This window comes from Trichechus manatus, unplaced genomic scaffold (assembly GCF_000243295.1).
Source record: "Trichechus manatus latirostris isolate Lorelei unplaced genomic scaffold, TriManLat1.0 scaffold00115, whole genome shotgun sequence".
Lineage (NCBI taxonomy): Eukaryota > Metazoa > Chordata > Mammalia > Sirenia > Trichechidae > Trichechus > Trichechus manatus.
The window spans coordinates 8,579,730-8,636,306 of NW_004444051.1; the positions used below are offsets into that span (position 1 = coordinate 8,579,730).

General features: G+C 38.2%; 1 protein-coding gene, 1 non-coding gene and 1 pseudogene across 5 annotated transcripts; 2 read left to right on the plus strand and 1 right to left on the minus strand.

Moving 5' to 3' along the window:
• Window positions 1-21,126: 21,126 nt before the first annotated feature.
• LOC101347781 (FGFR1 oncogene partner 2 pseudogene) lies at window positions 21,127-21,973 on the plus strand (annotated as a pseudogene).
• A 2,236-nt stretch (window positions 21,974-24,209) lies between these two features.
• TRNAS-AGA (transfer RNA serine (anticodon AGA)) lies at window positions 24,210-24,291 on the plus strand. The gene has a single exon. It is a non-coding gene; the product is annotated as a tRNA-Ser (tRNA).
• Window positions 24,292-25,484: 1,193 nt separating this feature from the next.
• Window positions 25,485-44,212, minus strand: SLC17A2 (solute carrier family 17 member 2). 4 transcript variants are annotated; one of them, XM_012557731.1, is made up of 12 exons: window positions 36,510-36,537; window positions 34,818-35,029; window positions 33,445-33,447; window positions 32,747-32,980; window positions 32,574-32,661; window positions 30,168-30,254; window positions 28,882-29,000; window positions 28,599-28,760; window positions 27,947-28,079; window positions 27,710-27,857; window positions 26,854-26,944; window positions 25,546-25,680 (listed from the first exon to the last, which is right to left on the minus strand). In XM_012557731.1, the coding sequence occupies exons 1-12, from the start codon at window positions 36,535-36,537 to the stop codon at window positions 25,546-25,548; spliced, it is 1,440 nt and encodes a 479-aa protein (XP_012413185.1). The 4 variants fall into 4 exon arrangements, with proteins under 4 accessions (XP_004384058.1, XP_012413185.1, XP_023594161.1 ...); XM_004384001.3 differs by lacking the exon at window positions 33,445-33,447 and having other exon boundaries at window positions 25,485-25,680; window positions 36,510-36,620; XM_023738393.1 differs by lacking the exons at window positions 25,546-25,680; window positions 33,445-33,447 and having other exon boundaries at window positions 26,554-26,944; window positions 36,510-36,620.
• Window positions 44,213-56,577: the final 12,365 nt, after the last annotated feature.

The following is a 56,577-nucleotide window of genomic DNA, read 5'->3' on the forward strand; positions in this document are numbered from 1 at the left end:
ACCAGTACTACTCAAACTATTTCAGAACATAGAAAAGGAAGCAACACTCTCAAATTCATTCTATGAAGCCAGCATAACTCTGATAACAAAACCATGCAAAGACACCACAGAAAAAGAAAAGTACAGACCAATATGTCTCATGAATATAGATGCAAAAATTCTCAACAAAATTCTAGCCAATAGAATTCAGCATCATATCAAAAAAATACTACACCACGACTAACTAGGATTCATACCAGGTATGCAAGGATGGTTCAACATTAGAAAATCAATCAACATAATCCACCACGTAAATAAAAGGAAAGAAAAGAATCAAATGATCATCTCAGTTGATGCAGAAAAGGCATTTGACAAAGTCCAACACACATTCCTGATAAAAACTCTCAATCAAATAGGTATAGAAAGGAAATTTCTCAGCGTAATAAAGGGTATCTATGCAAAACCAATGGCCAACATCATTGTTAATGGAGAAAGGCTGAAAACATTCCCCTTGAGAACAGGAACAAGGCAAAGATGCCATTTATCTCCACTCCTATTTAACATTGTGCTGGAAGTCCTAGCTAGAGCAATAAGGCAAGAAAAAGAAATAAAGGCATCCAAATTTGTAATGAAGATGTTAAACTGTCCCTATTTGCAGATGATATGATACTATACATGGAAAACCCAAAATTCTCCACGAGAAAACTACTGGAACTAATAGAAAGGTTCAGCAGAGTAACAGGATACAAGATAAACATAAAAAATCAGTTGGATTCCTATACACCAATAAAGTGAATGATGAAAAGGAAATAAGGAAAATGATACCATTTATAATAGCCCCTAAAAAAATAAAATGCTTAAGAATAAATCTAACCAGGGATGTAAAAGACCTATACAAAGAAAACTACAAAACAGTACTGCAAGAAACCCAAAGGGATCTACATAAATGGAAAACCGTACCATGCTCATGGATAGGTAGACTCAAAATTGTGAAAATGGCAATTCTACCCAAAGCTATTTACAAATACAACGCAATCCCAATCCAAATACCAACAACATTCTTTAAAGAGATGGAAAAACTAATCATTAACTTTATATTGAAAGTGAAGAAGCCCCAGATAAGTAAAGCACTATTGAAGAAGAAGAAGAAAGTAGGAGGAGTCACACTACCTGACTAATGAACCTACTACACAGCTATGGTAGTCAAAACAGCCTGGTACTGGTACAACAGATACATTGACCAATGGAACAGAATTGAGAACCCAGATGTAAATCCATCCACCTATGGTCACCTGATCTTTGACAAGGTCCCAAAGTCCATCAAACAGGGAACAGATAGTCTTTTTAACAAACTGTGCTGGCAAAACTGGTTGTCCATCTGCAAAAAAATGAAACAGGACCCGTATCTCACACCATAGGCAAAAATTAATTCAAGATGGATCAAAGACCTAAATATAAAGCCAGAAAGTATAAAGTTCACAGAAGAAAAAAGTAGGGTCAATGCTAGAGGCCCTAATACAGGGCATTAACAGGATATAAACCATAACCAACAACACACAAACTCCAGAAGATAAGCTAGATAACTGGGATCTTCTAAAAATTAAACACTCATGCTCAACAAAAGACTTCGCCAAAAGAGTAAAAAGAGAACCTACAGACTGGGAAGAAAAATTGGACATTACAAATCAGACAAAGGTCTAATCTCTAAAATCTGCAAGAAAATCCAACACCTGTACAACAAAAAGACAAACAATCCAATTAAAAATATGGGCAAAAGAAATGAACAGACACTTCGCCAAAGAAGACATTCAAGCAGCCAACAGACACATGAGGAAATGCTTGTGATCACTAGCCATTAGAGGGATGCAAATCAAAACCACAATGAGATACCATCTCACTCCTCACTCCGGCATTACTGGCACAAATCAAAAAAACAGAAAATAACAGATGTTGGAGAGGCTGCGGGGAAATCGGAACTCTTATGCACTGCTGGTGGGAATGCAAAATGATACAACTATTTCGGAAAATGATATGGTTCTTCCTTAGAAAGCTAAAAATAGAAATAACATATGATCCAGCAATCCTACTCCTAGGAATATATCCTAGAGAAATAAGAGCTGTCACATGAATAGACATATGCTCACCCATGTTCACTGCAGGATTGTTCACAATAGCAAAAAGATGGAAACAACCTAGATGCCCATCAACAGATGAATGGTTAAACAAACTATGGTACATAAACACAATGGATATTATGCAACGATAAGGAACAATGATGAATCTGCGAAGCATCTCATAAAGTGGATGAATCTGGACGGCATTATATTGAGCGAAATAAGTCAATCACAAAAGGACAAATATTGTATGAGACTACTGCTGTAAAAACTCATGAAAAGGTATACACACAAAAAGAAACAATTTTTGATGGTTACGAGAGAGGGGAGAAGTGGGGGGAAACATTAAATAGACAATAGATAAGTGGTAACTTTGGTGAATGGTAAGACAGTATGCAATACTGGGGAAGCCAGCACAACTTGTACAAGGCAAGATCATGGAAGCTCCGTGGACACATCCAAACTCCGTGAGGGACTGGTTTGCTGGACTGAGGGCTATGGGGATCATGGTCTCGGGGAACATCTAGCTTAACTGGCATAACGCGGTTTATAAAGACAATGTTCTACATTATACCTTGGTGAGTAGCTTCTGGGGTCTTAAAAGCCTGTGAGCAGCCATCTAAGATACTCCACTGGTCTCACCCCACCTGGAGCAAGGGAGAATGAAGAAAACAAGATACAAGGGAAAGATGAGTCCAAAGGACTAATGGACCTCAACTACCACAGCCTCTACCAGACTGAGTCCAGTACAACTAGACGGTGCCCAGCTACAACCACTGACTGCTCTGCAGGGATCACAACAAAGGTTCCTGGACACAGCTGGAAAAAAATGTAGAACAAAACTCTAACTCACAAAAAAAGACCAGACTTACTGGCCTGACAGAGACTGGAGAAACCCTGAGAGTATGACCCCCAGACACCCTTTTAGCTCAGTAATGAAGTCACTCCTGACATTCACTGTTCAGCCAAAGATTAGACAAGCCCATAAAACAAAATGAGACTAATGGGGCACAACAGTCCAGGGACAAGGACTAGAAGGCAGGAGGGGACAGGAAAGCTGTTAATAGGGAACCCAAGGCAGGAAAGGAGAGCACTGACATGTCCTGGGGTTGTTAACCAATATCATAAAACAATATGTGTACTAATTGTTTAATGAGAAACTATTTGTTCCGTAAACCTTCATCTAAAGTACAATTTAAAAAAATTAAAGAAAATAAAAAAGAAAGAAAGTTGGCACAGACCAATCCTTAACCTGTTCTATAAGCTACTGTCCAACACTCATCTTGCACAGAATGTTTATTCCAGCAGATGCAACATCCCAAAACAGGATTGTTACCCTTAGAGTTGATATCAGACAAAAGCAAAATCAATCCAAATCAATGATTTGTACACTAGTCTATTCAGATATCAAGTTTAGGGTGTCCTCCCTAAAACTACAGATTACAATATTTGCTGAATTCTCAGAACCTATTCATACTAGAATGGAGGTGTCTCTAAAATATTTTTGTGAGGGCCCATATCACCTTGAATGTTACATGCTAGTAAACAGGCCAGTAATTTCACCAATAAAAGCCCTTTTGGGGCATGTGTACTATTAATGAACTGAATCTGGCTTTGGCAGACATGTGGCTGACAGAGGCCCTTGTAGGAGCCTCCTCTGGCCTGCGACCCTTTCTCACACAACCATGGCTGACTACTCTGAAGGGGCTTCTCAGGAAAACTGACAGCCCACAGAGTGAAACCTTAAACCAATTGTCACATAGACTTACCTTTCCATATTAAGATATTGAAAGGTAAAATACAGTCTTCACAGGCCAAATATGAAGTGCTAAAGCAACTCTCTTAGGTTTGAAGAAAGAAGTAAGTCTAAAATTGACAAATTCATTGTAACTTGACAGCAAATAAAGTAGCCCAAATGAAAAATCTGCCTTGAAGTGCTTTCCCAGACACCACACAGAACTGTCCTTTACAAAACGACAACTGGTATGAAAATCTAATATTAAACCAAGTTTTAAAGGAACCACTGTTACATAATATGATTTAAAAAGGTAAAGAAAAGAATGTTGAAATAAATGAAGAGAATGCAGAGACTTCACTGAAACACCTTTGTGCAGTGTCTTCCACAGCTTTCTCTGAAATTGTGAGTGGCTCTAAAAAAGGCCTTTGGTTTCTTTCTTTTTTACTTTTCTCCCTAGAAGAGCAGGTCACCTGGTGGGCTTTTACTATGTGGGGGCGTTACATGCCCTTAGCTTTTTGATGATTCTTGGTCTTCTCCCGCAGCAGCACGGCCTGGAGGTTGGGCGGGACGCCGCCCTGCCGGGTGGTGACTTTGCCCAGCAGCTTGTTGAGCTCCTTGTTATTGCGGATGGCCAGCTGCAGGTGGCGCCGGATGATCAGCGTTTACTTGTCAAGGACTGTGTGGCCTGCCTGCTCCAGGATCTGCCCGACCGTCAGGTACTTTAGCGCCGCCGCCTAGTACCTCGGCGCGCCAGCCCGACCCACTTAGTTGCCCTTGCGGAGCAGAAAAGTGCGCACAATCCACGGGGAACTGAAGCTTTGACAGATCGGGTCTTGGCCTGGGCGCGCCTTGCCGCCCAGCTTGCCACGACTAAGCATCCTCTGCGATGTAGCGCCGTCTAGGGTAAAGGAGAAAATGAAATCCTGGGTGATGCAAACACTTAAAGGCACAGCTGCTAAGGGAAAAGTAGGCATTGGAGTGCATCCAGAGGCACCTCAAAAGAAACGCCTGGAGATGTACTTCCGAAAAATCAGCCATTGAAAATCCTATGGAGCACAGATGTTTCACACACGTGAGATGACCATGAGTCTAAGTCGACTTGACAGCAACTGGTTCTAGAAGACAAGAAAACAAATGGGATATAAATGTATTAAAGTGATAGGACATGTTACTTAGAGATAAGTAGTTAATAAACAGATCATATGTAGGTTAAGGAATAGGAAGAGCAAGAGATACCTAACATTCATGAGACCTCAAATAGATATAAGACACTTGGGCACAAAATACTCATGATATAGAAAATATACAAAAGACACTAAATGTTCGGGGTAGGCTTACTATATATGAGCACTTAGTATTTTTGAGACCTTGATTCAACCACCCACAGGGAGAGGGAGTACCTATTCTGGCCCCATATATCCTGTGCTCAAGAAACACAAATAAAACCCCTGGCTGCTCAGCAGACTAATCAGCGAGCTACAGCTGTGGCCAGGCATACGCATCCTGTGTATTTCCCATAGAGCAAGTGTGGTCATTAGCCCCTCGTATAGCAGCTTACCTCTGTGGGCTCCCTCACTGAAACCTCAAATCTGGTTCATAACCACATCATCATCATCATGGAACTCTAATACGGCAGAGAGAGACAGAGAAAGAGAGGATGTTTGAACATTGAGTACTCCAGATTCAGTAGTGTGGTCCTTCCACTCAGCTTGCTGTCTATCCTAAGTACATAAAATTACCCCACTTCTTTTCTCTTGCTTTTTGCTGTGGATTTTTAATTGAATTAACTAATTGTATGGTTCTAGTACCTTAATCTGGCCTGTGAGCCATTCTGTTCCATGGATGGCCTGCCTTGTAGTAAACTTGGAAGCTCCATTGCACCAGGATAATTCCCAATAAGCAACCATGATTAAGACCAAGAAGAAAGATGAGAGAAGCAGAAGGTTACCTGCAGGAGAGATACTCAGTCTAAGGAAGTAATTTGTAACTTTGCAGAATGTTGAAGCAGGTGCACCAGCATCTTGTTCAAGAACATATACATCGTTAATTCCTTTTGCAATGGCATCTATGAGTGAATTGTATGTGAGACCTCCCACTTGGCCCATCACAATATGCTATTAACCCTCTCCTCCAGGGAGGCCAAAAGGCCATATGCCTTCCACTGCTTACTAATATTCATTGCTGTATTGCTTGTTAATAGCAAAAAAAGAAATCAATAACAGCAAACATTTATGTAGCATTTAATATGATCCAGGCTCTGTTCAAAGTATTGTACATAAATTAACTCATTGATTAACTCTGCAAACAACCCTTGGAGGCCAGAGCAAATATTAGCCCGTATGACAGATGAGGAAAATGAGAAACAGAATTGTTAAATAACCTGTCAACACTGTCCTAAGTATTTTATCTACTGTGGAAAGACAATGCTATGTGTTCATTAAACCATTTTTTCTCTTCCTAGGGACTCTCAACTACTCATTTCCCAACATCCTTTGAAGTCAGTTTGTGTGCCATCTGCTGTGAAACCAGCATTGGACAGTGATGCCAGCACCACATAAACCTTTGCTTTCTTAAATCACAGAGATTTTGCAGCTTGTTAGCACAGCAGGGTCTAGCTTACTCTAATTCAGAAATTGGTACCAGAAGTAGAGTAATAACATAACAAAAAACTAAAATAATTCTGCTCTCATTGCTCCATGGGAAGAGTCATAGAGGCAATGAAGATAATGCAATATGAACTGTATTTCAATAAAGTTGGTGCACAAACTGTATGCAGACAAATAATAAAAGATTAGCTTTCAAAGGCAATGTAGCATGTTCAACATTATTTGTTCACTGAACTAAATTCCATTTTAAAATCCCTACTTTCTCAACTATATTTACTTAAAAATGCTAAAAGCTAACAACTTAGTTTTTAAGGCTCCTTTGCAGCTAATGGGATCATGATACACGTTTCCGGCCAAGGACACATAAGCACTGTCTTGACAGTGAATCTGAGGTCCACATAAGCAGCAACTATCTGATGACCATGATACAAAAATAATGATGATAAAAGCCAACAGGCTGTGGATGAGCATATCAGTCAGGAGGTGATAAATGGGCCAGAAATCTCAATGACTTACAAAGATAAAGGTCAATTATCTTGTTCACATTACCTGTCTGTTATAGATTAACTGCAGCTCTGCACTATGTCATCCTAGGTTGATGGGGTAGGCTCTAGGTGGAACATTGATGGTCTCCTTGTGGAGAGAAAATAGAGAATTGGTGAGACATGCACTGGCTCTAAAACCTTGTGGATGTGACTCAGGTAAATTCTACTCACATTTCATTGGCCAAAGCAAGTTAATGGCAAAACTCAATACCAACTGAGTAACAAAGTATAACCATCCCAAAGGGAAGGGCAGGGGATATTTGTGAACAACAATACAATTCATCATAGTCCAAGCTTCTGATCACAAATATTCAGTTCACTCTCCTTTCTACATGCAGAATATACTCAATGCCCTCCCCTCCAGGAATAAAATCCCAAGGCTTCCATCCAGTCACATCATCAGATTTGAAGTGCAGGATCTCTTGATAATCTTTACATCTGTCTATAATTGAATCATTTTTCTCTAAAAACCAGTGAACTAAAATGACATATCTGCCCCACCCCCACCCCATTCCCACACCCAACATACAACAGTGGAATAGGAATAAGATAACCACAAAAATATAAAGCTGACACTAGGCACTTGTCCAAGGAAATTCTGAAATCATGCTTGGCAGATATTGCAAGGGTTCTCTATCCTAGATAGAGGAAAAATTCCTTAACTAGTCTATAGTTTTGCACCCTCAGAGTTCATTGTTCTCCATGGCTCTTGGTTCCACCATCTGGGAAATCTTTTCTTTTCCATTATTTTATTTATTTATTTATCTATCTATTTATCTATTGCCACATTTGAAAAGGACATTAGATGATATACCTCTACTTAGGAACTAAACAACTTCCGAAGTCCACCTTCTGCCCAAAAAGATTGCAATCCCAGGGCAACATTTTAAATCTTAAATATTCACAGTTCCTTTAATCCAGACTGATTTGCATTACAACTCTCAAGAACTTTGTTGATGTCTTACTTATTTGATTTCAAACAACTTCACCTGCCAACCTCATACCCCCCACAGTTCACTTTGAGATTTGCTCCTGTCTCTTCCTCTCTTTTTTTCTAGACTTAACTTTGGATACTTTGAGCCTATAACGCTCTAGTGGGAAAATCATACCCTTAGTTTTATGTTCCTGCACCAATTTGCTAAACCAAAAGTATTTACTGAGTACTATTTTTCTTTACCTCTTGTCTGTCAGTTTGTCATACTGTGGTGGAGCTTGCTTGTTGCTGTGATGCTGGAAGCTGTGCCACCAGTATTTCATATACCAGCAGGGTCACCCATTGTGGAAGTGTTTCAGCGGAGCTTCCAGACTAAGAAAGACTAGGAAGAATGACCTGGAGGTCTACTTTTGAAAAAATTGGCCAAAGAAAACCATATGAATAGCAGTGGAACATTGTCTGATATAGTGCTGAAAGATGAACCCCTCAGGTTGGAAGGCACTGAAAATACGACTAGGGAAGAGCTGCCTCCTCATAGTAGAGTTGACCTTAATGACATAGATGGAGTAGAGCTTTCAGGTCCTTCATTTGCTGATGTGGCATGACTCAAAGTGAGAAGAAACAGTTGCAAACATCCATTAATAATCAGAATGTGGAATGTATGGAGTATGAATCTAGGAAAACTAGAAGTTGTCAAAAATAAAATGTAATGCAAAAAGATTGATATCCTAGGCATTAGTGAGCAGAAATGGACTGGTATTGGCCATTTTGAATTGGACAGTCATATGGTCTACTATGCCAAGAAATACAAATTGAAGAAGAATGGTGTTGCATTCATCCTCAAAGAGAACGTTTCAAGATCTATCCTGAAGTACAACTCTGTTAGTGACGGGATAATAACCATATGCTTACAAGGAAGGCCAGTTAATACGACTGTTATTCAAATTTACACACCAACAGCTAATGCCGAAGATGAAGAAACTGAAGATTTTTACCAACTTCTATGGTTTGAAATTGATCAAACATACAATCAAATGCATTGATAATTACTGGCAACTGGAATGCAAAAGTTGGAAACAAAGAAGAAGGATCTGTATTTGGAAAATATGGCCTTGATGACAGAAACGATGTTTGAGATTACATGATAAAATTTTGCAAGACCAACGACTTATTCATTGCAGGTATCTTTTTTCAACAACATAAATGGTGACTATACACATGGACCTCACCGGATGGAATACACAGGAATCAAATCGACTACTACATCTACGGAAAGAGACAATGGAGAAGCTTAATATCATCTGTCAGAACAAGGCCAGGGGCCAACTGTGGAACAAACTATCAATTGCTCATATGTCAGTTCAAGTTGAAGCTGAAGAAAATTAAAACAAGTCCACAAGAGTCAAAGTACAACCTTGAGTACATCCCTCCTGAATTTAGAGACCATCTCAAGAAGAGACTTGATGCATTGAACACTAACGACCGAAGACCAGATGAGTTGTGGAACGACATCAAGGACATCATACATGAAGAAAGCAAAAGATCATTAAAAAGACAGGAAAGAAAGAAAAAAACAAAATAGATGTCAGAAGAGACTCTGAAACTTGCTCTTGAACTTAGAGTAACTAAAGTGAATGTTAGAAAAGGTGAAGTAAAAATACCGAAAAGAAGATTTCAAAGGGAGGCTCGAGAAGACAAAGTATTACCGTGAAATGTGCAAAGACCTAGGGTTAGAAAACCAAAAGGGAAGAACATGCTCAGCATTTCTCAAGCTGAAAACACTGAAGAAAAATTCAAGCCTCGAGTTACAATGTTGAAGTATTCTATGGGCAAAATATTGAACAATGCAGGAAGCATCAAAAGAAATGGAAGTAATATACAGAGTCACTGTACCAAAAAGGGTTGGTCGATGTTCAACCATTTCATGTGGTAGTATATGATCAAGAACCGATAGTACTGAAGGAAGAGGTCCAAGCTGGACTGAAAGCACTGATGAAAAACAAGGCTCCAGGAATTGACAGAATACCAGTTGAAATGTTTCAATAAGCAGATGCAGCACTGGAGATGCTCACTTGTCTATGCCCAGAAATTTGGAAGACAGCTACCTGGTCAACTGACTGGAAGAGATTCATATTTGTGACCATTCCAAAGAAAAGTTATCCAACTGAATGCAGAAATTATCAGATATATCATTAATATCACACACAAGTAAAATTTTGCTGAAGATCATTCAAAAACAATTGCAGCAGTACAAAGACAGAGAACTGCCAGAAATTCAAGCCGGATTTCAAAGAGGACATAAAATGAGGGATATCATTGCTGATGTCAGATGGATCTTGGCTAAAAGCAGAGAATACCAGAAAGATGTTTATCTGTGTTTTATTGACTATGGAAAGGCATTCGATTGTGTGGATCATAACAAATTACATGTAACGTTTCTAAAAATGGGAATTCCAGAACACTTAACTGTGTTCATGTGAAACCTGTACATAGACCAAGAGGCAGTTGTTCATACAGAATATGGAGATACTGTGTGGATTAAAATCAGGAAAGGTGTGCGTCAGGGCTGTACTTTTTCACCATACTTATTCAATCTGTATGTTGAACAAATAATCTGAGAAGCTTGACTATAAAGAAGAACGTGGCATCAGAATTGGAGGAAGGCTCATTAACAGCGTGCAATATGCAGACGACACAACCTTGTTTGCTGAAAGTGAAGAGGTCTTGAAGCACTTACTCATGAAGATCAAAGATTACAGCCTTCATTAAGGATTACACCTCACCAAAAAAATACAAAAATCCTCACAACTGGACCAATAAGCAACATCATGATAAATGGAGAAAAGTTTAAAGTTGTCAAGTATAGAATTTTACTTAGATCCACAATCGGTGCTATAGAACTAACAGTCATGAAATCAAATGACATGTTGCATTGGGCAAATCTGCTATAAAAGACCTCTTTAAAGTGTGAAAAAGCAGAGTTGTCACCTTGAGGACTAAAGCGTGCCTGACCCAAGCCATGGTATTTTCAATCGCCTCATATGCATGCGAAAGCTGGACAATGAATAAGGAAGACCAAAAAAGAATTGATGCCTTTGAATTATGGTGTTGGTGAAGAATATTGAATACACTATGGACTGCCAGAAGAACGAACAAATCTGTCTTGGAAGAAGTACAACCAGAATGCTCCTTAGAAGCTAGGATGCCAAGACTTCATCTTGTATACTTTGGACATGTTATCAGGAGGAACAGTCCCTGGAAAATGACATCATACTTGGTAAAGTAGAGGGTCAGTGAAACAGAGAAAGATCCTCAATGAGACGGATTGACACAGTGGCTGCAAGGATGGGCTCAAGCATAGCAATGATTGTGACGATGGCACAGGACCAGGCAGTGTTTTCGTTCTGTTGTACACAGGCTATGAGCTGGAACTGACTAAAAGGCACCTAACAATGGTAACTACAACTGTAATAATGTAAAATGGTAATGGGGAAAAGTGGGTAAGTAGCATATGGGAACTCCGAATGCTCTTCGCATCTTTTTTGTAAATCTAAAATTATCCCCTCCCCCCCCAAAAAAATTATGCTATTAGAAGGCAGCATAGAGGTTACCTTGGGGAATTTGGGTACTGGAAAGGAGTATGAAGGGTCTTCATCGATGATGGTAGTGGTCAACTTCTTGATGCAGCAGCTATTTATGAGTGTGTCACTGTGTGGAAATTTAGCTTGCTGATATGTATAGTTTTCTGGATATAAATTAACTTCAATAAAAACTATTAAATTTCTAAAATTTTAAACAATTGCTATGAACTGTCCTCCAAGTACTTTTTTAGTCCTACAGTTTAGAATTCTTCAGTACTGAATGTTACACATTCTTAAAAAAGTGTTCTCCTTTAATCGTAATTGTTTTATTTTGCACACGTAACACATTCTGTGGTTTGAAATTCAAAACCTACAAAATGAAACAATAATAAGTAAGCAAGCAAACAAACTCAAAAAAAACAAGGACAGAAACAAAACTGCTTACCCATGTTCTCCTGTCCCTCATTTCCCTCTTGAAAGAAACCAATGTCATGCTGTCTGTGTACACTTGCAGAGACAATTTTTTTTCTGTTTCTTTTTGATAGAAAGGTTGGTGTGCTACCTCTTTATAAATAAATTAATACACATACTTTTTTTCAGTTTCTTCTACTTAAAATAAGTTTAGGAAACATAAACTGTCCAATATTCGTTATACTAACACACCAAAAATGTTCAATTATATGTACTGCTCTTGTAGGTTTTTTTTTTTTAACCCCACTTGTTTTTAATGTGGTTAGAAATCGCAGTGCAGATTTAGAGGTAAGTACTTTAAACTGTTTTCTTTTCTCTTGTATCTTAAAACTTTGAGAGCAACAGGCAGTCTTGAAATATTGACTGAATTATTCACCATTCAAAATATTCTTATCACACATCCACTTTGGGTCAGACTATTTGTTAAGAACCGAACTAAGAAAGAAAAAAAAAGATTATTACCACCCTCTAGGAGATTACATTCAGGTAAAACAAATAAATGTGCAGAACTTTAATTATAGTACTATGTGACAAGGCCTGTATAGGGTGACTGAGTCTGCTAGAAACATTTTTAAAAGGCTTCCTCAGGAAGTGGGTATCTGCATAAGAGTTTTTCAAGTGGGAAAGCATATACAATGGAAAATACATACGAAGGAATACGCCAGTTTGGGAATCAGAGATTATATACTGTGAGTAGAGGAAAGAGTCTTAGGGTTTGGTGCCTCTAAAAAATTAGGATTTGCAGATGCGTCTAGACACATGGTATGATGACAGTTGTCTTGTGCCATGGAATCAATTCCAACTCACGGTGACCCTATATGTTAGAGAGTAGAATGGCTCCATAGGGTTTTCTTAGTTGTAGTCTTTACAGAAGCAGATTGTCAGGCCTTTTCTTCTGCAGTGCCACTGTAAGGGTTTGTCAAGGGAAAGGAGGAGTTTGTGGGAAGCCAACAAGACATGAGAAAAAGGGAGAGAAAGCAGCAACATCTGAGCAGAGAAATGACAGTGCTGAAATCAAAGTATAAATAAAGGAAGATGGCAGATGCTATGAAATTGTTTCCATGAGGCAATGGGGCAGTGATCCTAGAATTGCTGAGTGAGTCAAGAACAGTGACCAACACAGTGCCAAATCAAATAATAATTAAATAACAAAAACAAATAACAGCGGTGAAAAGCCCAGGCCCAGGGTAGATGGTTTTCAGCAGTAAAGCAGACAGCAGAATCCAGCCAGCTTGCGAGGGTGCCGGGGTCCTCCTTTCTGGCATCAGAAACATTGGGGGCCCAGAAGACTTGGGCATGATGGATCCAGTATGAAGCCTGTTTGCTTCAGTGTAATCTGGCAATTGCCCACTGAAAGCAACCACTTCCAAATGTTGCTGCTGTGTTTAGTTAAGGCTTATGATAAGCTAATAATCTGATTTCTTATTGATTTTAGGAGAGAACTGGGGCAACCTGCAAGGTAAGCAGAAGTTAAACCTCATTCTGCACACATTCATGCACACTTGGAGAACGTGGCAGCTCTGACTATTTTGTGCCCAGTTGCATTTTGAAAGCTTCTAACTAATTAGTCTTATAGCCTTTATTTGGAGTCAAATGCCGAACAATAATCTTCTGTCTTGCAAGAATGGAGCCCTTGTGGTGCAGTGGTTAAAGGTTAGCAGTTTGAACCCTCCAGCAGCTCCTCAGGAGAAAGCTGTGGTAGTCTGCTTCCCTAAAGATTACCAACCAAAACCAAACCTGTTGCCGTCAAGTTGATTCCGAGTCTTAGCATCCCTAAAGGTTACAGCCTTGGAAACCCTATGGGGCAGTTCTACTCTGTCCTATAGGGTCGCTATGAGTTGTAATTGACTTGACAGCAAGGGGATCTTATAAGTGGATCCATTTTAACTAAACAAGGTTTAAGTTTGGATAAATATTTTCCCAACTGTTTGATATAGTTCTCTACAAGTTCTGTTTAAACTCTGTACACACTAAGAAAGCTCTTAGTATCCTACATACTGTGATAAATCAAAAGCTAGTAACTTCCATAAAGGTGTCAATTTATGTATCAAAATTATTGTTATCTTCAATTTGTGAAAAGACCTATTTCACATCTTGCATGTTTTCCTGATCATTAAGCTCCAATCAGAATACTTGGATTTTAAACTCCATTACATAATATCTCTGTGTCTCTATTACCTCGTTGTAAAATCTGGGCCATAACAGGACCTAACGCACTGGATTGTTTTGAGAATTGTTGTTGCTGTTAGCTGTCATTAAGTCAGATGTTGTGATCCATAGGGTTTTTCATCGACTGATTTTTCAGAAGTAGAACACCAAGACTTTCTAGTTCTGCTGAACTCTTGATTTGGAAGTTCTGCTGAAACCTATTCAGCATCATAGCAACATGCTGCATATGAGGTGCATTGGCTGGGAATCAAACCCTGGGAATCAAAACCAAGTCTCCCACATGGAAGGTGAGAATTCTACCACTGAACCACCACTGCTTTCTGTTGTGACAATTAATTGGCACATAATAAGCACATCACAAATTTTGGCTATTACTATATTATTATTTTTATTATTCATTCCTATCCTTACACATGGTGGCTTTTCTGCCTGGAATATACTTATTACTAAATTACTATCGAAAAGAATTCTTTATAAAGTGATAATAATTAACTTTAGAGAAATATGTGAATAACAGTAATATCTGCATAAAATGAAAGAATACCCCAATCATATCATACCTTAGTTATAAATAATATTCTAGGTCACCACTCTGAACCTGTCTGAAACATTTTAGTTCTTCCTTATGCCTATATGTGAGGCCAAAGACCCTGTTTACACCCATCCTCTGTAGAGTAGCATCCATATATGCCACACTCTTAAATAGCTAAACAGCTATTCCTCAGGCTTGTTTCCAAGAATCTCAACAAAAATTAGAGTTCCAGGTGGCAGACTGCCCTGAATTTTCAACCTCCTGGGTGTTCATAGAGTTGTAAGTAAAGTGTGGTCCACTAACCTCCATGGTGCTTAGACTCTCTGCCTCACTGAGTCTTCTGTTTACGTCCATGGCACTCAATTTCTCTGCAAGTTCCCCCCAAGGGATGGGGTTGGGGTTGGAGTTGGGTCCACAGTGCTGGACCATTAGGATTGATTCACCCCAAAATTAGGGAACACTTTCTGGAACTGAAGAGTCCCATGCCAAAAAGGACACGACACTCCCCCTGGTTTTAGAAAGGCAAGTGTACATGACCACTTGCCAGTGGTTTCAACAAACACTGAGGAAAGCCAATACATTCACCTGCTGGAGATGCCCATGAACTATGCTCCCTCGGCACACTCCCCAGTCATTTGAATAAATTGATTGTATAAACTAACGTCATCTGGTGTATAGCTCACATCCAAAGAATTGCAGTGACACTGGGAGAAGCAAGGAGGGCTCTCAAAGAGAAACCATCTACATGTTATTTTGGCAAACAATTGACTTAGGTAGAATTGATTCTACTCTACAAGTAAAAATGAAAAAAAAAAAAAAAAAGATTTTATATAAACATATTTCCAGGATTTCTTACCCCTTCTTACTAGCATCTCAACTTTATTTTGGTAGATGCTCTCTTGCCCACTGTGTGTGATCATATTGTGATAGTGAATCTTGGTGTCTTCCCTTTGGAAGCTGAAACGATCCATTGAGGTTCTGTCTACCAGTTCTCCAGGCTCTGGTAAAGCAAGGAGTGCGATATTTTACCTATATTTTGTCAATTACATTCTCTCCTGAGACCCTATATATTGAGTACAGAGAGAAGAGAATGGAGAAAATAAGGTTAAATGGCATTTATTTCAGCAATAGAGCAAGGTCCTGCAGCTAAGACCTTCTGAGACTGCCTGGTTCTTCAGACTTTCCTTTGATCCTGGGAGCAGCCTCCACCTCAACGTCTTTGAATAAATCCGCTTGTTACTTAACCAATCCAGAGTTAGTTTCTTTAACTGCAACCTAAAAATTCTCACTGATACAAACTTTTTTTTTTTTTAAATTCTCATGATGAAAAAAGGAAATCAATATTGCTGGTATATTTTTTAAGAGATTTTCTCAAAGAAGTAAGTAAATTTGTAAAATTTCTAAAACTTTGTTGAAGGACTCAGAACAAATATAGACTCTGTGAAGCAAGTTATAAAAATCAAGAAGTGGCAATGGACTGAGAGGACAAGGGGAACTAGTAATATTAAAGTAAGATTTTAAATAACAAACAGTGTTATAGAAAATTTTTAAACAATACCAGAAACAGTAAATGTCTGAATAAATACTGCTTAAAAAGAAAAAAGTTGGGTAGAGAAGTGGTCTTCAAACTCTTTTGATTGTGCACCACATAAAAGAATTTTGAAAAGTTTAGGTACCTCCTTCAAAATTTTTAACTTGACATCTAAATTCTTCATCAAAAATATAAGTGAGTTATTTTGTAAATAAGAGAAAACATTCAACAGTCTATAAAACGAAACAAGATGAGGATTGACTATAATTAGAATAAATATTTCATGACATGATTTGATTTTAAGAAAAAAAAAGTTAACTACCTTGTTTTATAATCCATACAAAAGTCTAAAAGAATCACATAACTTTTTTATCCAAGGTCTTTATCTAGTGTATCTTGAAACTTGGTATTCTGAGAAAACACTAAAGCTTCATGTGGAAAAAAACAGTTCCCTAACCTGTCCTGTTTACGTTGTTCTAAATTCAGAACATTCCCACTCCAGCCAATCTTCTCCTATAATAAAAGCACACACAGCAGGTAAGGAGAGGCAGGAAAACCAAGAGCCAAGGTGAATGCATTAATCATTAATGGTTCCTCCCCAAGCCAATATTTGGAATTATCCCTTTGCTGACAGCCAGGAAATGTTTACACTCCAAGCATTACACCACAAAAAGATGTGGGCGCCTTCTTTTTTAAAGTGAGAAGAAAGCTATTGTAAACCCAGGTGCATTCTCACATACTTTTAGGAAATAAGTTGGAGAAGACCTTGGAAAGTTTTCATGTGCCTCCATGGGGAATACGAGTAAAATGTCCAAGGACGAAAGTTAGCAGAATACAGTAGACAGACAATAAGGTTCTCCTACACAGATAAAAGGAGCCCTGGTGGCACAGTGGTTAAGAGCTCAGCTGTCAACCAAATGGTGGGCAGTTCGAATTCACCAGCTGCTCCTTGAAAACCTTATGGGGCAGTTCTACTCTGTCCTATACGGTCACTGTGAGTTGGAATCAATTCAATAGCAATGGGTTTGTTTTTTTTTTAAAAAAATTTTTAAACAGATAAATGAATGAGGGATTCCTAGTTAAACACATACAAACATAATAAATAGATCAGAATCACTAATTAAAACATAATTGAAGGAAACTCTAGTAGAAAAGCAAATCACTCATGATGCTTTAGGCAACAGCAATTGAAAGTGACTGACTCCTTGGAACATACTGGTGATAGCATGGAATTCCAGAGTAAAAAGTGAATCCTAACCTAAACATACTTATTCAATCTGTATGCTGAGCAAATAATCCAAGAATCTGGACTATATGAAAAGGAATGGGGCATCAGGATTGGAAGAAGACTCATTAATAACCTGCATTATGCAGATGACACAACCTTGCTTGCTGAAATGGAAGAGGACTTGAAGCACTTGCTGATGAAAAGCAAAGACTACAGCCTTCAGTATGAAGTGCATCTCAACACAGAGAAAATAAAAATCCTCACAACTGGACCAGTAAGCAACATCATGATAAACAGAGAAAAGATTGAAGTTGTAAAGGAATTCATTTTACTTGGATCCACAATCGATGGCATGGAAGCAGCAGTCAAGAAATCAAATGATGTATTGCATTGGGGCAAATCTGCTGCAAAAGACCTCTTTATAGTGTTAAAAAGCAAAGATGTCACTCTGAGGACTAAAATGTGCCTGACCCAAGCCACAGTGTTTTCAGTTGCCTCATATGCATGGGAAAACTGGGCAACAAATAAGGAAGCCAAAAGAAGAATTGATGCCTTTGAATTATGGTGTTAGCAAAGAATATTGACTATACCGTGGACTGCCAGAAGAATGAACAAATCTGTCTTGGAAGAAGTACAGCCAGAATTCTCCTTAGAAGCAAGGATGGTGAGACTTGGTCTCACGTACTTTGGACATGTTATCAGGAGGAACCAGTCCCTGGAGAAGGACATCATGCTTAGTAAAATAGAGGGTCAGTGAAAAAGAGGAAGACCCTCAATGAGATGGATTGACACAGTGACTTCAAAAATGAGCTCAAACGTAGCAACAATTGTGAGGATGGCACAGACCTGGCTGTGTTTCATTTTGTTGTACATAGGGTAGCTATGAGCCGAACCCCATTTGAGAAGGCACCTAACAACAACAACCTAAACATACCTCTCCTACAAAGGAAAAACAGCAGGTGGGCCAGACTTTCTCATCATATTAGAATACCAGAAGAGACTAGCAGGAAGCCAATACCAGTTTGAAGAAGAAAAACTATGAAACAACAATTCTTTTCTCAGTAAAGCAAATATTTTAATGTATTAAAGCTCTATAATGAGAGTATAATGAATTTTTTAAAAATTCTCAACTCTTCTGGGACTAAGGAACTGTAATATCCAAGTACAAGTACTGTTCCAGAAAGTCTTCATTGAAATGCTTTGAGATGAAGAAGTGGGCTAAGAGGACTGGGTCATGAAAAAAAAAAAAAAAATGCCAGTGGCCAGGACTAGGCTAAGGTAACTACAGGGCTCCCAGGGCAAAAAATTTAAGGAGGCACTCAGTTTCTGGTGCTGATCCTGCACTTGCACAGCATGAGAAAGAATGCCTCCTTAAATACTGCTCTCTGAGCACTTCTCCTGCCTCACCCTAGTCCTGGCCTTTGAATTACATCTAAATAACAGTGATAAATTAGGGCGCCCACCAGGATGCAAGTGCTATTATGCTTATTAAGAAAGTAATTAATTCAAAAATAAGAATACATTAACTCCAATGGGTTAGAGCCAAATTTCCAGAGAACAGCAATGAAACCAAGAAGGATATACTTTGGTGGTATGTTAGGATGTCTCTGTGTGCCCATTTTCTTATCGTATAAAAGGGAAGAGTAAACAGTTGCTTTTATACTCCAAAGGTTATCAACTTGGGAAATACGGCATTAAGTAAACAATAAATTTTGGGACATGACACAATGAAATACAAAATGTCCACAAAAGTGGACTTAAGACAGAACCTCAAACAGTTTTGCATCAAAATACTGTTTTCCTTTGCTTGGCTTCCTCCCCAACAGCTTTGCATTAACATCCTTCTTTGCTTGGAAGTTATACGTAAACTCCATTGTGCCTGAGTAGTATAATTAAGAATGTTGCTGAGTTAACTTGTTGTTAACCCCTTAAAAGTAACTTTTCACCTCGTCCTGGAGGAGGAGTCTTGGCAGCAGCAGCTCTGCCTCACCCCTTTTCCTTGCGCAACGAAATAAAGGTAACTTTCCTGCTCTTCCACCTCGGTCTCTCGTTTACTGGCCAATTCACGTCACACCCACAGAGCCTGGGGTTTCCACCCAGTAATAAACTCAAAGGAAAAGTCCTCTAAGGCTTAGCTTCTTTCATAGTTAAGTAAAAATGAATGAAAATAAAGTAAGTATTCAAAACAAAAACTTATAAAAAGTAAATGAAAGAGAAATAACAGCTAGAAATTATTTTTAAAAAAAGCTAATAGATTATTTAAAAAAAGACAAGCTATCTTTAAAATAAACAAATCACTAAGTGGTCTAATAAAGAAGCAGAAAGAAAGCACATGTATCATTAAGCATGCAAAGGAAGTTAAAACCTTAGATACAGAAAAAAATGAATATATTATAAAAAGATAACTTGATAAGGCATTTGATTTTTTTGAAAATACATTTTAAATTGTGTATAACACAGATGATCCTCCAAGATAACAAATTTTCAAAACTGACTGAAGAAAATATAGATCCCCCTAGCAAACCATAAAGGAAATTGAGAAAGGTATCAAAGAACTCTCCTCAAAATGACTCTAAGTCTAGATAGATACAAACTAATGCAATCAAGCCTTCAAATAACAATTCCCAAAACCAAAGCCACTGCTCTCCCTAGAGTCCAGCTCATAGCGACCTCATAGGGTGTCCAAGGCTATAAGTCTCTACAGAAGCAGACTGCCACATCTTTCTCTCGACGAACCACTGGTGGTTTTGGACTGCCGACCTTTCAGTTAGCAGCCGATCATTTTAACTACTGTTAATTATTAAAATCCCATTCTAGCTCTTTTTTTTTTTCAGAGTACTGGAGAATAAGGAAAGTTTCCTTTTCTTTTTTTCTATTTTTTATATCAGCATAAACCTTATCTTCAGACATGACAGACACACAGCCACTCTCATATATTAATACAAAAGCCAACATCCTAGATAAACTATTAGTAAATTAAATTCTGTGGTATGTTAAAAGAATACTCAAGGAAAAAAAATTGCTTGTAATTAAGAAATGTATTGATATAATTTATAGTGTTAACAGTCAAAGGAGAAAAAGTAAACCATCGCATCATTCCCAAACCCATTGCAGTTGAGTCGACTCCGACTCATAGCGACCCTATAGAACAGAGCAGAACTGCCCCCATAGGGTTTCTAATAAGCTATTTTGGAGCCTGATGGGTCAGTGGTTAAGAGCTTGGCTGCTAACCAAAAGGTAGGCTGCTGGAATCCACCAGCCCCTCCTTGGAAACCCTACAGGGCGGTTCTTCTCTGTCCTATAGGGTCGCTATTAAGTGGAATCAACTCCACAGCAACAGGTTTGGTTTTTTGTTTTTGTTTTGTTTTAATAAGCTATTTGAGAAAAGCGAATTAATTTGCATGAATATTAATATGAGAATTCTTTGGGAGCATGGTTTTTGGGTTAGAGATGCTTCTTACCAGCTCACAATTGCATCTATTCTCTGAAGCCATTAGGAAGTGTGGATGGTAAGTTTTCCTCAGATGGGACAATGTAGCTCAACTCTAGCAAGAGGAAAGAAATCTCAGAGGTTGAGGCACTCACGAAGTGCTTATTGGAAGCTGTTACTGAGGTTCTCCCAGGCCAGTGACGATTCTTGGCTCGGCCACCTCTGCGGCTGGCCCTCACTAACTCTACCCGGTTCCGTGTCTACGTGCTGAAGAAGCTGACTAGGTTGGGTCCTAGAACTATTACAGATTCCCACTGCTTGAGGTGTTCTATTAAACCAAGGTTCTCATTTAGAAATGAGTTGTACTATTGAGAAGGCAGTTGTTGATGCTAAAGCTCTTGTTGAAAGATTGAAAATCATGAAGACGCAGCAGAATCTCTCATTGAGCAAACCACAGCTCTCAACAAGCAAGCGGAAGCAATGAAACAGTACCAGGAAGAAATTCAAGAACTTAATGAAATCACAAGACATCAGCTTCGGTCTACATTAGGTACGGGAATCCAGCAAGAAAACACAAATCAGGGAAATACAACAGGAGAATAAAGAATTATGTACATCCCTGGAAGAACATTAATCCGTCTTGGAACTTATAATGAGCGAGTATCAAGAACAAATGTTCAGACTGATACTGGCAAGCAAAAAAAAAAAAAAAAGATCCAGGTATAATAATGAAGCTAAAAGAGCAGCACTCCAAGATTGACATGGTACATGGTAACATTTCTGAAGGATTCTTCCTTGATGCATTTCGACACAGCCTTGAAGCACCTCAGCATGGACTGGAGAGGAGGCACTTGGAAACAAACCAGAATGAATTACAACTACGTGTTGACCAAATAACTGAAACGGCAGCAGTAAAGAGGAAAGCCATTGAAATTGATGAGCAACAGGGTTGCAAGAACAGAATATTTCAATTTGAACAAGGAAACAAAGGCTTGAGAGAGATCCTTCAAATAACTCGAAAATCATTTTTGAACCTTAGGAAAGATGATGTGTCAGAAAGCACATTTTTGTCAGCATTAGTGACCAATAGTCACCTGAGTCTGAGGAAGAGCTGAAGAGCTTCTCTTACATGGCTCCAAATGGTCACTGAGACTGGCTTACTAAATGGTTGGATTGGGTAACAAAAAAAAAAATCAATCTCAGTCAACCCTTTTATTATACATATACATGCTGTGTACAGTACCCTGGCAATGACATTTTTAAGAGATAGCAACAAAAAATGCATATTTAATGGTCACTGACTTTATTCTAAAACATAATCGAAAGGTAGAATTAAGCCATTTATAATTGGTGAACAGATGAAAGGTTTTCACAGTGACTACTGAATATATACAGAGCTTTTGGCAGTACTCTTGGCTAGTTCTGGATGATACTTGGGTAAACTTAAATATTTCCAGTAAGTGTTTGGGAATTTACAGAATTGTTCCATTTAAAAAATATAAATGTCTGCCATGGCTTTGTGAATAGAAGATCCTCATACTAAGTTTTATCCTTCCTGTTTAGTGTCAGAGTTAACAAATGGCTTACCTACTATTATTTATTGCCTCTTCACCTTCCTATTAGTTTAGGTTTTTGTCAAAGAAAACTGTTTTAAAGGCTTTAAGAATGTTTTATACTCACCAAAAACACAAGGTGATTTAATTTAGCTAATTTACCCTAATGTATAGTAGGCTAACAGTTTTCCATAACTTGCTTAAGTGTATGAAATATTTCAGGAATGAAAAAGAAGGAATATTGCTTTCTAAGAAAGAAGATCTTTTAAGAGACATATTTAGTAGGTTAAACTACTCTGAAAGAAAAAGTTTTGGTTCTAAGTCAATAATCAAGTGGCGATGTTTCTCTTCTCTGGTTGACCTTTAAGGATATTATATAGCTCATTTAGCTGAGTTGAAATGTTTGATACAGCATGCTGAGTATGGTAATTTCAAAGTAAATTGGGAATTCCCTTGGCCTTTACTCTTTTTTAAGTAATTACTCTTGAGAAATACTAATTGTAAAAAGTAAATCATAATTTCAAAAAAATTTTGGTCTTCATAATCTGTAAGATTTTTTCTTACAACCTTTTAGTCAAAAGGGAGGGAAAATCTATGGATTTAGAATTTTTTTTTTTTTAACGAAGTATCGAATATCCAGTACATAAATTTTTAAAAGGCCACCAAATACAGAAGTGTGATTTAACATTAGTCGAAACCTAAAATTTTCTTATTTTGTGATGATTTTCTTATTATCATGTGATAGAATAAAAGACTAAGAGTGTCAAATAAACTTAAATATACCATGTTTTTGTGCAAATCATGCCCACCATCTCTGTTTGTGGGCCCCCCCCCCCCCAGGTATTTTCATGTGCATGCTATGCTAATTTTTTTTATAGCAACATGTGGGGAAGGTTGGCAAGGCCGTGCTTGTGAGGGTACCTGGGGGCGGGGGTTTGGCAAGCAAACGTAGAGGGCTTGCGTTGTTTGTGTAAAACAATAAGGTATTCATTTATATTAAATATTAAAATTAGCACAAATAAAAAATTCTACTTTTGAATGTATAATCTGTTAAAGAAATATGCCTTCACATGATAATTTTTGTCTAATTTCATATATTGCTAATATTCAAAGCTACTTTTCACTTCAGAATTTTTGTATCTCACGTTTGTGGGAAAGGGGGTCACAGGGCTGACTGAATAGAAAAAGGCTAACTGCCCTAACACCAAATAGATTTCTTTTCTCATTCAGGGGACTTAATTGATATTTTATAAATAAGTTTTATTTTTAAACTTTTTATCGGCTTTTGGGAAAATATCCCTTAATTTGATAGCAATTCATTCAAATAATTTTTATCCAAAGTAAGAATTAAAGAAAGAAAATAAGCTACACAGTTGAAATGGGTAGCACAACCCCGGAACTCTGCTTTCTTAGAGCACAGGCTCAAAAATATCTCTTACTTGAACTAAGAGATTTTCTTTATCTGCTAAATTAGCCCCAAGATTCTAGGCCCTGTGATCCTACTGGGTTTCTAAGTATGACGAGAACCTCTTCTTTCCTAGAAAAGTCACAGTAAAGCCAGAGTCATTTCTGCGTGTGCAGAGAACCTGTCGTTGTTGTTAATTGCCGTAGAGTCAGCTCTGACTTGTGGTGACCCCATGTGTGCAGAGTAGAACTGCTCCATTGGGTTTCAAGGCTCTGACCTTTCAGAAGCAGATCGCCAGGGCTGTCTTACGGGGTCCCTCTGGGTGGGTTCCAACCACAAACCTTTCTGCTAGTAGTCAAACACTTGCCCTTTTGCGCCACCTAGGGACTAAATGTAGTCATAGCCAAGTGGTTAAGGTGATGGACTAGAAATTCACTGGGGTTTCCCTGCGCAGGTTTAAATCCTGCTGACTATGGAATACTTGTAGCCCGTATCTGTACCCTTGGTGGTGCAGTGCTTATTAAGAGCTTGGCAGCTAACCGAAAGGTTGACAGGTCAAATCCACCAGCTGCTGCTGGGAAATCCTATGGGGCAGTTCTACCCTGTCCTATAGGGTCACTATGAGTTCGAATCGAATGGACAGCAATGGGTTTGTTTTTTGGTTTAGGGATTAGAGGATGTATTTTAAGTTTTAGGAGCCAGAATTAATTCCTGTTGGGGTTGATGATAATTAATTTGAGCATCTTGAGGAAATAAGGAAGATTTAAGGAAGGTCAAATGATCGTTTTCACCCTTCAAGGGAACTCCTCTGCTATGTGATGACTTCTTAGGTCATGTTTCATGCTGTTAAAACTTCACTATTCTTCTCCCCTATATAAATAACCATTTCACTTGAAAGTGTCTCTGTCGTCTCTCTGCCACTTTCATTACATGGTCTAAACTCACTGTCCCTTCTGCAAGTGTCCAAACTGCTTTCCATCACACTAATTTTTCCTACACGACAAGCTTTCCAATTCTACATTCTTCTCTCTCTCTCGCTTTCTAGTTGGCCTCATTCATTTCATCTTTTCCTGGCCATTAACATCTGGAATTTAGTTAGGATAAGTAAATATTTGTTTTCCATGATGGAAATAATTTCTAATCTAATAATATGAAAAAGATCTATTTAATTTTAGCATGTGCATTTTAATAGAATTTAATCACATAAATAAACACCAATGTTTCCCAATATACATTTAAAAAAAAAATCAAGACTTAAAATGTCAATTCTGTGGTTTAGCCTTAAAATTCTGTTCTGATCTTGGTAACTTGTGGCTACAATTCACAGCAGGCCTTCTCTGTGTCCATAACCACTCCCATGATTGTGTTCACATGGATTTTTGTTCATCTAATACTTTCTGAACAGAAAAATTCAAAGGCAACAGGAATTGACTTTTCAAGTCTGTCCAGTAGTTCTCAACCTTGGTTGCATGTTAGAAAATTCTGGGGAGTGTCTAAAAATTAGTGCTATCTAGATCCCACCCCAAACCAATTCAATCAGAATCTCTGGAACGGGATTGTGTATCAGTGTGTTTTAAAGATGCCCCCAGGGAAATCTAACACAAAACCAGGGTTGAGAACTGCTGAGCCTAAGGCCAAGTATGCGAAGAAAAAATGGCAATTACAGTGGTACCAAAAATGTTGAAAAGTTAATGGTCAGTACTGCACATCAGTTTATAATGTGATATCCTCAGAGGCGAGTGAGGTTCTCCTCTCTGGCCCAGCCCTGGATTTTCGCTTGTCCAAATGTGAGGTAAAAGACCAGGCCAAACATGTTGACAGCAGCCGACAGGAAAAAGACATTCCTCCATCCAGACTCAGAATTCTAGACACACAAAAAACATAGAATTATGTTCTTTTCACTAGTTCCTTTTCTGCCAGTTTGGAAAATCCTCCATTTTGTGTACTGCAACACTGATCACAAAAAATAGACGGTCCACTGTGCACTGGCCATTTAACCTCTAAAGCCATCAAAGATGCTTTTACGAAACTGTTGGAAACTAAATGACTCTAAAATGCACACTGGGTTCTAGATTAGGATCAATTTTTCTTCAAACCCACACAAATTAACCTACGTTATTGTTTTTCTGGAACTCTAGAGCTCGACATTCATGAGAACATTGCATCATTCACATAAAGTTCTGCCTCAAATGACATCTTTAAGATCTCACATGTGCATTTGCTCTTTGTTTTGTTTAGTTTTGGCTTTGTTGTTAGCATCAACCACAGTAACTCCTTAGATGAACACCTCAATAAAACATGAGCTATGTTTGACCTGCCTGCGTCATCCTCCTCACCAGGTCCTACTAAGTCATAGTTCACTTCCAGCATTATAGTCACAGTGGATTCCTAGGAATTTGGTCAAAAAATAACTCCAGAGCTAAATCGCATAGAGATTTATTAAAAAAAAAAAAAAAACTCGTCCTTGTAAAGTGACTCTCATGAGTCCTTTCATCCCAATTTGGCTCTGTCTTTCATCTTTCCCACTAGCCTTCATTTCTGAGCAAGCCTTTTGCTCCTTGCCACTGGCAGTGCTTCACATCCATTCTCTTTTCACCCATGATTTAACCTCCCTTTAAACTGGCCTTGGGACACTTTGTGTTTCCTTTTTTTTTTTTTAAGTCAGAATTAATCTGAGCAGATTCTTCATGATCTTCCCTTTCTGCCTCTGTCTTCAACTCTTACCATTCCTGGACATGTATGATGGACATAACTAAGAACTGTTTCATGCATTTGTACCTCTAGGATGTCATACATGTTAACTTCTCTACCCAATTGTTCATTTTCATCAATCTAACACCTATTCATTTTTGGAAATTCAGCTTATATTTTTCTTCACCTGAGAAACTTGACCTGCTACAGTTTGATTGAGAATCCCCCTTGAATAAAATAATTGTGTTGCATCCATGCTTATTTTCCCCATCAGACCATACAGTCCTTCAGAGCAGTGTCTAAAACAATACAGCCACTTGCAGATGTTCAGTAAACTGGACCCAACCTGACTGATAAGGAATCCAGTGGCAGTGGAAGAGATGATTCCTGCGATGAGCCCAAATCCCCTTGAGATCCCCATAAGGAAACTTGAATATCTGAGGAGAGATGATTTTATATAGAGTAAGAGACCCTCATGGCATCTGCAGTAATTCAATATTAATGCAGCTTGACTTTAATGGCAAAGTCATTTTCCCTAATGCAGTTTTTCATTCACTTGAAGACAATGTCTATTTGCCAGACCTGAAATCACCTATCCACTGAGTTAACAACCAGGAAACATTTCAGTCTCTCTGGAAGCCAAGGTCCTCACTCTGGTTACTCAACATGGGAGGCAGTTTGTGCAGTGGGTAAGACACAGACTCTGGAGTCAAACTGCCTGAGTCCAAATCCTGGCTCTGCCCCTGTGTCACCTTTGGCAAGCAACTTAACCTTCTAGTGTCTCAGTCTTCTCCCCTATAAAATGGGGATAACAATAGGACCTACATCTTGTAGTTGTGTTGATATATGAGAAGTCTTTAGAGCTGGGTTTTGTTCATGGTGAGTACCTATGCAGTAGCTAATATTATCAACACCCTGGAAACTTTTCCAAAACACATATGTGTGGGCTCTTTCTCAGAACACACAGTCCAATCTCTGGCGGGGAGGCTTGGGGATCTTTTCATCTAAATGATTACTAGCCAAGATTGGGAACTGTTTTTCTAAAAATGCCTTAGGTTATGACCACATACTAACATTTCTATTTATTCCGTACTCTATCGTCATTTAGTGAATGTCAATAACAGGAAGGAGTTGAAGAAGAAGGCTGAGGTCTATCACCTCTGGAAAAGACTGGAAGAGGGAAAAACAAGTAAAACTCTTACCTGGGGGCGATATCTAAGGTGTTGATGATAAATCCCGAGTCACACAAGTTGCTGGTCCCAGGAATAAGTATCAGCAAAATAACGGTTGTCATATAACTGGAAGTCACAAAGGGCAGGGTCATAGCGCAGACTGACGGGAGGAGGAGCCCTGGGCAATGAGGACACGCCATCAGGAACCCTCTTAGACCACACGTGGAAAAAGGGATTGGTTAACTTGGCCCAGGGGCCTATCCTTACCTAGGGACGAAAAGAGTTTTCGCACCGTACTTAATCTGAGAAGATTCCTGGACAGAAGGAAATCTGCCAGTTGACCTCCTAGAATCGTACAGCTTGAGGCAGCAATAAAAGGCAGGGAGGACAAAACTCCACTCTGAAGGAAGGAAAATTAAACAGTGAGTAATTACAGATGTGCATATAGCACCAAAATTTATCCATTATGCAGACCAATCATTAGCCCGCCCCTGACATTCTGAGTCATTTTAGGCAATTAGCATCCTTTTCCACCCTAGAAAAATACTGTCTCAGGTAAGAGGGCTAGCCCTTGAATCACACTGGTCCCCAGAGAAAAGCAATATTTATTTTTAAGGAAAACTGAAGAATCGGCCAGTGTGGCAGCGTAGCAGAGTGGTTAAGAACATAGCTGCTGGAGCAGCTCTACCACTTAATAATTGTGTAACCCAGGGCAAGTCATCTTACCTCTATAGGTGCCCATTACTACACCTGTGCAATTGAAATCATCACAGTGCCTCTCTCGAGGTCACTGTGAGGGTTAAGTGAGTGACTATGTGCAAAGCACAGAGAACAGTGACCAGAATACCAGGCAGCACAAAGCTAAGTCTCCTTACTGCCATTACTATCATTTTTGTAGAAGTATAGGAAGTATACTTACATCTCTAATGTTAACGTGGAGCACAGAACTGATGTACGTTGGTAGGTATGTTATGATTATGGTGCACAACCAGAAATGGCTGAAAAAACCCATGAAAATGGCCCAAAGTGGGAGGCATCTGACCATAGCCTTTATCGGGACAGATCGTCTAGGAGAACCGGGCTGAAAGGAAATATCTAATCAACTTGAGTATTAGAACAGGCCAGAGGCCACTTCTCCTGGGAGACCCATGTCCTCCCCAGTGATCTTGGCACAGTTCACAGGTAGAAGGGGTGCCCCGTACCTTTTGAGCTAGTGAGAACACAATGTGTTCCCTTTCCCTGACACTAATACATGGGTGATGCATGGGGTCGTCGTAAATCACCGTGAACCACAGGAGACAGCAGACACAGCCAATGCTACCTGGGAAGGAGGGACCCAATTAGTTTTCAGGTTGATTTGTGTTCTGGGAGGAAGGGTGTCCTCTGAATTGACATGCTTGCTCCCACAAACACACGTATCAATTTATGGTGACTCTACCATAAGGACATACATTTTCCCACTTCTTCTTTTCAACTCTTCAATAAACTCCTTTTTACCATTAAAGCTTTCTAGATACCACCTCCCAAATACCGAGTCTTCATTTGTCAGTATCAGAACCCTCTGGAAATAGCATGAGCATGAACATTGCATACTGTAAACCAAAAGGGCCTAAGCTTAACATCACTGATGATAAAACTATCCAAGCTGGAATTATATTTAATGACACCATTTGGCTATAACAACAGAACAATCAGTAAGAATTGTCTCATTGCTAGGACTTGTTATTTGAAGAAGATTCTATGTTAAAAGACTCTGGGGACAATGTTATTTGAATTTCCTCTAATTACTGGGTCCACCCATTCTTTTATTTATAAAGCTAAAAGTCAGGCACTACCATAGGCACTAAAGTGGTAAAGACATTATAAAATGGATTCCTTGCCTCAAACACTTCACAATCTAATGGGGGCAGGTGTAAATAATCACATGCCAATGTGTCCTAGTGAAGAAACAGCAAGAAGAAGCATAGAGGACAGAATCTGATGGGATAAGTGCTAGAAATTCCCATGGGGAAGGGGACATTTGAACTGAGCATTGCAAGATTCACCAAGTAGAGAATAAGGTTAAGGGCACCTTCGTCGGAAATGATACTGATAATGAAATACAAAGACACATTGAAGGTGTGCTTTGCCAACTTTGATAACTACATACAGTGACTAGAACAGTCATTTTAAATGTAATGGTAGAGGTTCTGCAGATGCTTGGAGCAGGGAGTAAGTCTGCATTCCTTATTTCTCAGAGATCAGAATTATGTGTACAGTAATCCTCTCTGCCCTAGGCCCAGAACACAGTGCTGCCCGGAACCACCAGGACAATATTAAATCAAGCTGTGTTGACTAGAATAAGAAAGCTATCAATCCTAAACATTCTTCATCATCTTCCATTTAACAAAGGACATTTTCTCTCATATGGGAAGCACGTGGACAGTATGGGCATCAAAATCGATGTCTGGGAAATGGAAGCATTAGAATTTGAGATAAAGTGACTCACCAAAGATATAGAAGATAAAAGGCCAGCCCAAGGCCTGGCAAATTAGTCCCCCCACACAGAGGATGATGAAGGATCCAAATGCTACCCCTGAGGAGAAGGGGCAGGGAAAAAAAAACTTATGTCAGCATCAAACCTGAGACTGAATGGCCAGCCTATGCATTGTCCCAACGGTGAGATGGCACACTTAGAATGACTGGGTAGTAAGATTTTTTCTTCCTGCTCACACATCTCCCCCAGTGAAGCCATATTAGTCGTTAAAATTAATAAAAAATATGCCACTGACTCGTCAATGTCCTCCACACCAATGTGACCAAATCCAAATCCCTCTGTCTGCAATGGCCAAAAGTACAAAAAATCAAACCCTTTGCCATTGAATCAATTCCACCTCACAGTAAACCCATGCGTTAAGCAGTAGAACTGCTCTATAGTGTTTTCTTGGCTGTAATATTTATGGAAACAGATCACCAGGTCTTTCTTCCATAACATCACTGGGTGGGTTCAAACAGTCAACCTTTAAATTAGTAGTCAAGGGTAAAGTGTTTGTACCACCCAGGGATCTATCTCTGCAATGACAGCCCACCTATATTCCCTTATGTTTAGAATTGCATTTAGGCAGGGTACAACATGAGTTTGGGAGAAGGAAAGGAAAGACAAAAATTAATTAGATACAATCACTGCCCTCAAGGAGTTGTTATTCCAATTAGAGAGATAAGTGAGACCAAATTCACTATTACAAGTGTAATACAAGGTAGATCTTGCATTTTTAACACATCTTACAGAAGTCCACAATAAAAAAATGCACTTTATATGGCAACACGACACACAGACTCAACAATACACAAACATTTGTACACACAACCACACGTAAACACACATGCCTCAAACAAAAGTTTCATGAAATTATACCCTTACTGTATGCAATATATTCTAACATTCTATTCTATTGATTTTCATTTTTGAAATACTGATTTTGACCCACCAATTTGATTCTATGACCCACTAATGAACCTTAATTTGGAAAAAAAAACTGATTCAGAATAGAGATATGATAATAAAACTATAATATGCTATAGAATTATACACGAAGAGAAATTAATAATGATTATAAGACTTAGAAATTGTGTACATGAGCTATAAACAGTATGATGGATAGAATTTTGGCAAGTAGAACTGAGAGCAGAGGACTTTCCAGTGATACTAGCCAGTAGAATTGTCAGAGAAAATTTAAGTACAGATGTGTGTGGGGGATGGGGTGGGGGAGAGGGGGCGGGTAACACATGGCTAGTGCAATTGCAGCCTTGCTTGTAGAAGGTTGTTGACTGGAGTGGGAAAGCAAGTTGGGACAGATGGACAAGCATCTTTATATCCATGCAATAAGGAGGTCAGTCTTTAGTGTGCAATCATGGAGGAACACACTGAAGTGCTCAAGCAGGTGAGAAAAAATGCCCTAGCTGTGCTTTAGGAAGATAATTTGACTTCAATGGAAAGAGAGGTAGGAAGAAACAAAGCTGGAGAAAAGAGATGAGCTGAAAATGGCACTTGAGATAGAGGAGGTAGTTCCAAATATGATAGAAGGAAGCTGGCAAGCATGAAGGCTGCTGTAAGGTAAAAATCCATAGGATGTGGTCATGTACTGGACCTGGAGTGAGAAGCTTGATGGAAACCTCATTTCTGTTCTTTAAGTATATACTCTTAGGGCTACCAGTCGGGGAAAATAGAGACGATGAAGTTGTGTAATCCATAGTATGATCACAAACTATGGAAAGGCAGTCTAGCATGACAATGGAGAGTATGCACTCCCAGGCCAAATTTCCTGGCCTCAAATCCTAGTCCTACCACCTACTGGCTGTCTGAAGTAGGACAGTTTACTTAATCTCTGCGTACCTTACTTTCCTTCTCTGTCAAATGAGAATTAAAAGAAAGTATCTACATCAGAGGCCTGTTGTGAGGATTACCCCAGAACAGTAAAGAGCTCAGAAAAGCAAAAAGCTCAGAATAATGCTGACTCTTTAAATGCTGCTTTCCAACCTGATTTTTCTCCTTACCACTCTGAATTCTGATAGTCTTAATTCTCATGTGCACATCTTTGCTAAACTGGTGTTTACACAGCTTGCCTGACCTTTTACCACTTATGCAAATTCTTAAAGTTCTAAACTATTTCTTACAAGACTCTTAAGACTACCTAGCTCACAGGGTAGCCTCACAGGGTGGTCTCTCCTGCTTCTGAACAAACCTCAGTGGTTTACAGCACAGATGCGTCTTTCTTATTTGCTATGTAACTGTCTTACATTGTTTAATTTTGGTGGCATTTTTCTCCCTCTTTCCTAAACTATCCAATTCAGAGAAAGAAAGCTGTGGTAGGGGTGAAGCAGATTACAAAGCTTTGACCCATATATGCATCCTTACCTGATCCTGCAATGCTAGTAAGCTTGCTTCTTTCCAGTGGGGGAGCCCATTTTGCCCAAATTGTAAACTGACCTGTCCATGCCATTCCCTGAAATGAAAATCTTTAAGAACTTTGAGCTCTAGTAGAATTCAGAAGTCTGTATTACATTCAGAATGAGAAATTATCTGGATACCTGAGCCATGCCCTGGACTGTTCGAATTGCAATAACCAAAATCACCCCAAAATTGGCAGCCAGTGGTGTGAAGAGGGTGAGAAGAGAGGAGATCAGTAAACCAGCACCAAGCATATGTTTTGCTCCAAATATTCCTGCTAAATATCCGCTTGGGATCAGAGTCAATATTATTCCATAGTTGATTGAGCTAAAGATGATACCCTGAGTTTCTGGACTCCATTCATATACAGAGGCCTAGAGGAAAAAAAGAAAGAAAGAAAACTCTTGGCTAAGAAGTCCTTTTGTGAAAATCCACTTTACAGCCAGGAGTTGCTTGGGGTTGACAGGACCCTATTATAAAATATCTATTTTCTTTCTTTATTTTTTTTACTTAACTTAAATATCCCACATTTTCAAAACAACCGATTATACCTCTAATTTGCACCTCTCAAAGGGAGAGAAAAACAGAGTAAATGAAGAAGAAAACAGATAAATAAAATGATTACATAGATGGGTAATAGGAAGAAGCAAACAGAGAGAGCTACTGAGAGATGGTTCATCTATGAAAAAGCTTCCTTTAACTATTTCTCCTTCTGGCAAAAGTTGGGTGGCATGTTGATTCCCATTACAAAGAGTAAGAAAAACACACCAAAATCAGTTCTTAATTAAAAAAAAAAAAAATCACGTTTGGGAATTCTGGTTTGTCCGGCAGAGCTGACTTCCTAAAACACGTATTACAAATAAGTAAGATTGCATTCGTCTTCTGATATAACTCAATAAATAATTTTTGGTAGCCCACTAGATATATGACATCATGCTGAAAGTTGAAGTAGAAAGTCAAAGAATATAAAATATGAAATATTTTATCCACTTACAGTAACTAAATAATGCAAGGGATGTGATTCATGTCAGAATGAAGGCTTCAGGATGAATGTAAGTAAAATAAGGACTTTGAGGAGAAAGAAGAACAATTTGGGAAGATTCCAGGAAGGAAGCAGTATTTGAACTATCCTTTAAATAACGACTACGATGTGTATAAAGAGAAAAAGGAAAAATCATTCTCACTGAAGAATACAGCAAAAGTGGACTTGTACCATTTGAAATACTACCAATGGATCAGAAACTAACCGGGACTCTTGTTTGCCCAGAGAAAATACTCTCCTGAGGCCATTGAGAGCAGATGTGACTATGCTGGGAAGTGGGACCCAATTCTGAGGGAGTACAGCATGTTCTAGGAACAGTCTGGCAACTGGAAGATGTTCCAGATTCCTAAGCACAGACGTATGGATGTGTAGAATGGAATGATGGAAGAAAAACTGGAGACAGGGAGATCATTATAAATGAGCTGGATCAAAGACAATAAAAAATGTAAATTATGGGGACAACATTGGAAATGTACAATAAATGATTGTTTAAAGAATAATTTTTGAAAGAGATAATCATGATTCTAATGCAAGTATAAAATGAACATGTCAAAGATTTTATTAAACTTATTGATGAGTGAGGAAATCACTAAGATGTTACAACTTGTTCAAAGGAGAATTCAAAGAACCACGCACATATAGGCAGTAAGTAATGCTGAAATGGATTTTAAATAGATGACAAAAATGGCTTAGTCAACTGTGTGTGTGTGTAGGGGGATTATCAACCGATTTTACAGAGGACAAAATTCATTTGCAAGGCTATCAATAAGATTCATTTGTACCGCTATCAGTTATACACAATTTACAGTTATAAAATAGCTCAAAGACATTGAAAGGCAGAGGATCACCCACAGAATCAGATAACCCAGAATGACCTGCTTAAACAATGTCTAGTTTTCTATTGCAGATACCTAGTAATCTGTTTGGTCCATTTCAGAATTTTTTTGAATTTTTTCCTACAGATCCCCTACCTTATGATCTTAACAATCTCGAAGAAAGACTATTTTTTATCACAGATGTAAGCAATGTCTCAAAGAAAAACAAACCCACTTCTTTTCAGTTTGTCATTAAAAATTCATGCTTTTAAACTCTGCAGACAAGATTTGAGGCTTCCTTTTAAAATGGGTTTTCCCTCTCTACATAAAGCTTTCTTCTGCTATCAAACTTACCCCGGTATTAAATTCCTTGATGGATCTGCTGGGGTTATTGAGGGTGTCTGCAAGGGGTCCCTCTGTGGAGACATTAGATATATTTTGCTGCTCAGTGCTGTTCACCATGGCGATAATCGCAATGCTCAGACTCACACGCTGGGTTATCATGGTGAAGTTTGAGAAGTGCATGATGAGAGCCAGCCCATAGCGTAATGAACAGAAACCTGGACCTAGAGAACAACACAGGAATATGCGATGAACATCTTGACTGAGACCCATTTCTTTCCATTTTTCCCACAGCTAAATGTGGAAGAACATGAGATGACCTCACACTGTCCCATGGTCTTTTTTCACCAAAATAACTACAAACTTCCTGTGTCAATTTCTTTTGTTGGCTTCAAAACAATGAATTTTGGATCTTGCAATTAAGGAGGTTAAATATGGCTCTCCTTCAGAGATGTGCACAGCAGATGACAGAGAAAAAACCTACATACAAGGCATATAGGTCACATAGCTCCAAATTAAAGCGAATGGGGAATATGGTGGTAGAGCCAATCACAAAACCTAAGTCTCCCAGTTGCAAGTCAGTGGTCCTATTCATTATGTACATTCATTTATCACAAAGCGTGAAATTTTATACTTAGATGCCTTTCGATTAAGCTAATTGCACATCGAAGGATTCTCTTTAAAAACAGCTGAGAGATGGTACTTTAACGTAACACTTTTCACTAATTCCTTAGTGTGATGTCCATCTGGAAAAATCCCAGCTGTGTACCACAAGGCCCTGCTTTCACATATGGTCAGTTGTGTTTTATTTTTGTTTGCTGACCTTTTAAATTAATATGGAGAATCATTTTTACTAAGTTTGTAGCTGACGTGATGCTACAGGAGTAGTCAATATATTGCAATATGAAAGAGTGAAAAATAAAAGTTCCCACAAAGTAGTACTCCTACCTCATTGCCGTCAAGTCGAATCTGACTCATAGAGACCCTATAGGACAGAGTAGAACTGCCTCATAGGGTTTCCCAGGAGCATCTGGTGGATTCAAACTGCTGACCATTTGGTTAGCAGCCAAATGCTTAACCACTGCACCACCAGGGCTCCCAAAGTAGTAAAGTGGACCAATATCGATAGGGTTCCCATTTTAATGATGGATTCAATTTCTTATGTATATTTGGAGAACTGGGACCAAAGAAAAACAAAGAGATGACCTATAAAGAAGTAGATAAAAATATAATGGAATACAAAGACTTTTAACAGCCAAATAGGCCCAAGGATACGGTTGGCTGTCTACAAAAGAAGTTATTTCCATGTTACCGGAGGTTTCCAAACTTAGGGGAAATAGCTAGCCACTTAGCAAGGATATTATAGCAGGGATTCATGATATTCTAGCGGAGATTCATGCATAGTTTGGGGGTCTGTTTAAAATGACTTTTTCAAGACTCATTCCATCCCTTAGATCCCAAGACTTATTGATCGCTTGGCTTAATTTCTGATAGATAAGTAGGCAGAGCTCCCTAAGAAAAAGGCAACAGGCAACTATAATCTGCCAGGATCGGGGGCTGGGATGAATCTGCTGTTGCATTGGGAGAGCCTCTACCAAGCGGTGGCACAATGAAAAACAGAGGAGAGAGAAGATGTGTCAAGAACACTGAAAATAGCTTCGACTCTTCCATAATGTAGCCTGCCAACAAGAGAGGTGGTGTTACCTTTCCTGGTAGAAGACTTCTCATCCATTTGGCTCCTCTGGGAAATGGTGTCACACTTTGTGGTGGAATTTCCCTCTACCCTGAATCTCTTTTACCACGACTGTTTTTTATCTATGGAGAGAACATTATCCAAACAATGATACAATTTTCTCATATTAATGTTACCTCCTCTCAGCATAAGTAAAAGTTTTGACTCAACAAACTATATATGATTTACATTTTATTGTATATTTCTTTAGTGCTATACTTTCGGAGGATTAGATTTTTGCCCAAAAATCTGGCTTTAAGTGCCAGCAATGTGATTTATAGAATCATGTAGTATCTAATCATTCATTTCCTCATCTGTTCAATAAGGATAATGCTCCTTTCTGAGTGGTGCTGTGAGAATTAAATGAGATCGTTATAAGTGCTTTATAAAACCACAGAGAATTATACAAATGTAAAGAGTACTCTGGCTTGTATGTAGCAGATCAGAAGATGAGACAAGACAGTTAAATTAAACTTAAGAGCTGAAGAGGAAGGTTCTAGAGCAGCCTTTTCTTTCATTTCTAATCATGTTTCCTTTCCATCTGCACAACCAAAACAACGGTCTATGGTGTCTTCTTTGAAGAAGAAGGATGGCTCTGCATAATACATATGTACGTATTTTAAATGTTTATATATATTATATTTAAAGGTTTGTTGTTGTTGTCCACTGCCATCAAGTTGGCACCCAACTTATGTGACCCCACGCACAACAGAACAAAATGCCCCATCTTGACCTATCCTCATGACTGGTTACAGATCAAATCATTGTGATCAATGTGGTTTTCATTGGCTGATTTTCATAAGTAGATCACCAGGCCTTTCTTCCTAATTCAAAGGTTTAAATGTACTATGTTCCATATATATGTATCATATGTAATTTTCTACCACTTGTCTGTCAGTTTGTTGTATTGTGGTGGCTTGCATATTGCTGTGATGCTGGAATCTAAGCCACCGGTATTTCAAATACCAGAAGGGTCACCCATGGTGGACAGGTTTCCCAGAGCTTCCAGACTAAGACAGACTAGGAAGAACAATGCGGACGTGGTAGTCTACTTCTGAAAAAATTGACCAGTGAAAATCTAATGAATATCAGCAAAATATTGCCTAATATAGTGCCAGAAGATAAGCCCCTTAGGTTAGAAGCCACTCAACATACGACTAGGGAAGAGCTGCCTTCTCAAAGTAGAGTCAACATTAACGATGTGGATGTAGCAAAGCTTTTGCAACCTTCATTTGCTGATGTGGCACAACTCAAAATGAGAAGAAACAGCTGCAATCATCCATTAATAATCAGAATGTGGGATGTACGAAGTATGAATATAGGAAAATTAGAAGTCTTCAAAAATGAAATTGAATGCTTAATGATCAATATCCTAGGCATTAGTGAGCTGAAATAGACTGGTATTGGCCATTTTGAATCAGACAATCATAGGTCTACTATACTGGAAATGACAAATTGAAGAGGAATGTCTTCACATTCAACGTCAAAAAGAACATTTTAAGATCTATCCTGAAGTACAACGCTGTCAGTGATAGAATAATATCCATACGCCTGCAAGGAAGACTGGTTAATATGACTATTATTCAAATTTACACACCAACCACTAATGCCAAAGATGAAGAAATTGAAGATTTTTACTAACTTCTGCAGTCTGAAATTGATCAACTATGCAATCAAGATGCACTGATAATTACTGGTAATTGGAATTTGAAAGTAGGAAGCAAAGAAGAAGGATTGGTAGCTGGAAAATACGGCCTTGTTGATAGAATCACATGATAGGATTTTTCAAGACCAATGGCTTATTCATTGAAAATACCTTTTTTCAACTTAATAAATATTGACTATACACATGGTCTTGCCAGATGGAATACACAGGAATTAAATCAACTACATCTGTGGAAAAAGATGATGGAGAAGTTCAATATCACAGTCAGAATAAGGCCAGGAGCTGACTGTGGAATAGACCAGCTATTGCTCCTATGCATGTACAAGTTGAAGCTGAAGAAAATTAGAACAAGTCCATGAGAACCAAAGTACGACCTTGAGCATATCCCGCCTGAATTTAGACACCATCTGAGGAAGAGATTTGATGCATTGAACACTAACGACTGAAGAACAGACGAGTTGTGGAATGACATCATACATGAAGAAAGCAAAAGTTCATTAAAAAGACAGGAAAGAAAGCAAAGACTAAAATGGATGTCAGAAGAGACTCTGAAACTTGCTCTTGACCATAGAGCAGCTAAAGTGAATGGAAGAAATGATAAAGTACAAGAGCTCAACAGAAGATTTCAAAGGGCAGCTCAAGAAGACAAAGTAAAGTATTATAATTAAATATGTAAAGACCTGGAGTTAGAAAACCAAAAGGGAAGAACACACTCGGTATTTCTCAAGCTGAAAGAATTGAAGAAAAAATTCAAGCCTCGGGTTGCAATAGTGAAGGATTCTACAGGGAAAATAGTGAACAACACAGGAAGCATCAAATGAAGTTGGAAGGAATACGCAGAGTCACTACCAAAAAGAACTGGCTGACGTTCAACCATTTCAGGAGGTAGCATATGATCAAGAACTGATTGTACTGAAGATGAAGTCTAAGCTGCACTGAAGGTATTGGCAAAAAATAAGGCTCCTGGAATTGACTAAATACCAATTGAAATATTTGAACAAAAGGATGCAATGCTAGAAGTGCTCACTTATGTACTTCAAGAAATTTGGAAGACAACTACCTGACCAACTGACTGGAAAAGTTCCATATTTGTGCCCATTCCAAACAAAGGTGATCCAACAGAATATGGAAATTATCAAACATATCATTAATATCACATGCAAGTAAAATTTTGTTGAAGATAATTCAAAAATGGTTGCAGCAGTACATCAACAGAAGACTGCCAGAAATTCAAGCTGGATTCAGAAGAGGATGTGGAACAAAAGATATCATTGCTGATGTTAGATGCATCTTAGCTGAAAGCAGAGAATGCCAGGAAGATGTTTACCTGTGCTTTATTGACTGTGCAAAGGCATTCGACTGTGTGGGTCATAACAAATTATGGATAACATTGAGAAGAATGGGAATTCCAGAGCACTTAAATGTACTCATGAGGAGCCTGTACATAGACCAACAGGCAATCATTTGAACAGAATAAGGGGATACTGCTTGGTTTAAAATCAGGAAAAGTGTCCATCAATCTTATATTCTTTCACCATACTTATTCAATCTCTGTGCTCTACAAAGAATCCAAGAAACTGGACTAGTTGAAGAAGATGAAGACATCAGGATTGGGGGAAGACTCACTAACAACCTGCAATATGAAGATGACACAACCTTGCTTGCTAAAAGCGAAGAGGGCTTAAAGTACTTACTGATTAAGATCAAAGACTACAGCCTTCAGTATGGATTACACCTCTACATAAAGACATGAGAAATCCTTACAACTGGACCAATAAGCAACATCATGATAAATGGAGAAAATAGCGAAGTTGTCAAGGATTTCATTTTACTTGAATCCACAGTCAATTTCCATGAAAGCAGCAGTCCAGAAATCAAATGACGTATTGCATTGGGTAAATCTGCCGCAAAAGACTGCTTTAAAGTGTTAAAAAGCAAAAATATCACTTTGAGGACTAAGGTGCACCAGACCCAAGCCATAGTATTTTCAGTCGCCTCATATGCATGCAAAAGCTGGACAATGAATAAGGGAGACTGAACAAGAATTGATGCCTTTGAATTATGGCATTGGCAAAGAATATTCAATATATCATGGACTGCTAGAAGAACGAACCAATCTGTCTTGAAAGAAATATAGCCAAAATGCTCCTTAGAAGCTAGAATGGTGAAACTTTATCTCATGTACTTTGGACATATCATCAGGAGGATCAGTCCCTGGAGAAGGACATCATGCTTGGGAAAGTAGATGGTCAGAGAAAAAGAGGAAGACCCTCAATGAGATGGATTGACACTGTGGCTGCAACAATGGGCTCAAATATAGCAATGATTATGAGGATGGCGCAGGGCAAGGCAATGTTTTGTTCTGTTGTACATAGGGTAGCTATGAGTCAGTTGTAACCAACTCTACAGCTCCTAACGAGTATCTCCGGATATAAGTGTAATTTGATCCCCAGTATTAATTCATGAAAGTTGCCAATTGGTGTTTTTCAGCCGATATTAAAGTTAGTTTAGAACTTATGTTATAGAAGCGCAAAAGCCAATCAGTACTCTTTTATCTTTTGCTGTATACATTATTCTAACAGTAATAATTTAATAATGATAATGAAATTATTATAATAAATTTTGGATTGCCAATTGGATCAAATTACCAACCTTTGTTTCAATTTAATAATATCTATCTAAACATATATATAGACATAAATATATAAAATTTCCTCCCCCTGTATCCAGATTTTTGTTTGCTTGTCACTGGATATACTATGGGGCGGATGGCTCTCTCTTTTTAGCCTCTTCATATTTATACATTTTCTTCTTATTGTTGTTATTGCCATCAAGTTGATCAAATTCATGGTGACTGCATACGTGCAGAGTAGAATTGCTCCATAGGGTTTTCTTGGCGGTAATCTTAATGGAAGCAGATCATCAGGCCTTTTCTTCCTCAGTATTACTGGGTGAGTTTGAACCATCAACCTTTACGTTAGCAAGAGAGCAAACCGAGCAAACCGTTTACACCACCCCGAGACCTTACCCTTTAACACTACCTCTCCTTTATTTTCATATTTTAGGCACAAGCTTAGAGCATAATACAACAGTTTCATTTTCAGGTATTCAAAATGAAAATGTATAATATTAAATCAAGTTTTAATCATTTGTTCCAGAACGAAATTTAATAATGTAAAATATTTTCAAGTTGAGATTTTAATATATATATTTAAAAAGCTACTTTTTCTTTCACTTTTGCATTAGTGAAACTAGATCACAAACCTATCACTTCAGTTTTCCTTCATGTTTTGCATCTGTTGACATCCAATAGAAAGGGGTGAAAAGCCTTACTTAGCTTCTGTGGCCACAAATGCTATTTTGAATTTTATCTCAATAGCTAATTGTGGTTGTTAATTTCCCTAATTTCTTTTCATGAGACAAATACAGAAACTGGGCTAACATCCCAAACCTTTCTAAACAGGAGACTTTCTGTGATATAATAATGGAAATAATTGGTTTACAGTATTCTCACAGAAGCATATGAGATGATGGGTTCTGAGCACTAACGTGATTGATATGAAATTAGAGACAGTGGAATCAATCTTAGCCCAATTGTAAGCAATAGAAAACATGTAACACTGTCAAAGGGGTCCCTGGGTGATGCAAACGGTTAAGGACTTGTCTTCCAGCCAAAAGGTTGGTGGTTCAAACCCACCCAGTGGTGCCTCAGAAGACAGGCCTGACAATCTTCTTCCAAAACCCTATGGAGCAGTTCTACTCTGCACACATGGAGTCGCCATGAGTCGGACTCAACAGCAACCTAAAACTAACAACAACAACATTGTCAAGGACCTTCCCATTCAAGAGTGAAACATGTAAAAGAATAGAAAATCATAGCATCAAAGCCATAAATACACATCGGAAAACAGAATTAAAATCAAGTCAAAAGCAAATTTAAAAATTATGTTAGGATGCAATATAGTATTGTAGTTGAGACAAAATAATTAATAATATAGACAATATGGTTTATGCATAAGCAAAAGGATAGATCTTCCTTTTCTTCTTAGTCTAGAACTCACTATTTTGTTGTGTGGGCTTTCCATCGCTCTTAGAGTTCCCTAATATTCAGCCTGTCTTGCATCATCTGTTAGAAAAATCTCCCAGTTTACTCAGAGTAAATGTTACACGTGGTTGAAAGAGCATAAGCCTGCGGTTCAAAGGGCATCCAAGGACTGAGTTCTGCTCTACCATTCACAAGCTAAGTAAACCTAAGCAGGTTTCATAAGCTCCCAGAGCTTTGTTTCATAGGAAAAAAAAATGAGGATAATATTACTTCATGAGATTGTTATGAGTAAAATTAATAAATGTATGAGAAATGTCCTGTAAATTGTAAAATATTATGCATTGTAAAATGTTGATATTGGTATTAACAACAGCAGCAATAATAAACGGTCACAATATTGGCACCTTGGCCCCCTCAGATCCATAAGTAAGAAGAGGCTTTCAGCACAGAAAACAGAGTTCTATGAAAGTCTGTTTTATTGGTTATTAAATTGGTTATAAACTTTTCCTTTTAAAAGTGGATTCTTCTGGACTGGAATCCATAAGATGGGTACAGGAGGGAAGTATCTTTCTGCAAACATCAGAAAACACGGGAAGAAATAGTTCCTTCCGTGTCAGCAAAATTGAAGCCCCTTTCATCACCTGCCTAGATTTCTGAGGGTTTGGTAGTTCTTTAAATAAAATCAGTTATTCCAGTATATTGTTTATGTCATGCTGTCAATTCATTTGTAAGTTTAATTATCAAAAAAAAAAGAAAGGGAAAAAAGTATCCTCAGCAGCAATGGTGGGCAATCCTAGAAGGCAGGGTTATGTAAATACTAAGGAGCACCACCTTCATGGGCCTCATAGCAGGTCAGGAGATGACCACCCGCTACACCCCAGTGCCTTGCTCCTTTTCTCCAAGCAAAATTGTGCCTTCCAGGCCAACAAGAGGCCTCCTGTGCTTTGGAATAAGGATTTTTCCTGGGCAGGCTGGAAGGTGGCATCTTCACTGAGCCTTTTCCCTTCTGGCTCCTGGTCATAGCACTAATGTTAGGTGCCATGAAGTCAGTTTCAACTCATGATGACCCCATGTGTGCAGAATAGATCTTCTCCATAGGATTTTCAAGGCTGTGAACTTTCAGAAGCAAATTGCCAGGGCTGTCTTCCCAGGTACCTCTGGGTGGGTTCAAACGTCAATCTTCCAGCTAGTAGTTGAGAGCTTAACCGTTTGCCCCACCCTGGGTGCCTAATAGGTAGCCATAATCTCTCTAAGTAACTTTTCTCAGCTATGTAAGAAGCGTAACAAACCAGATGTTCTCTACAAACGTACGTGCGTTCTTACCTTCAGTCTTATTCACGACAACCTAATTCATGTTTTCCTTTTCTTGAGAAACAATTTCAAGCACATATAGAAATCTGAAAAGACTCATTAGTCTCATTTCCCAGACCCAAACGTTACTAGTTCTGATGCTATATTCTATTCCACAGTCAAAGGCCGTCTTATTCATCAAGGTGGCCCAGTTAATACTCACCGGGTGCTCAGAGAAGTGATCATTGTCCTCAGTGCCCGTTGGCACCAGTGGCCTCTCAAGCCTTGCTGTAGGGTCTTGATTGAATCGGTTACCTTTTTTAGAAAGTTTTTTCTTCGTTTTGGAATCAGAGACCATTCCCAGGTAGAGATCTTTAGGATGATATTAATGTTTTCACTCTGACTTCCCCTAAAACTGTTCCTTCCCTTTAGTGGATCTCTGGTTAGTAATTACCCTTCAACCCGAAAGAAAGAAAATTACTTCCCTTCACCAGTAAATTAGTATGATAAGTCCTAGACCATAGGCTAACTTGAAGAAGGAGAGAGTTTCCGTCCCTTCATCCCTTTCAAATAATTCTGCACAGTTTCACAGGGGTAAATAATAAGCCACATGGCAGTCAGACAGCGCCAGCTTGACCCTACATTCTCAGCGCAGAGAAGCTGGGCTTGGCTTTGTTGTTTAATTTTTAACTTCATTTTCAAGTTCTCACAAACAGAGTGAGACATCTCTATGACATGTCACTGTGTTTTTCTGCTTTAAACTGTGCATACAGCCATTTCATCATTAAGCCTTTTTCCTGAAAAGAAGACCACATGGTAAAGAAGAAAGCAGGGTTCATCGGATTGGAGAGGTGGGGTCAACTCCACCTTGACTTCCTAGTTTTCTGTGACCGAGTACTTAATCTTTTCGAATTGGTTTCTACATTAGTAAAAGCACAGGTTATAATACTCAGTTCATGGGGTTAGTGGTAAATTAAATGAAATACATATGCTAACTGGTAGTAGGCCCTCAATAAATGGGATGTTTCCGTTAAGGGTTCCATTAACTCAGCTACATTTCTTTTAAGTATTTGGTGTCCATGGCCTAATAAATGTAAACTCTGGATACTCTGCCATCTTCCCATGAAGCTGCCCCGGACCCTTCCTTCCTACTTCTTATCTGTGCCCTTCCTATTCCAGTCTCTGTTTGTCTCCTGATGCCTTGATTCATGTTCTATTCTTAACTTTTGAGCCGTGGTTGTTACCTGGTCTTCCTAGTTTGACTCTCAACTCTCATTAAATGAGGCAGAAACCTGCATGCCCTTCTTAGCTTTATCTGCTTCAAATTTCCTTAGAGGAATTCCCAGGTACTGGTCAGTCTTACCAACCTTCCCAAAAGAACCTACCGGAGCCAACATTTTGGCCTGGCTACATGGTCCCTGCATTGGTTTTCTATTGGAGCTGTAAAAAATTATCATAAACTTAGTGGTTTTAAAAAAAAATCTATTATCTTAAAGTTCTAGAGGTCAAAAGTTTGAAATGGGTCTCACTAAGCCAAAATCAAGGTGTCGGCCAAGCCCTACTCTCTCCAGAGGCTCTAGGGAAGAATCTTTTTCTTGCCTTTTCTAGAGGCCACCTGAATTCCTTGGCTTGTGTTCCCTTCCTCCATCTTTAAAGCCAGCAACATAGTATCTTCAAATTTCTTTCTTCCACTCTGATCTTCTTGCCTCTAACAGAGAACCTTGTGAATACATTGGGCCCACCTGAATAATCTAGGATAATCCCCCTATCTCTGTAACGTCCCTTTTGTTATGTAAGATAACGTATTCACAGGTTTCTGGGATTGGTGTATGGACCTCATTAAGGGAGGAGGACCTGTCATAGCCCTCTTTCAAGAGGTGGAAGGGTAACAGGAAGAATTGAAACAGTGGATCCTTCCTTCCTTTAATTAAAAATTCTGGCTACTGACTTATTGTAAAATCATCATGTACCTGATCAGTCAATAAAAATAATTAAGAAGGAGACACTTAAGAATTTTCTGTTGAATCTGCCCAGAAGAAGATGCGACATTTTCTAATTTGAACAAAAACACGGCAGGAGCTAGCAGCAGCCTCAGTAGAAAAAGTAGCCAAGAGCTAATCCCAAAAGAGAAGTAAATATAAGGCAAGAGTGGTCAATAGTGTCCAATGCAACAAGTAAGATACAGACTGCATTTTTCAAGTTGCATCTTTTGTTTAAAGAGTGTAATCCTATAGCTGGAGTTGCAAGCTTCTTGAAGTAATCTTGTATATTTTGAGAACAATTTTAGCCATAGTGCTTGGCATAGTATCTGCCCAATAGTATGGGTTTGATAAATGTTAGTTTACTGAATGAAGAAATTCTTGAGTCACACTAACCATCACGGATTAAGATTTCTGTAGCTGCTCCAAGATCCTCTTCCATATTATGATTTTCACATAACAAAATATTGTTAAACCAACCCAGTGAGCTATATTCTCACAGTTTATTTATAAGCATCAAGAGTAATGTAGCATGAATTAACAGAGATCTTTAAAAGTAAGGTTTCTCTGGCCTGGCATTAAGAGCTATTTCCAATCAGAGCAGTTCAATTCCACACTATTTTGTGAAAATTTGCTGCGTTCCAGATACGGTGCTGGCTTCTGAGAATACCAGTTTGTTTAAGACCTGGTCTATGACTCCATAGAGTTCAGAGTCTGGTGAACAATACTATACACAAAGACAGACAACTAAGATGAAGGGCAACGAGCACAAAGAATACAAATGTGACCAGAGTACTAAGAGAGAACAAATAAAGGTCCCTGCCAACTCAGCGGTGTCAGGGAAAGGCTTCCCGGAGGAAGCTGTTGTCAGTCTTCATGGATGGAATGAATGAGTCAATAGTGTAGGGGAAGGACCTTCCACGCAGAGCAATGCCACAGAGGCTTTGTATGGGAAATTAGAATTGTTCAACACAACCAGTGATTAAAGCGCAAGGCATGAAGGGTGTTTGGTGAAGTGATTAGAAACATGATAACTATTTTTTAATCTAGCCAGAAATGCAAATAGAGAGAAGTTTTTAATTTTCCCTAGCAACAAAAAACTGTAAAATTTAGGGGAATTATTTGAACAAGGTAAGTATGACTCAAAGGAAGAAAATAATAGAATTCTATTAAAAGACATCAAGTGAGATCTGACTAAATGGATGAGAAAATTTAATATCACAAAAATATTAATTTTTCCCAAATTAATAATCTCATTCAGTGAAAATCCAATTAAAAGGGGAAGAAAAAATGGACGGACAAATTGAAAACAGCCTAAATGCCCATCAATGGGATTCTGAATAAATACATTGTGATATATCTTTATCATAGAAAAGGAAACTACAAAATGAGTAGTATCTATACCGTTTGACTTAGGTGGTTTTGTGTAATGTAATATAATTTTAAATAAAGACAGTAGAGCGCATACAAAGATATTTTATTCTTATAAGAAAACCCTATATATGTGTATATTTGTCCTGAATAATATTCTATGAGCTAGACCAAGCTATTAACTTTGGAAATCCGGTGTGAGGAAGAGTGGGTGAAAAATAGTGAGTTGGTAAAAAAATTATAAGACTAAACATACAGCAAACACAAAACAGAAAGGTGACCACAAAAAAGTAGCATATATAGCCCATGCATGTAAAATTATGTGTGCATGTATATGTGCATACTGTGTGAATGTACATTTATGTAAACATGCATATTTGCATATTTGTATGTGTGTGTATATGTATATGTGTATAAAGAGAGAGAGAATGAATATGAAAGGGTCACCAAAATATCTAAGACATTTCAGGTGACCCTGACTTTCTTCCTTAGGTTTTTCTGTATATTTTAAAGTTTGGTAAGAAAAGCATTCTTGAATGGTGCAAATGGTTAAATCACTTGGCTGCTAACCAAAAGATTGGAGTTTCAAGTCCACCCACAGTCACCTTAGAAAAAAAGCCTGGCAATCTACTTCTGAAAAATCTACCACTGAAAACCCAAGGAACACAGTTCTCCTCTGACACACATAGGGTCAGCAACTGGTAACTGGTAATCAGAAGAAGTGAAAACTTATTTTAATTTTAAAAGAAAATCTAAAATAATTCTAAGTCAGTGAGTAGTGGTAGATCTGGGAGTAGAATCAATGGGGCCAGGTCACAAAGACCTTTCATGCACTAGTCAGGACCATGGACTTTATCTGTAACTGCTGTATCTCCTCAACACAGACCTGTGCAGACACAGGAGCAGAAATGCACCGCAGTGTGCGATGTTCACTGGAAAAATACAAAACATTTTCCTGAAGTGTCAATTTGACACAATAATTTGGAAAATATTTTTATTTTGTTTTCAAACAGTAGCAGGCAGATAGGGGAAGAAGAACAAAATGTGATGTACCACTGAACTGAGGGTGAGTTGGTTGTTTATTTTCCTTTGGTATTCCTTGGCCCAGACTCAAGGCAGCTCAAAACTCAGAAATGGGAACTAGGGTATAAAGAGAGATCCAAAAGAAGTCCTCTAGTTCTGGCTCGAGCACCAGGGAGTGGGGTGGTTTCAACACTCAGAAGTAATGGAGAAACCCTTATAATTTTTCTTTTCTCAATTCTCTCCCATCTCATCCCTCAAGCAATCCCATAGCCAAAACTCTAAGGTAAGGGAACTTTCATCTCAAGTCAGGGGAACTATGGTTGGTCTCAAAGGATAGGGTGAATGTCTACTGGCCGTGGAAGAATGCAGCAGAGTGGCGTAAATACAGTCCCAGCTTTCTGGCCAAAAGCCAAAAAAGGGGAGCCCCAAGAAACTGGAAAGTACCAAAGAGTTTGTGAAGAAAGAGAGACTCAGGAAGGCAACCCCATGAAACTGTGTATGAACTCCTGTGCTCATTCCCAAGCTGAGTATGGATGGATTTGACCTTAACACAGCCTATCATTAAAAACAAACAAACAAACACGTTACTATTGAGTCAATTCCAACTCATAATGACCCTATAGGACAGAGTAGAACTGCCCCATAGGGTTTTCAAGGCTGTAATCTTTATGGAAGCAAACTGCCACATCTTTCTCTCATGGAGTGGCTGATAGGTTTGAACCACAGACCTTTCAGTTAGCAGCTGAGTGCTTAACCACTGCGCCACCAGGCTCCTTCAATAGCATATCATAGACATTGATAAATGAATGACAGGATACATTACCATCAAGGACCCTTACTGGCCACTGGGTGACACACATTTGGGAAAGATCTGAATAGCACTGCAAAGACTGAAAATTAAATTGACATGAAAGCATCAACCCACAGAAAGATGATAGAACATGCAGCTTGAATCCAGCTAGGTTGATTGTTTGCTAAAACAAACTTATCAATACTCTCAACAGGATGTAAATAAGATCCAGAGTCTCATAAGGTAATATCCAAAATGACCAATATACAAACTGTCAGGAAGCTGAGCTGGAGAGAGCCGAGCTGAGCTGCCAGGTGCTGGAGTAGCTAATTGAGACAACAAGCTAAAATGAAAGTGAGAGTCAAGTCTTTAATTACTTACTGTGATAGTATAAGCAAGAGAAACCTGGAGAAGGCAGTAGCTCCCCCTGTTCCATTTTTTCCCAAGAACGGTAACCAGGCAAGAGTCAGGTGGATCAGCACAGACACAACCATCTCACTGCCAAGGGAGCCCCATACAATAGGCTTCTTCAGTTTTATGGACCTGGGGGTCAGGGTGAGGGCAAGGGTAGAAAAGCTCTGAGTACTAAGTCAGAATGGGAAAAGTGTCTTCGCGTCCCCCCACCATGCCTGTACCCCTCACCTCCTGATAACAGGACTTCAGCAGAGGCACTTAAGGAAAGCCTCTGTTGAAGGGCGCTGATAAAGAGGTCTTTACAGGAGGTGCTCAGGCTAGGAATGCAGACATACATAAGAGCATGGCCAGCCAGTGGGCCTGAGTCCTTCTCTGCAACTCCCTTCAGAGACTGAAATGCACTGGCTGTGCCCCAAGTCTGGTGTGGGGAGGACAGCTTTCCCCCATATGACCTACCAAGTAAAGCCTTTGTAATTGCCTAGACTCCTCACAAATCAATATTACTAGGCATATGATGAATCAGGAAAATGACATCATCTCACAAGGGAAGAGATAACAACGCCAATGCTGAAATGACACAGATGTTGAAATTATCTGACAAGACTTTAAAGTAGCTATCATAAAAATGCTCCAATAAGCAATGGCAAATACTCTTGAAATAAATGGAAAGATGGAGATTCTATCAAAGAAATATAAGATATAAAGAAGTACCAATTTTTGAATTTTTGAACTGAAAACAAAAAAACAAACAAAAATTCTCACTGGATGTCTCAACAGCAGAATGGAGATGATAGAGGAAAGAGTCAGCGAACTTGAAGATAGAGCCCTAGAAATTATCCAGTCTGAACTAGAGAGAGCAAGAGAAAATAAGATTTTAAAAATGGACAGAGCCTTGGGAGCCTGTGGGACAGTTTTTTTTTAAAAGTCTATCATTTGTGCTATCAGTCTCAGAAGGAAAGGAGAAAGCACAATACAGGAAAAAATATTTGAAGACATATTGACTGAAAACTTCTTAAATAGCATAGATCCAAGAAGCTCAGAAAACCCCAAACAGGATAAACTCAAATAAATCCATGTCCAGACACATCATAAACAAACTACTGAAAACTAAAGACCAAGGAATAATCTTGAAAGCAGCCAGAAGAAAATCTAGAGGACAAGAATTATTCAAATGACAGCAGATTTTTCATCAGAAATCATGGAAGCCAAAAAGGAGTGACATAACATTTTTCAAGTGATGAAAGAAAACAACTGTCAATCCAGAATTCTATTTGCTGTGAAAATATCCTTCAAGAATGAAGGTGAGATAAAGATATTCTCAGATGAAGGAAAATTAATATAATTTGTAACCAGCAGACTAAGTTCTTCAGACAGAAGGGAACAGATACCAGAAGTAAACTTGGAAATCAGGAATGACTGAAGAGCAACAGAAAAGGTAAATATCTGGGTAAATATAGTAGACTATTCTTCTCTCCCTGAGTTCTTTGAAACATGTTTGACATTGAAAACAAAAATTATAGCAGTGTCTGGTGGGATTATTGTTGTACGTAGATGTAATACATAGGTTGCACAGGTTGGGGAGGGTAAAGGGTTCTATATGATGACAAGATTTCTACACTTGAAGTGGTGAAATATTGATTCTAAAATAACTACAATACAGGGATGATAAAGAAGAGTATAAAAATAACCTACACTAATCACCCAGAGATAATCATAGTTTTGGTGTTTATCATTTCTGATTGGTTCTAGTGCGTAGGAAGAATACATATTCATAAATACATTTTTTAAGGGAAAATGGGATTCAAGTACCCATATGGTCTTATGATTTACTCCTCAACATTTTATTGAAGTCTTTATATCATTTTGAATCTATGTATAAGGACATATGAACATCTTCCTTTTTAAGACCTGCATAATATATTGTATAGATGCATTATAATTTATTTAACCAATAGTATTTCTTAACATCTGATATGTTTCCAGTGTTTTGCTAACATAAACATATGCCATTATAAAACAAATATTTCGCGCACTGCTCTGATTTTTTTTTATTATATGTAAGTGGAATAACTGGCTCGGTTTTAACATGTGTTACCAGATTGCCTTCCAGTATAGTCATTACTTCACATTATAAGAGGCAACTCTCCAACAAGGTTCATGTCTTTGCTCTCCACTCCATGCAATTCTAGTCTCCATTTCTTCTCTTTTTATTTCTCTGATTTATGCAATGTTCCAAGACCTCATTAATCCTATGTTGCTGCTGTTGGGGACCCCATCTCTATCCTCTTCAGAGCATAGCCAGAAGCTCCTCTTAGAAAAATTTCAATTCATCATAATCTCAAGCCCTTCCAAAGTCATTTTTCTACCTAATTTCCATGTGAGACTTGCATCTGAGGATATGCAGCTGCCCTTACCGTTTGATACCTGGATGTGTCTGAATTCTTAACTAAAACCTTTGACCAGATCCTGTAGAGCTCACACACCTCTCAAGCCTTCAGCTGAGCATGTAGTTGTAACTATTACCGCCTGAACTTCTTGCAGTGTAAAAGCTCCAAAAGGACAAAACCAAAAAACAAACAAACAAACAAACAAACCCTCATATAGCAACCCTATAGGACAGGTCCCACAGGGTTTTCAAGGAGCGCACCTGGTGGATTTCAAACTGCCAACATTTTGGTTATAGTCAGTAGCTATTAACCACTACACCACCAGGGTTTTAGCCTCCAAAATTCACCTCAACTTGCTGCACTTTACCAACTTAGTCTTGTTAAAAGAACGTTCTGACAATGAGTAAATATATAGTTTATTTGGATTCAAAAAGATTCCTGAATCGGGCAGCACGATCCCAGTGAAACTAGAACGTGCTCTCTCAAAAGCAAAATGAGAATTTGTGTTAAAAAAAAAAAAAAAAAGCAAAGAGGCCAAGAAAAAGACAAAACAGAATTTTAATACATTTTTACATAGCATCAGGTCATGGAGAGAGCAAGATGTACAGAGCATCTGTATCTCTTCAAAAGAGTCTGTTTAACGTCTAAGCTAAAACATCTGAGTAGGCTAGTCAAAATGTGTACACAAGCAAATATGTTTGTGCATTGAGGTCAAAGGAGATAGAAACTTCAAATGGAGGTCTTTGAGGTGAAATCTTTCAGGCTTTTCAGCTCCAGCAAGCCTGAAAGGCAAAGTACAAATTTAACAATTTTGATGAGAGATCAGATATTTTCCAGGATTTAAAAGCCCAATATCTTCAACAATCATCTTCCCACTTTCTGAGGTTCACACAGGTGGTGGGCAGTGGGAACTTACTGGGGTCAGTCGTTCTTACGGAAGAAGGAGACTCAGAATCTGTGTTCTTTCAGTCTCAACACTTTTTGTTACCTTTCTTATAGCATTTAAAACGTAATAATTCTTTTTTCAACACATCTCAGCTTTCTGGAAACTCTTACAGGAAATAAATTATCTTCTTAATTGATATATTCAGGCTATGGTCTGCCACAGAGGAAAAAAAAAAACCCCAAAAACCAAACCCGTTGCCATACGGTTGATTTCAACTCATAGCGACCATACAGGACAGAGTAGAACTGCCCCATAGGGTTTCCAGGGAGCTGCTGGTGGATTCAAACTACCGACCTTTTGGTTAGCCGTAGCTCTTAACCACTTTGCCACCAGGGTTTCCACCACAGAGAAGCTGATCAATAAATGCTCATTATGGGAATAAACGAATAAACTTTAAAACGACTGTTTGAGTATAATTAACAGTGTAAGTGTGAGCCATTTAAAATCATCCATATGAACCAGATTAAATGTACATTTCTTTAATACCCGTCAAAAAAAGTTCTTATGCTTTCTTAAAGGCAAAGCCACACGGACATAAGCCACCAAAGATGCAAGAGTGCCACCTACTGGTCAATGTGTAAGCAGAGAAGGCTCTAAGAAGCCATGCAAAATAAATTTAATAATGTGCCCCTTATGTAGATATGTAAAATGTGAAAGGAAGATGGTAACAAAATTGAGATATGTGGTCATGGAATTTTTCTGGAAAACTGGAAAATATTTCCTCCTAATAAGTTATGCAAAACGTAACAATATTTTTAAATGCAGAAGAAAACAGTACAACTAGAAATGTTATACATAATGGTAAATTATTGGAAACCCTCCATAATACAAATGAAACAAGGATGCCAATTATCACTACTTATGTTCAATAGTGTATGGAATATGCTAGCAAGTGTACTACAGGAAGAAAAATAAAAGTTAATGTCAAATATTAGTGGTCTAAATATTCTTACTAAAAGGCAAAGATTGTTGGATAAAAAACATGCAAGAATTGAACATATACTAGCTAGAAGAGAAATATCTTGAAGACAAAGATAGGTTGAAAATAAATGTATAGAAAAAGATATACTATATAAACAGTCAGCATTAAAAGGCTGGAATGACCATATTAACAACAGGTAAACTAAACTTAAAGACAAAGAGTATTACCAGAAAAGACATTTTGTGTTGGTAAAAGGGTCAATTCATCAAGAAAACATAAAATTCATAAATATGTATATGCCTAACAACAGAGCTTCAAAATACATGAGGCAAAATTGCAAGAATTAAAGAGAAAAATAGACAATTCTACAATCGCAGTTGGAGATTTTACAATACTTCTTCCAGTAGTTAATAGAATAACTGCATAAAATATAAATACATAGAAGATCTGAACAACCCTATCAATCACCTTGTCCTGATATTTATATAACATTACACCCAACATCTGTAAGAAATGAAGTTCTGATACATGCCACCATATGAATGAGCCTTAAAAACATTCTGCTAAGTCAAATAAGTCAGACACAAAAAGACAAATATTGTATGATTCCACTTATATGAAATATCTAGAATAGATAAATGCATAGAAACAAAAGTTTCTTAATGGTTACCAGGGCCTGGGGGAAGGGGGAGTGGGAAGTTTATTGCTTAAGGGATACTGAGTTTGTGTTTGGGATGGTGAAAAACTTCTGGAAATAGATAATGGTGATGGTTGCACATCATGGTGAATGTACACTTAACAATGGTTAAAATGGCAAATTTTTGTTATATATATTACACCACAATAAAATTTTTTAAAATGTAGCCTTAATTTTATAATGAGAAAACAATAAGACAAATTCAGATGCTCTATATTTTCTGAGTCGGAACTGACTAGAGGCACCTAACAACAACAACAACCTGCTCTATTTTATAAGACAACTGGCCAGACTCAGTGTAAGGGGCTGTTATTTGTAAAAGGGAAGTCCCTGGGTGGCGCGGATGGTTCAGCGCTCAACTACTAGCCAAAATGTTGGTGATTGGAACCCACCCAGAGGCGTCTCAGAAGATAGGCCTAGTGATCAGCTTCTGGAAGATCACAGCCTTGAAAACTCTACAGAGCAGTTCTACTCTGCCATGAGTTGGAATTAACTTGATGGCAACTAACAACAATAGCATACATAAAAGGAGTCTGAAAAGACATAACAACCAAATAAATGTATGAGCCTGGATTGGACGATGTCTTAGATTTTAAAAAGCTATAAAGGGTATTTTTGAAACAGTTATGTTTAAATGTTTAAATATGCACTATATGTCATAATATTATTGTATAAATGTTAACTTTCTCAGATGTAATAAAGGTAAGCTGGTTATGTGAGATAATGTCTGTCATTAGGAGATAAATGCAAAAGCATTTAGGAATAAAGTGTGTTGACGTCTGCAACTTATTTCTAAACGGTTTACAAGAAACACACACACAGAAAGAGGGAAAATAGAGTAAAATATTTGCAAGTGAATTTAGATTAAGATCTTATAAGTATTAGTTGTTATTATTCTTTAAGTTTTTGCATAGGATTGAATTTTTTCAAAATAAATGTTTTAGGAAAATAAAGAAACAAATAAAAAGATGTGCAAGACTTTCTCACTGAAAACTACAAAATATAATTGGGAGAAATTAAAGAAATTTTGAACAAACACAGGGATATGCACATCTTAGTATAGACTGAAGACTCAACTTTGTAAAATTAATCTTTTAAGTCAATACAATTAAAATTTAAAACACAGAAGTTTTTTAGTAGATATCCATAATCCGATATTAATATTTATGTAGAAATAAAATGAACAAAGAACCAAGACAATCTTGAAAAAGAAGAACAAAGCTGGAGGACTTCAACTACCAGATATCAAGTTTTGAAAGCTGTAATAACGAAGACAGCACGGGTATTAAAGCAAAGGCAGATAAATAAACTCATAGAACAAAACGAGTCCCCAAAACAGACTCACACAAAAATGGTCACCTTGTTTATAATTATGGTGACCCTTGCAGGGACATATTGAGGGTAACGGCACCCCGGGGCAATCTCTAAGATTTCAAGATGAATAGACGTTGATATCAGGGAAGGTCAGCAGAAATGCCTTCCCCGCTCTTGTTCCACTGCCTCAGTCAGGCACCTTTCATGTTTGTGGTGCCTCAGAATGTCATTCTATGCCTCCTCTGGCGCCCCATGCACTTGTGCCCTGGGGTAAGTGGCCCCCTCTACCCTCCTTACTCCTCCTCTACAGCCTTCAATATAGTGGGAGGAATGATGATCTTTTCAATAAGTAGGGCTTACTCAACTGGATATAAAACAATTAAAAAATAAATGTCACATCATACATTCATCCTAAATGGAGTGTAGATCTAAAAGTAAAAGGTAAAATTGTTTATTAATCTTTTAGGAAAAAAAAAGAAGAAGAAAATAGCTTCAAGGACCTGGAGTAGACCAAACTTTTCTAAACAAAAGCACTAAGCAAAAAGAAAATGATGATAAATAGCGCTATATTAAAATGAAGAAATTCTGTTCTTAAAACATACCATTAAAAGGGTGAAAAAGTAAGCTACAGGTTGGGAGAAATATTTATATATATTTATATTTATTATATATATTATAAATTATAAATTATATATCCTCATTACCAAAAAGCACAGGATGCAAGAGGGTAAGGTGTTGTGGGGAGGTTATAGTATATCAGTGTACCCAATGTTATCATGGAATGAAGAGTTTAGAGGAAAGCAAAAATCCCTAAATACTTTTTAGTAATTCTATATTTTGGAAGATGCTATGAGGCTATACATGAGGGAACTAACAGAGCCTAGATGTGTCAAAGAAAATTTCTCTACATGTGAATTTGGAAAAAAGAGAATTTCAGGACAAGGAGCATAACAAGGATATGTTCAAGGAACTAAAAGAAATCCAATTTGGCTGCAGCAAAGAGTCTAGGGCGGTGAAAGGCAAAAGATGAGGTTGAGCCCAGATGGCTTCACTGGAGAATTCTACAAAACATTTACAGAAGAGCTTGTACCAGTTCTACTCAAGCTATTTCAGAGCATACAAAAGGAAGCAACACTTCCAAATTCATTCTATGAAGCCAGCATAACGCTGATACCAAAACCAGGCAAAGACATCAC

Bases quoted from the DNA above. Each gene is read 5' to 3' on its own strand.
- SLC17A2 (XM_023738393.1), bottom strand. From the start codon at position 36,537: ATGGATGAGAAGTCTTCTACCAGGAAAG. The intron at 30,255-32,573 runs GTAAGGATGCAT...CCTTCTCCTCAG, and splicing joins TACTAGCATTGCAGGATCAG to GGGTAGCATTTGGATCCTTC. The intron at 29,001-30,167 runs GTGAGTCACTTT...CCTCCTTCCCAG, and splicing joins TTTTATCTTCTATATCTTTG to GTAGCATTGGCTGTGTCTGC.